The following is a 60,948-nucleotide window of genomic DNA, read 5'->3' on the forward strand; positions in this document are numbered from 1 at the left end:
TTTTCATGTCGTCCTTGACATTCCATTCATACGTATACCATCTCAAAAAGGGTATTCACAAACAATAAAAAAAAAAATAAAGGCAAATTCACAACCAGGAGATTTATGCACCTAATATGGTAATAATTTTATTTGACAAGCAATACAACCATCCACAAGCAGTTAAATTTTGCTTCTCAAAGGCTAGTTTGTTGAATTCAGTCAAAGACAAGGGACTACCTAAGCGCTTCTCAAAAGAAAAAGAAAAAAGAAAAAAGAAAAAAAAAAAAAAAAAAGCAGTGGCAGTGGCAGTGAAGAACTTTAGTTACATGAGTACATATATATATATATATATATATATATAGAGAGAGAGAGAGAGAGAGAGAGAGAGTGTGTCCTATATATATGGATAGAGAGAGAGAGAGAAGGACCTTGTATAGATGGAGAGAGATCTGGTAAGGTTTTAGAGAGAGAGGCAAAGTAGACAGAGAAGAAATTATCAAAATATACATGGAGGACATGAAAGAGCTTGTTTTTCTCTCTATATTGAGGGTATATAAGTAATTTTCTATCAAAAAGTGATGGTGCAATTGTCTTTGCAACCTATCTAAGGGAAAATGTGGTATTTCTCTATGACAAGATGCTGACATCAGTAAAAAACCACGTTGATCGGTGTTGACCCTTAACCGAAGGGACAAAGTATTATGACAGCAAATTTTAAATTTTTGAGAGAGGTCGGTGTAATTTTTGAAAGTGAAAGAGAACTGTGTGTAATTAAGCCTAATCTCAAGAGAGGTAGATGCTATTTCCCAAAATACAAAATTTTTTCAAATGAATGAATAGTGCAGAAGTGTTCTAATTGACGCGAACACTTTAATTGACATGAACACTTTAAAAATGCGTCAGACACCCAAAACCTTAGACATAGGTATGGCTCATTTATTTTGCATGACAAGCATATCAAATAATTCAAACTCATTATAAAATTATTCATAGAACTAGTTTATTATGATTTTTTTTTCTTTTTTTCGCAAAAGTTTATTATGTTCATTTGCAACAAAATAGTGAAAACACTAAATTACTCAAAAAAAAATAATAATAATATTAATAATAATAATAATAATATATAGGTATGAGGATTTGATAAAATAATTCAAACTTATTATAAAATTATTCATAGAAATCGTTTATTATGTTCATTTGCTTCAGAATGAGTGACAACATTATTTTACTATTACAAAAATAGAAAGAAAAATATTAACACTAAATCAATGTCACTTGGGTTAATGCAAAATTAGTACATTTTCATACCCATACGATGAAGAGAGAGAGAGAGAGAGAGAGAGATATATATATATATATATATAATTATTCAAATATGAAAATTTAGGGTTTGTGAGAAGATAACGGACCTGTTGCAGGAAGTGTCTCGGGTGGGAATGTGGGTGAGATAAGTAGATAAAGAAGCCAGGTGGTCGCAAGTTGTTCGGGCTTCGACACAACCTGATTCGGACTCGAATAACAACTCCTCGTCGATTTCTTCATCTTCTCGTACAGGAACAGACAAACAAGAAGACAAAGCAGAAGCGTACTTCGTTGCTTCGAAGTTGAATTGCCCAATTTCTTGAATACTTGATTTGTACCCTTCAGCGACGTCGTTCTCGCTCGCACCTTTAATTTTCATTGGGCGTTGGAACTCATTTTTATTCCCGAAAATGATAGTGGCGATGTGCATGTATGCAAATTACTATTGTAATAACCACTGTTACAATCTAGGTGCACTCTTTTACTATTCCAGTGTTAGAACTTAGTCAATTTTAACTCACACAATTCTTCGTGTTATGCTCGCTAAACTTAGAAATCCTAAATAACAAAATAATATATTTTTAAAGTTCATAAGTCAATTTGATTGAGTTAAATAAAATAATTATAAAAGTATGGAAAAGAAGCCCCAATACTCTTTCAAATCCGCCGATGACAAAAAAGGCCCAACCGGACATGTTTTCGAATGATGACCTATGAAACCACAAGCATAGCAAAAAGAAGGCAGTTTCTCATATCTAACTTGCACCTAAGACTCTGATCCCGACGGATTTGATAAAAGGATATGTCGCTGAAAAGGCTTTGTTAATATTCAATTCCACTCTGAGACGGAGAACCCGATTATCAACTAACACCATTTCCGTCCTTGTAAACACTAAAATTTTATGAACTTTTGTTTTGACAAATTGACCCATTAAATATGGGTCAATGTTTAATTAAGTTATTTAATTGGCCCAAGCTTGGTCCACTTAAATTATTTAATTAGCCCAGCCCAGATGGTTAAATAAAAAGCCTAATAAAATATATTTGGAATAATTTTTTTTAAGGAAAATTATCATAATATACCTGGCCCGGCCCAATTATGATTTTATCCTTATTAGGAGATGACATGTGTCATCATCCTATGGATCTAAGAAGCCTATAAATAGAGGCCTGAAGGAAGAAGGAAGGGACACAAATTCAAAGTCCAGAAATCCAGAAGGTCCAGAAATTGAGAGAATCAGAAATCCAGAGTGCAAACCTGAAGGAAAAGAACACCAAGCACATCCAAAATCGTGCCGTTCTTCACCAAATTCAACAAATCCTCTCTGAAGACGAAGAACAACAAGCACATCAAATCATGCTGTTCTTCACCAAATTCAACAAATCCTTTATGAAGACGAAGAACAACAAGTACATCAAATCGTGCTGTTTTTCATCCAAATTCCACGGTGATCAACAAAAAGCATATCAAATTGTGCCGTTCTTCATCCAAATTCCACGGTAATTCAAGATCAACCAACAAAAAAAAGGAGATCGAATCAGAGGATATTATTCTTTGTAAAGAATGTTACAGATAATTGTACTCCAATTTTTTATAAATTAATAAAAATCTATTTGCTCCTAATTTTGTTTCTTATTTGCAGATTACAAAATTTGTGTGTACAAATTTCTAGCACGCCCGGTGGGACATCCTTTGCCTCTCATCTTTTTCTCCTACATCAAATCCTCAACAAATTCATTGTCATATTCTATGACTTCTAACAAGATTCAAACAAAGAGCAAAAATATCACCAAAGACATCGCAGTCATGACAGACAACATCAATACCACCACAAAAGGTGATAAGAAGGTTGTAACTTCGTCAAGTGGTACAAATACCTCTGCAAGTTTAATGATGTGGAGCATGGTCAAATCATCTATTCTTTCCAAAAGATAACACGATGCGATAAGAGTCGATTCCACCAAATTTGTCAAAGTAACAACTCAAACTCATACCGCCTTCACCTCACTGGGGGCAAGGAGGAAGGTTCATATAACCTCAAAGGTTACTCCAGTCACAAGTTCAAGTTCAAGGCTGGTCCACTCAAGGCTAAAGATTTTTTCTGACTCCGTCACTATGCCAGTCATGAGGACGAGTACTACCTCATACGAAGAGCAATTGACGACTATGGCCCGTGCAATTGAAAGATTACAACACTCTCTCAAAAAGTAAGATCTGAAAATTGCCTCGCTAACAAAAAAGTTAAAATTACGTGATGACAATACTGAGTCAAGCAAAGGCCGAATTCCTCATTCTAATTTCATGCCAGAGAACACTCCAATTGATGATCAAAATAACGTGTCCGCCAATCTAACAATTGATGCTGCCTCCGTCACCTCACTTTCCATTCAACAACTTCAAGAATTACATAAGAGAACAATACAGTGGTGTTCCTCAAAGTGCTCACATGTACTCAAAGCCTTACACAGAAAGAATTGACATCTTAAAAATGTCAATTGGGTATTAACCTCCAAAGCTTCAACAGTTTGACGAAAAAGGCAATCCTAAGCAACATGTCGCACACTTTAGAGAAACTTGCGGCAATGTTGGTACAAACGAAGATCTCCTTGTCAAGCAATTTATTCGTTCCCTCAAAGGAAATGCATTTGATTGGTACACAGACCTCAAAGCTGGAGGTATTGACAGTGGGGAGCAGATGGAATGAGAATTTCTCAACCGTTTCTACAGCACTCGTTGTACTGTAGGTATGTTGGAGCTTACAAACACAAAACAGATGAGGGTGAACCCGTGATTAATTACATCAACCGTTGGCGAGCTTTAAGTCTTGACTGCAAGGATCGTTTGTCTGAAATTTCTATAGTTGAAACATGTATGCAAAACATGCACTGGGAGCTTCTTTACATCCTACAAGGGATTAAGCCTCGCACATTTGAAGAGCTTGTTACTTGAGCCTATGACATGGAGCTTAGCATGGAAAATTATGGTGCTAGAGAAGATGTTCCTGATATATCCGACAACCTTCAAGAAGATGAAAGAAGTGACTCCGAAGAAGAAGACAATATACTTCCTAACTCGAATGACGAAATAGCTTCACCTTTTATTATAAGTATCATCTCAAAAGATTTGCATCAAGAAACACACCATGCTACAACAATGACTTCAACTGAAAGTGCAAAATCACAGGAGGCATTAAGTCAAGGAAACCAAGAAGAAAATCCTCAAAGTGACGACGAGATAGTTCGTGCCCTTCAGCATAAGTTTGGAATGTCGTCTGATTCTTGCAAAGTTGAAGAATAATAAAAATTGAAGTGCTCCCAGATACGAGCCTAAACTGTCGATGACACTCATTGACACGAGTTTAAACTGCCTACCTGAAACAAAATCAAGAACTCCTTGATACAAGTTTAAACTGTCTCCCAAAAAAAAAAATTTTACACTCCTTGACAAGAGTTTAAACTGTCTACCTGGAAGAAAAAAAAAATCAAGCATTCCTTGAAACGAGTTTAAACTGTCTACCTGAAAATATATATATATATCAAGAACTCCTTGATACAAGTTTAAACTATCTCCAAAAAAACAAAATGACACTCCTTGACATGAGTTTAAACTGTCTACTTGAAGCAAAAAAAAAAATTCAAGAACTCCTTGACACGAGTTTAAACTGTTTATCTGAAGAAAAAAAATAAATAAATAAGAACTTCTTGACATGAGTTTAAACTGTCTACCTGAAGAAAAAAAATCAAGAACTCTTTGACACGAGTATAAACTATAAACCTGGAAAAAAAAATCAAGAGCTCCTTGATACGAGTTTAAACTGTCTCCCAAAAAAAAAAAAAAAAAATGACACTCCTTGACACGAGTTTAAACTGTCTACCTGGAAACAAAAATCAAGAACTCTTTGTTATGAGTATAAACGTTTTCGGAAAAACTTATGTCTCTATTGAACTACGTGATGACTTAATCCCTCTTTTGAAGGTACGTAGGCAGTTTAGAATTTTATTCTAAATTCAGTACGACGCTAAAAAATAATAATAATAAATAAAAATCCTCAAAATATGCAAAATGGCAAAGTGTGTTCGTCACGAGATATCAAAAGGGCTAGTCTCAATTTGTCAACTTGATTTGCTGTCAAGATATTATTATCACTCATCATGCAATATCAAAAATGTTCGTCACATCCTGTCAACTTGGCACGCCGCCGAATTGTATCTATAAAGAAATTTTTAGCCAGTTACCAAATTGTAGCTGCAAGAAAGAAATTAGGCCCACCGTCAAAGTGTAGCTGCAGACAATAATTTTGGTTCATCATTAGAATTGCAACTGTAAAGGAAAAAGATCTTTGGCTTTTCGTTGAATTGTCGTTCAAGAAAAAATTCTACTTGCCACCAAGGCATCGCTGAAGAATCTGGTTCATCGTTGAGGTGTGGCTGGAAGAAATAAATAAATTTGCCTTGCTGCCAAAGCGTCACTGAAGAATCTGATTTATCGTCGAGGTGTGGCTGGAAGAAATAAATAAATTCAACTTGCCACCAGAGTGTCGTTGCAGAATCTGGTTCATCGTCGAGGTGTGGCTGGAAGAAATAAATAAATTCAGCTTGCTGCTAAGGCGTTGTTGAAGAATCTGGTTCATCGTCGAGGTGTCGTTGAAGAAAAAAAAAAAAAAAAAAATCTGTTTACCGCCGATGTATTGCTGAAAAAGATCTTTCGCTTTCTGTTGAGGTATCGTTGAAAAAATTCTGCTTTCTGTTGAGGTATTGTTGAAAGAGAAATTTGGCTTTCCATTGAGATGTCATTGAATAAAAAAATTTCTGCTCGCCGCCGAGGCATTGCTGAAAGAGAAATTTGGCTTTCCATTGAGGTGTCATTAAATAAAAAAAAATTTGTTCGCCGCCGAAGCATTGCTGAAAGAGAAATTTAGCTTTTCATTGAAATATTGCATCAAGAAAAAAATTATGCTCACTGTCAAGATATTACTGAAGTAAAAACAAATCACCAATGGGAAGCATGGGCATGCAATCTTCGTGTGTCAACTCCTCACACAGTCGGTAACAAATTCTGGATTGTCAAGGTATTGCTGAAAGAAAAAATCAGAGAAGAAATAAATGGTGCTTGAAAGTTCATGTATGCATTGATGAGATGTTTATTGTAGTAGGTCTTTCACGTAGATCAAATATGCATCAAAAGGAAAAAAAAAACAAAGAATAATAAACTCTGTCATCAAACAGGTGCATGGAAACTTATACAACCGGGTCTCCTTGCACTAGTTCCTTCTTGTACTCGGATTAGGTGGCAGTAAAAAAAAAAAAGCATAAGTTGTGAAAAAAATCCGAGCAAGCGAAGAAAAAAAAATCTAGCGTGGAGAAAAAAAAAATGAAAGAAAAAAAAAAGTAGAAAAGGAAAGCCGTGTGAAAAAAAAAAAAAAAAAGAAACAAAGAAGCGTGAAAAAAAAAAACGTGGAAAAAAAAAAAAGAAAAGAGAAAGAAGCGTGAAAAAAAAAACGTGGAAAAAAAAAAAAAAGAAAAGAGAAAGAAGCATGAAAAAAAAAAAAACAGGAAAGAAAAAAAAGGATGCGTGAAAAAAAATAAGAAGAGAAAAAAGTAAGGAGACATACTTATTATCTGCTCGGGGCAAGCAAAGTTATTCAGAGGCTGCAATCTAACAAGTATTCTGAATTGATATCTAACCCTATAGCATGGATAGGTATATATAGGCAACAAAATATCTCCTATTTTTACTGGGATTTATATAATTTAGTTCAAATATGAAAATAAAATTCTAATCCAAAGTTGGATAGAAAAGGGAAAGAGGAATCTTATAATCCAAAGTTGGATAGGAAAGTCTTTTACAGTTCAAAGACCAAGTTGGATACTTCAAGTCCCACTTGAAAAAGGATACAAGTCCTGTCAAACATGGGACTCGAAGTGTGGGCAATTTGTAGACACTAAAATTTTATGGTCTTTTGTTTTGACAAATTGACCAATTAAATATGGGTTAATGTTTAATTAAGTTATTTAATTAGCTCAAACTCGCTCCACTTAAATTATTTAATTGGCCCAGCCCAGATGGTTAAATAAAAAACCTAATAAAATATATTTGGAATAATTGTTTTCAAGGAAAATTGTCATAATATACCTGGCCCGACCCAATTATGATTTTATCCTTATCAGGAGATGACACGTGTTGTAACGACCCAAAAGGATACCAAAATAATAATAAAAATCTATAAAAATTTCGGCATGACCTCCGCAGAAAATGTCTCTAAACAACCTGTTGAAATACAAAAAAAATAAATACAATGGCCTCACTGGGCCTTAAATCTTACATATCCTGTCCCAACGCAATATACATATATTATATCACATCTCCAAAGTGACTACATACATACAAAATCACATTCCTCCATCTCATCCAACAAGGAACATACTTTGGTTACATCAAGTTACAGTCCGAAAAGCGTAGTTAGAATTTAAAAGTCCATGGCTTACAACATTATACTAATTAAACTAAAGTTTTACGAGTTAGTTAATATTACATTTACAAAATATTAGAGAGTTTTAATACAAAAGATAGCAAAAAAAATGAAATAGGTCTCCGTGCTCGTCTAAAATCGTGGTGGATCGTCGTCCGCCACCTCTTTTCCATGTCCTGAAAAATGTTAGAAATAATGGGGTGAGCATAAGCTCAGTAGGAAGTGTCTAAGACACACTCTTATACCCCCGTGAATCCATACAATGAATAGATAAAAAGTGAAAGGGATCATGCTATAAGGAAACACACACTCTCAAATACAATAACAAGTATGTAGCAAATACCACCCAATCACAAGTTAACCACAATGTCATGAAGTGTAATATGCAAATGTTACTCCCCATTTTCCAAAACATTTCCGTTTCAACTTCCAAAACCGTTAGTGTAATCAGACCCAAGGCACCTCCAAGGCGTCACGAATGGAGGGTTGACTAACTATCCACGACCACAAGGCACCTCCAAGGCGTCGCATCCGGCCTAGTTAGCTCAACCATGATCCCTTCTAGACTACACTAACACCACGGACCACTAGGCGCCTCCTAGGAGTCCGGTTTTCGCAAACTCCTTTAAAAAATATCTTCCCCAAAATAATTTCGTTTGTTCAAAAAAAAAAATATATATATATATATATATATATATATATATATATTTTTTTTTTTTTTTTTTTCTTTCTTTCCCAATGAATGCATGAATGTGCATGTTTCGATTTATCAATTCAACCATAGGCTCTCACACATTTCATTTATATCATTATCACAATTTAATAGAAATTTCTAAGCAATCATTTCTTTTATTTATTTATTGACCATAGCATCATTTTCTTTCAAAGTAATAAATAAATAAATAAATAATACATAATCTTAGGACATACAATATGTCAACACCAAACATGCTCAATCACCGTAATAAATCTAGTTATATATATGAATTCAAATAACACATGGAACACATTTAGCATTTTAATTAAACATACTTCAACCACAAACTAGATAATCAAAATTAGCATGCATAGGATCAAATTTAAGGGGAAAAATTCACAAAAAAACTAAGAAATTATATATTAGAACACCCCTACCTCAATGGAAGTGAAAACTCCCAAAATCCCCAAATCCAAGCCCAAGAACCCTAGAATTTTGAACTCCCTAGAGTGCACCAAGTGATGATTGGCTCCTATCAAATTAACGGGCTCGACGAGCTCAACAACTTTGCTTCACAATGTTCTACCAAAATCCAATTGGTGAAGATGAGATCAAAGCTTAAAATTACAAAAAGAGAAAAAGAAAAGAGATGCCGAGAGAAGGCCGGAAGTAGAGAGAGAAAGAGAGAAATATATGTCTGCATAATGGCCTTATGGCCTTTAGTCATGTTTTTAAGTTATTGGTGGGGCCCACCTATTTTTGAAAAAAATCTTAACTTTAATATATATACATATACATATATATAAGCATAACTATTACATTCTTCCTAACTTTAAAAGACTTCGTCCCCGAAATCAAGTCATACCTGAGGAAGAAAACAACTCTGGATACTTGGAGCGAACCTCCTGTTCAAGCTCCCAAGTAGCCTCCTCAACTCCATGATGCCTCCAAAGAACCTTTACCAATGGTATCGTCTTTTTCCTCAACACCTTCTGCTATGTGTCAAGGATCTGAACTGGTCCCTCCTCGTAAGAAATATCCTCATCAATGTCTACATCAACCCAACTCAAAATGTGAGACGGATCCGGCTCGTACTTCCGTAGCATTGATACATGAAAGACATTATGAACTTTGTCCATCTGCGGTGGCAAAGCAAATCTGTAGGCAACCTCTCCTACACGGTCTAAGATCTCAAAAGGCCCAATGAATCGTGGCGACAACTTGCCACTCTTTTCGAACCTCATTAACCCTTTCCGTGGAGAAACCCGAAGAAAAACGTGATCTCCCACCTCAAAAGATAACGGTCGCCTCCGCCTATCTGCATAGCTCTTCTGTCTGCTCTGAGCCGTGAGCAGCCTCTGTCTAATTAACTTAATTTTCTCGGTAGTCTCGAGTACAATGTCGGGTCCTAAGGCGACTGTCTCGCCCACCTCAGTCCAACAGACAGGAGACCTAAAAGGTCTACCATACAACGCCTCAAATGAAGCCATCTGAATACTTGCCTGATAACTATTGTTGTAGGCAAACTCAATAAGTGGAAGGTGATCCTCCCAACTACCACCCAAGTCAAGTACACAGGCCCGAAGCATATCCTCCAAGATCTGGATAGTACACTCCGACTGGCCGTCCGTCTGTGGATGGAATGTCGTGCTAAGGTGCAACGCTGAGCTAAACGCTGCTTGAAGTCCTTCCCAGAACTTCGAGGTGAACTTGGCATCTCTATCCGACACAATAGTCACTGGAACTCCGTGCAATCTCACAATCTCCTTCACATAAAGTACACCAAGTGCCTCTGCATCATTTGTTGCCTTAATAGGCAAAAAGTGAGCAGTCTTGGTCAACCTATCAATAATGACCCATACGGCTTCATTTCCCCTCCGTGACCTAGGAAGACCTGTCACAAAATCCATGGCAATCTCCTCCCATTTCCACTGCGCTACCGGCAATGGTTGCAATAAACCAGCTAGTCTCTGGTGCTCGGCCTTCACCTGCTGACAGGTAAGGCACTTAGCCACAAATTGTGCAATATCCTTCTTCATTCCACTCCACCAATACTGACGTCTTAGATTGTGATACATTTTGGTACCACCCGGATAAACTGCAAAGCGGGAAGTATGAAACTCCTGTAAGACGTCCTCACGACAAACTGTAGGAACAACCAACAAACCCCTAAACCGTAGACCTCCATCTGCATGTAAGGTCCAATCCTTCACGATCTCGCCACTGGAGATCAAAGTGTAAATGGCATCCAAATCTGAATCCTATCTCAGTGACTCAATCACCCATCTAACAAGAGTGGGTTGAGCCACGAGACTAAACAAGAATGCTGACTCACTGCCATCGTCATCATCATCAAAACAATACAATCCCATTTCAGCCAAATTTTTCAGCATTTTCCATTTCCAGATGGCTAAACTAGCCAAAGTCTCACGAGATTTCCGGCTTAAAGCATCAGCTACCACATTTGCCTTGCCAGGACGATACTGCAAATCAAAGTTATAGTCTTCTAAGAATTCAACCCATCGCCTCTATCTGTTGTTCAAGTCCTTTTGGGAGAAAAGGTACTTGAGACTCTTGTGGTCCTAGAACACCTCAAATCTCTCACCATATAAATAGTGTCTCCAACACTTCAAAGCAAATACAACTGCCGCTAACTCTAAGTCATGAGTAGGGTAGTTAAGCTCGTGAGTCTTCAACTGTCGAGACCCATAAGTCACTACTCTATCATCTTGCATCAGTACACAACCCAAACCATCACGTGAGGCATCACAATAGATCACATAACCCAAGCCACGCTCAGGTATCACCAACACCGGAGCCGTAGTCAACCTTGTTTTCAACTCTTGAAAGGATGACTCACAGGCCTCATTCCATGCAAACTTGATCCCTTTCCTGGTCAATCTGGTCATACGAGCTGCCAAACGGGAAAAATCCTTCACAAATCTCCGATAATAACCCGCTAGGCCAAGGAAACTCCGGATCTCAAAGACATTCTTGGGTTGCTCTGCCTCTATTTTTGAAGGATCAACTGAAACCCCACCTTCCGAGACAACATGTCCCAAAAATTTCACCTCTTGTAGCCAAAACTCACACTTTTCATACTTGACGTACAAACGGTGCTCCCGTAAAATCTGCAACACTATACCCAAATAGACCTCGTGCTCTTCTCGAGTCCGTGAATACACAAGAATATCATCCACAAAAACTACCACAAACTGATCCAAGTAATCGTGGAAGACACGGTTCATTAAATCCATGAATGTCGCCGGCGCATTGGTTAAACCAAAAGGCATAATAAGAAACTCGTAATGTCCATACTGCGTACGAAACGCGGTCTTTGGAATATCCTCCTCTCTAACCCGTAACTGATAATAGCCTGGCCTCAAGTCAATCTTCGAAGAACAATTGGCTCCCCTCAACTGATCAAATAAATCATCTATCCTTGGTAAAGGATACTTGTTCTTGATGGTGGCATGATTCAACTTTCAGTAATCAATGCACAACCTCAAAGAACCATCTTTCTTCTTAGCGAACAAGACCGGTGCACCCCACGGTGACACACTCGGTCGGATAAAGCCTTTCATCCTCAAATCATCAAGTTGCTTCTTCAATTCTTCTAATTCAATCGATGCCATACGATACGGTGCCATAGAGATTGGTGCGGTACCAAGCATCAAATCAATAGCAAATTCCACCTCTCGGTGTGGAGGCAACTCAGTCAAGTCCTCCGGAAACACATCCAGAAAATCACGCACAACTGCTAGATAATCAACCCCATAAAACTCAACGTCATCATCGGCGAAAAGACTAGCCAAGAAGAATGTCTGCCGATCTCGACCCCTAACACCATAAAATGAATGAGTGAGAGGATCACACCGATCTCCCACAAAACAGAAACAATCCCCATCCGGGGTACACACTGAAACTTTACCCCTGAAACAATCAATGACAGCTCTGAAGGATGACAACCAGTCCATCCCAAGAATGACATCAAATCCCGTCATCTCGAGAAGGATGAGATTGAACTCAAGAACACGTCCGGCAATTGTGATGGAATAACTCCTACAAACTCTACTAAGAGCAACTGAACCCCCGATAGGCGTGTCAACACAAAGCGGTCTGTCCAACTGACTGACCTCTAAACCCAATGCCCATGCAAATGATGAAGCAATGAATGAATAAGAAGCACCAGAATCAAATAATACACGAGCCCAAGAATGGGACACAAGAAACATACCCCTAACAACTGAAGGACTGGATGGTGACTCGACTGGAGTGAGTGCAAACACGCGACCCTGGGTCCTCTGCCCCTGGGAACTGCCTGCCTGATAGCCAGACTGCTGAGTAGGTGCACTCGAAGAAGCTCCCCTACCAAGTCAAGAACTCTGGGCTGACATAGCTGGCTGAGACAGCTGAGGTGGTGGTGGTGGTCGAAACCCTGACTGAACTGTGGCAGACTGCATCTGCCTCTGCTGTGAACCTCCACCTCTGCCCAAACCACTGCCCCGCTGTGGACATTCTTTCACCATATGGCCCTGTTGGCCATACCCGAAACATCCACCAGACGCCACCTAAATCTGAATACACTGGGACTTGTGATGCCCTGGCTGCCCACACTTGAAACAAATCATCCGAGCTACCTGTGTCTGAGTGCATTGGGACTTGTAATGTCCCAACTGCCCGCATCTTAAACAAGTAACATTTGGTCTAGAAGACCCCATGGACACAGAAGCTGTAGGTGCAAATCTAACTGGCTGCTGTCCCCTGAACCCTGACTGCTCATGCTTCTGCTTCTTACTTGATTGACCTTCAGAGAAAGTACTCATACCCCTGTTATGCTTGTAGGACTCCTTGATAGCCTTGTTGTCCTTACTCTCAGCCTTAACCACTAAAGCCTTTCGCACTGCTTTTGCATACTCTGTCGGTTCTGAAGTAGCTATAATTGGCCTAATGGTAAGATCAAGGCCATCAACAAATTTCTCTATCTTTCCTTCTTCATCATTAGCAATTCCCGATGCAAACCTCAAAAGTGATGTAAACTTATTTTCATACTCTGTAACTGTCATACTTCCTTACTTTAACCCATCAAACTCCTTCTTTAGTTCCCTCCGCTTAGGCGCTGGAAAGTACTTCTCATAATACAACTTCTTGAATGTAGCATATGTCATAGTATCCAGATTATGGATGTGAGAAACGGTCTTCCACCAAATCTCAGCATCGCCTACAAAATTGTAAGTCGCCAATGTGATCTTCAACTTGTCCGTTGCCAAATTCATGGCATTAATATGCTTCTCCACCCTATCCAGGAAACCGTCCGCAACAAGCGGATCTGAACCACCCTCAAACAAGGTTGGCATCAACTTCACGAACCTGGCAATGTGAGAAAGAGTATCATCTAGCTCATTTGTCTTCGGAGGTGGTGGTGGTGGAGCCGGTGGTGGCACAAACTGTAATGATGACGCACCTGTCGGTCGATATGCATCAAAAATAGCCTCTTGAATGGCTAACCTAATTTGTTCCCTATTCATCTGAAAAGGTGGATCAACAGTCCCCCTCGCTTGTCCCCCTCTTGGTGGGACCAAATCACGCAGCAAGATATCTTCCTCAACTTGCTCCTGATCCCTTTCCACGGGATTGGAGCTAGAACTTTCCCCGGGATCCCTTCGTGTTGCCATGACGCTATAAGAAAAAGGAAACAGATCAAAAACGATGGCACTAAAATACGCACGAGAACGAAGTCCTCACACGAATGACTTGACAAGAATGGAAACACATAAGCACCTTTCATAGTCCCAGAATACCCAACTAATGATAAACATGATCATGCTAATCATATACAATAACATTAAACACTTAGCACGTAATCATATAAGCAGTTAAACAAATAAGCATGTAATTCAAATAATTAAGCACCTTAACACATAAGCATATAAGTATGCCATCACGTAAACAATTAAGCAAGTAAGCAAATAACTCAACTCCCCATGCAATCCTAGGTAGGCCTCTACCCGTCGTCCTAATGGTATTCGAACCATTGCTCTGATACCAAATTTGTAACGACCCAAAAGGATACCAAAATAATAATATAAATCTATAAAAAATTCGGCATGACCTCCGCAGAAAATGTCTCTAAACAACCTGTTGAAATACAAAAAAAATAAATACAATGGCCTCACTGGGCCTTAAATCTAACATATTGTAATACCCCTAGTTTTCAAAAGGATAAAATGGGAATATTTTGGTTTGTTTTTCATTTTTATTTAAATTATTGGACTTATTTGTTATTTCGTTAAATTAGTTGATTTATTATTATTTTGTGTGTATTTAATTTAATTGTTATATAGTGGATTGGTTTGTTTAATTGATTAAGTGTGAATTATTTGTTTTAGATTAATTGATTTATTTTACTTGTTTATTGGTTTTAAATTAATTGTTTAATTGAATTGGTATTTTAAATTAATTATTTATTTATTTTCCTTAATTAGGTTTAGGGTGTTATGATTAAGTAATTAGGTAGCCGACTTGTAGTTGGGCTGGACTTAGGGTTAGGATTACTGGATTTGGGATTTGGGTTTCAGAGGAGTCTATATATATATAACAATATATGCTGCAAGGGTTTTTGGGAGAAAACCCTATTCACGTAGGGGTAATTTAAGAGGAAAAACAGAGATACATAGAGAGGGTTGTATACACTTCAATGTGTATATTCTTGTGTAGTCTGCAAGGGTTAAAATAAAACATTATTCACGTAGTATTAATCTATGAAGCTAAGGAGGAAGAACAGAGGAATGGAACAATGGTCAGAGGTGGGAGCAGTATAAGAGAATTCTGAAACTTAGAGACGATGCGGCTGTAAGGTTTCAAAACGAAATCTAAAGGCAAGTTTCATTCTCTCCTTCCTGTAAACTTGTGTTCTGTGCATTCTAAATAGACTCCAGGAATTTAATTAAAACTTTTAAAACAAATTTTATGCATATTAGTTTAGTCTGAAATTTGGTTAACCGTATACTAACTGCAGATGGCTTCCCTTGCATAAATTGTTAGATTATGTATTAAATCTCTGTAAATTAATTCATAATGCAATGTGAGGTGTTGTTAGGATGGTTAGGAAGTTAGTTAACCTTTATAATGGAATTTTGACACATGTAATCAGACTTTAGATTGTTCATACATTCAGTTAACTATGATTGGCGTTTGTGGATACGGTTTTGTTTTGTTTTAGATTTTTGTCAATTAATGCATGCTGGATGGTGAGAAGTTTCTAGGGCTTTAAGAATTTAAATTGAACCTTAGGAATGTTAAAATACTTAGGACAGGAACGTCGGACTTCGCCGGAAACGCAGAAAAATCATCGGACGAAGTAGAGACGATGCAGAGGGGCTCTCAGGGGTGAGAGCCGGCTCCTAAATGGTGGGAGCCGGCTCCCATGAAGAGAGAGCCGGCTCTCCATGAGGGAGAGCCGGCTCTAGAAGCCTAGGAGCCGGCTCCAATAAAGGGGAGCCGGCTCCCGTGGGAAAAAAACCCCTACGGGGTGTTTTCTGTAATTTTTTCGGAGTTCTGGGGTTAAATGCAAATACTGAAAATTAAAGGGGGTTTCAAATATGTTAAAATTAACCTATTAAGACCCTTAAATAGTTGGTTTAAGCTAGGATGCTAATCTTAAGGGGCATCAGGAAACAAAAACATGGAATAGGCATGCTGTCAAGGAAGGATGAATGTTTAAGTTAATAAGTTTGTTTTAATAACTTAAACTGACTGGTATCGAATTACTTTTGGGATGTTATATAAATTATTTATATACTTTAATGGAGGCCAGAAAGTTCGGTGTAAGATATGGGCATAGACAGTATTAACTTAGATATTAAATGGTATGCTGTCAGGAGTGGTAGGAATTTTAGTTGCTAGTTTTGGTTTAGCGAACTAAATGGACTAGTATGGGAATACAGTTGGGGTTTCATATAATGAGCAATTTGGAATTCAGAGTGTCATATTATATCAGGCACAGGTTTTGAGTGGAGGATCAAAGGGACGTCATGTGGTGTAAATGCTAACTTTTATGCTGTTAAGGATTTATGGAGGATTTCATTACTTGTCTTTGTTTTGGCAATTTAAATAATATGGTATGAGAGGATGGTTTGGGATATCTAGTATAATGTATTTAGTTCATATTTCTGACTGATCATTATAACAGGTTATGGATGTTAATTGATGAACTGTTTAACTTCTGTTTTATCAATTGTATGGATGTGGATAATATAAATTGTTTATCAATACTTTAACAATTTATTTGGAGGATTAATGATTATAATCATATACTGGATGCATAATAGGATCTTAATAATATCTGCTTTCTATTGTGCTGGTTTCTGGATTTATTTGATGTTCTAATGAATGTGCATCGTTTATGGATCATTTGCATTATATGTACCGGTATGGGACGGTGACATATCAGGGATGGATTAGATCAAAAAGCTAAGTCCTACCCCTTCTTACATACGGAATGGATTAACTAAAATAGTTAACTCCTACATGGATACATGTCCTGTCAACTAAAACAGTTGAACGACATAATGGATGCTTGTTTTATCTTTCGGCATTAGGAAGGAATTTATATATATATTTATGGTACTGTGATACGAGCTTGAGTCTCCTGATCACGGTTAGGGTGCGTATATTGCAAAGGTTGAGTAGCTAGATATAGCTAATGTTCCCTGGTGGGTCTAGGTACTTGGCCGCTGAAAAGCGTATTTTATATGTCACCTTCTACCCAGGCTGAACTATGTTATAGGCTAGTGAGCATCCTATAGTGTGTATATATATATCTATGGACTATTGTAGATATTGTCGAGCTATCTAGGATGTATCTGCGTATCGGGTTTATGTACGGATTGTAGTAGGATGGAACTTGCATGTGGGCCTGACCCACCTTTATTTTTCAGGTGTTCGTGAGTACCAGGTTTAGGGTTTGATCGTGGGGATGCAGATACAGTCACTCACTCTTCCGACTACATAGGATTTTCTTTCTTATTTTGGTTTTGGATTTTAATTCTGTAAATGTTTTACCAGTTGGAAATATTAGGGGTCCACTAGATGGATTCCCGAGTTGTATAGATTGGAAAGTTTATTTATATTAAAACTTTTATTTTGGAGGTTTTACAATTAGAATTCTTTTCAGCGTATCATTATTTTATTATTAATTCAGTTTTATTCTTGCTTGTTTATATATTAATTGTCTGATATCCCTCGGATCTGTGCTCGGACTTGATCACCCGTGGCTCTAGAATCGAGGGGTATCACACATATTCTGTCCCAACGCAATATACATATATTATATCACATCTCCAAAGTAACTACATACATACAAAATCCTATTCCTCCATCTCATCCAACAAGGAACATACTTTGGTTACATCAAGTTACAGTCCGAAAAGCGTAGTTAGAATTTAAAAGTCCATGGCTTACAACATTATACTAATTAAACTAAAGTTTTACGAGTTAGTTAATATTACATTTACAAAATATTAGAGAGTTTTAATACAAAAAATAGCAAAAAAAATGAAATAGGTCTCCGTGCTCGTCTAAAATCGTGGTGGATCGTCGTCCGCCACCTCTTTTCCATGTCCTGAAAAATGTTAGAAATAATGGGGTGAGCATAAACTCAGTAGGAAGTGTCTAAGACACACTCTTATATCCCCGTGAATCCATACAATGAATAGATAAAAAGTGAAAGGGATCATGCTATAAGGAAACACACACTCTCAAATACAATAACAAGTATGTAGCAAATACCACCCAATCACAAGTTAACCACAATGTCATGAAGTGTAATATGCAAATGTTACTCCCCATTTTCCAAAACATTTCCGTTTCAACTTCCAAAACCGTTAGTGTAATCCGACCCAAGGCACCTCCAAGGCGTCACGAATGGAGGGTTGACTAACTATCCACGACCACAAGGCACCTCTAAGGCGTCGCATCCGGCCTAGTTAGCTCAACCATGCTCCCTTCTAGACTACACTAACACCACGGACCACTAGGCGCCTCCTAGGAGTCCGGTTTTCGCAAACTCCTTTAAAAAATATTTTCCCTAAAATAATTTCGTTTGTTCAAAAAAAAAAAAATATATATATATATATATATATATATATATATATATTTTTTTTTTTTTCTTTCCCAATGAATGCATGAATGTGCATGTTTCGATTTATCAATTCAACCATAGGCTCTCACACATTTCATTTACATCATTATCACAATTTAATAGAAATTTCTAAGCAATCATTTCTTTTATTTATTTATTGACCATAGCATCATTTTCTTTCAAAGCAATAAATAGATATATAAAAATACATAATCTTAGGACATACAATATGTCAACACCAAATATGCTCAATCACCGTAATAAATCTAGTCATATATATGAATTCAAATAACACATGGAACACATTTAGCATTTTAATTAAACATACTTCAACCACAAACTAGATAATCAAAATTAGCATGCATAGGATCAAATTTAAGGGGAAAAATTCACAAAAAAACTAAGAAATTGTAGATTAGAACACCCCTACCTCAATGGAAGTGAAAACTCCCAAAATCCCCAAATCCAAGCCCAAGAACCCTAGAATTTTGAACTCCCTATAGTGCACCAAGTGATGATTGGCTCCTATCAAATTAACGGGCTCGACGAGCTCAACAACTTTGCTTCACAATGTTCTACCAAAATCCAATTGGTGAAGATGAGATCAAAGCTTAAAATTACAAAAAGAGAAAAAGAAAAGAGATGCCGAGAGAAGGCCGGAAGCAGAGAGAGAGAGAAAAATATATGTCTGCATAATGGCCTTATGGACTTCAGTCATGTTTTTAAGTTATCGGTGGGGCCCACCTACTTTTGAAAAAAATCTTAACTTTAATATATATACATATACATATATATAAGCATAACTATTACACGTGTCATCATTCTATGGATCCAAGAAGCCTATAAATAGACGCCTGAAGGAAGAAGGAAGGGACACAAATTCATAGTCAAGAAATCCAGAGACTCAGAAATCTAAAAGGTCCAGAAATTGAGAGAATCGGAAATCCAGAGTGCAAACCTGAAGGAAAAGAACACCAAGCACATCCAAAATCGTGCCGTTCTTCACCAAATTCAACAAATCCTCTCTGAATACGAAGAACAAAATAGTGCCATTCTTCACCAAATTCAACAAATCTTCTCTGAAGACGAAGAACAACAAGCACATCAAATCGTGCCGTTCTTCACCAAATTCAACAAATCCTCTATGAAGATGAAGAACAACAAGCACATCAAATCGTGCCGTTTTTCATCCAAATTCCACGGTGATCAACAAAAAGCATATCAAATATTGTCGTTCTTCATCCAAATTCCACGATGATTCAAGATCAAGCTCATGCAGCCCTTGGATCCAACCAACAAAGAAAATGAGATCGAATCAGAGGACCTTATTCTTTGTAAAGAATATTACAAAGGATTGCACTCTAATTTTTTATAAATTAATAAAAATCTATTTGTCCCAATTTTGTTTCTTATTTATAGATTACAAAATTTGTGTGTACAGTCCTGTCACCAAGAACCTTATCCCTCAACTCCACCTTTAAACAACGACCTAATGGGTTTGTAATTCTTTGCCCTACCTTCTTAGACAGAAGATTAGCGTGCACATCCAGGATCTGGATCCAGCAAGGAAAGACCTGAGACGGTGCCTCAGAACGCAGCAATCCCTCCTCCCACTCCTTAAACACCACCAAATGCCCATCAAAAAGTCATGGACAACCATTAAGGATACGCAGATGAATACTGTTCTCGGGAATAAGGAGTTGGAACAAGTTCCCTGCGACCTTGAACACTTATAGGCGCTTTGCAATAAGAACGACGTGGGTTTAGGAATTAAATTCTAAATAATTTAAAATTTAGTTTAATAAAGTAATACAAAACTATTTAAAAAAATGTATATATATAATAAATGATATATATATATTTTTTATTAAAAAATAAATAAATAAAAAATGAAACAAAAAGCAAAATATAATAATTTCAAACTAAATGAGTAAAATAATTACTAAATATTTTAGCCTAGAACGAAATGGATATATATAATATGATTCCAGAGTTAATCAAATTTTATTTAGTACAATATAGTTAATTGGATTATAAAGTTCCCTTGGTTGCAAAATAATAATAATAATAATAATAATAATAATAATAATAATATAGAAAATAAAAAATGAAACTTTGGAGAGATATAGAGAGTTTATATATGATTGCTGATAAAAAAAAATGTAGAAAATTTTCCTTCAACCATATATTTCAATTTGCATAGATAGGTGATAGCTAGAAAGATGGACACACCCATTTTGTGATGTTAAGAAAACTAAAAGGAATTCTAATGGAATGTGTATTTTAATTTGGATATAACTCTTTGGACACAGAAAAAATTATAAAAAATATACGTTAACGTACTTTTCAAAATAGTGAGGTAAAACAAAATTGTCTCCAACATCTTTTATGTGTTATTATATATATAAAATGTCTTTTTGTGGTTTATTGAGAGAAGAAAAAAACAAAATAAATAAAAAATATATATTTAATCGTCAACTAACTATTAAGTATTAATATATCTATATCTATATATATATATATATATATATATATATATATATAGATATATATATAAAAAGAGTTATGCTAGTGTTTAAAAATAATAATAATAAAAGGTTCAAAGATACAACTTTTTGGAAATAAGAAAAGTTTATATATTAAAAATTATAACTTTTCAAAATAGTCATGTTAATACCTTTTTGGAAAAATAATTATTTTAAAAACTATATAAATATTACGATATAAATTGAAAACGAAAAATTAAATAAGCATGATTTTTAAAAATTAGGCATGTCCTTTCAGTGCCTCATTAACTTTTGTTTCTTTAACATTTGTGTCCTCTAATAAACGAAACAGTGCATCTTTAGGAAGAAAATTTTAGATAATATAATTTATTAGTTTAAAAAGGGTATTATTAACTCTCTCTTTTAATTGATGTAAAATGAAATAAAAAGGTATTAACTCTTTCTTTTAATTGATGTAAAATGAAATTAAAATATATATAAATAATAGAATAGAATCTTCTTTTATAAGGGATATAGATATATATATATATTATCAAAGAAAGTTATCCCAAGTTATCTATTCAAAGTGATTTGATGTATAATCTATTCTAAGACCAAATTCACAATATTATATATATATATATATAAACTTGTCAAAAGAAACCTAAACTATTTTGCTAAAAAGTAAGAACACAGGAGGAAAATAATGTTGAAATCATTCCCTTGCAGCTCTTTTCGTTTTAGAGAAAAGTATTCCAATTACTAGGAAAAAAGAGAACAATGGATAATTTTTTAACAACTCGTTCGATCTTAACAATCTAATTTTAGAAGAGACTCCTTAATCACTGTTTGGTCATTATGAATTGACCAAAATAGTTGTTGCAATGGATTAGATTTTTTATATATATATACATTTTTTTCTCTCATGCACAACGCTTTTTTCGAGCACAAAAACCACATACTATTATGCTACCTTTTCCCTGGGCGAAGTTGGGATAATAAAGTAAAGATCCTCTGAGTTACTGATTTTCTATTTAGTTGGGTGATTTTTTCCCACTGGAAAGCTTAGCATGAGACTAGCTTGGCAAATCCCAAGAACGTTTTGGGTATACTTTCAGCCAGTTTTTATTATTTGATCCATATCCTGACATAAGAAGTCCTAACGAGCAATACTTGAAACTGGCAATCCATAAAAAATAACAAAATAAAAACCCCACCAATACTGAGATTGGCTAGAACAAAGTAGGGTTCCTAATTTTTTTGGTGTTTTGGAATTATGTGATATTCTGAAGGATATTTTGAAATTTTGGAATGAGGGTATTTTGGACCTTAAAAATAATTCTTGATGCATTTGTAATTATTTTTATTTTGGACCTTAAAAATAATTCTTGATGCATTTGTAATTATTTTTTAAAATTCAATCAAATTGAAAAGTAAACTTTTAAAATAGACCATTTTGTTATTTAAAACTCCTGACTCTACCTATCCGTGTAGTTTTTCCAAATTCTATAATTTGTCAATGAAATAATATATAAATATAAAATCAAAATTAAAGGAAAAAAATTGACATATAAGTCTTACCATGTTTAGCAACCACCTTTATCAAAATATTTTAATATCAATCTTCTTTATAATTTTATTAAACGAAATTTACCCTAAAAAAGAGTACTGTTTTTCTTGTCATAATAGGAAAAAGAAGAATTACCATATTCCTTGTCATAATAGAAAGAATTCGTCCGAGATATTTAAATATTTTTAAAATCGTTTAAAAGAATTGCGTTCTTCACAAGCAGCTATAGCCAGCCTATAGGGTTATTAAATTATATAACCGTTACTTCGTTTCAAAAATGGCGTATTCCTCGCGAGGGTCTTCTCCCTACTACCGCCCCTTTTGTATAAGACCTCTAACCCTAATCCCTTTCCAGAACTCACCGATCCCTTTCCAGAACGATCGATTCTCTTGCTAGTAAAAAATTTTGTGCAATTTGTGTGTGTATTGATTGAAGATGGTAAATCGAAGGAGTCAAGAATGGTACACACAGCGCGGTCTTTGCGATGGGTTGGTATTGCCATTCGCACCATCTGATGTGATTTCCTTGAATGTAACTGTACATAATTATACATACAACACTAATATGGTGGAACTCAATCGCTCTACCAACACATATTGGTACCCTATGCCGGCTTCTCTGCTAGAATTCGACGACTTGTCACGCAGATTCTTCAATCATTGCGTCTTCCGCAAGGAAGTCACCGCCGACGACCGGATGTGCGACGACATCCTCTTTCTTGCACCGCATGCACCGGGAAAGAAGTCACATTCCGGAGACTGCCACACCCATAGCCACTCTTAGGGATGGCAACGGGACGGGGTGAGGAGGGGATTCACCATCCCCATCCCCATCCCCATCCCCGATGTATTTTTCATTTCCTATCTCCGCCTCCATTCCCGCTTAAAATTTTGCCAGAATTTTCATACCCAGCCCCGCCCCAACCCCGGCCTCGTAATTTTTTTTTATTAAAAAAAACATATTTTTTCTTATAAAATAATAAATTATTATATGTAAGAGTATATTAATAATTTTACACCTAATTCCCGACAAGAATTGATAAATTGCCTCCATTCCCATCCCCATTTAACTAAAAGGATCCCCATCCCCGCTATAAACCCCGGCGGGGATGGGGAATTTGCCATCCCTAGCCATTCGCAACGTAGTAATCAAGACATGGCCGTCCGTCCATGGAAGCTCTGATGATGATCCTATGGAGTTAGACGAGGTTGAGTCCAATATTCACGATGATTTGCCACTGATTCGGTTTCTACGAGCGGCCTTGGCTCGGGCTACGAATGGGTCAATGGATCGGGCTATACAGGAGTCCGTGGACGACTATGTCGGGTTGAAGCTGGTACCTGCAACTCAATCATCCATCGACGCCTTGGAGAAGATCACATTCTATCGCTCCTGTGCCATTTGTCTGGAAGAGTTCTCTGATGAACAGTCCCTCACTCGCATGCCATGCTCTCACCTCTTTCATGGAGATTGCATTACAAGGTGGCTTCACACATCCCACTCTTGTCCACTTTGCCGTTTCAAGATGCCAACCACTTCCTCATGTATATAGGTTGTATTTTTCTATGTTCATGCCTTGTTATTTCTATCGATTTGTATGCAATGAATTTGTTTTGGTATATAATGATGATGATGATGGTGGTCTGTTTAGGCACTTTTGGTTCATTTTTGCATCCAAAGCTAAAACATTAATGGGAATCCTGCATAGCATCACCACACATAAAGTAAAAAAAAAAAAAAATTAGGAATCAATGACAGCTATTCAACATGACATTAAGTAGCTGGGAGATAACATATCTATCTATGCAGATTTGTATAATCAATCTTAAAAATTGGGTTTGCTCCCCAATGGTCACCAGTTCGAGTCTCCTCAGGATCACTAGAGGCTTGCCTGGTCGTTAACTTCAAGGCCTCATGGAATTAGTTGAGGTGCGTGCAAGCTGACCCGGACATCCACGATTATCAAAGAAAAGAAAAAAACTAAAAAATTGGGTAAATCAAAAATATTCTATAGAATGTGTGACACACCAGACTTTAACAAATGACTAAATTGTCGCATCAGACAGGGGAGAGGACACTTATGCGACCATAACAGCTACTGACCATATGACCACTTTCCTTAGCAAACCTGAAACATAAAATCCAGGAGTCTTTTCACTAACAAAGTTCTGTAATACAGCAGCAATGGTATAGTTCTTTGAAGGTCGACATTTTCCAAGACACCACCCCTAGCTGGTTTTTCGAAGGCCAGTTAACAGCAGCAATGGTATAATGAGAGGGACTCCGAGGTGCTTCATAGGTAATGTTCCAATGTCAACTCCTAGAAATGTGGACAATTTGATCTCATTTGAGTAGTCCATCCTGAGAAGAAGACTGAGCTTTTCAAGGGATTGATATTCAGTCCAGAGAAGTCCGAGAAGAGATCAAGTGCAGACTTAAGGGTGGATACCGAGGCAATGTCTCCATGGCATAGGAGCAATAGATCATCAGCGAATGACGATGCAGGAAAGTACTTTCATTGATGGTAATGCCAACATCTTTACATCTCCGGTGGTACTTGAAGGATGTGTTCTGTGTGACACATTTCTTGACGATGCAGGAAAGCACTTTCATTGATAGAACAAAGAGTGAAGGGGATAGTGGGTCGCCTTGTCGCCTCTGGTTCCATGGAAGTAGCCCTGAAATTCACCATTTAATGGTTTTGGACGGTGAGATTGTTAGTCTTAAATATTTTCCCCTCAAATGCTTTTCAGGACAGAAAAGGGCAAAGGAAAACCGGAACATTTTGGAATCTCGCCAAGAGTCTGGTATGGTGTTAGATACACAATCAGGCTCAAATTCACAATATTAAACAAAGAGGGAAGGCCTAATACCTGTTAGGCAATATGCTTGTGACAAACAAAAGTCATAAAAATTCATAATGCTATTTTTTATTTTCTTCCAATCATCATCATTATTTGAAAAATTAGTAGTTCATGTTAATTCTAACCAAAATACTTTTGTTTGGATAGCATTCGCTGGTTGCCGTTGTTATAGATATTCCTTTTGGTGTTTTTCAAGTGCTATTATGTTTTGCATCATATTAGCCTTTTAATTAAGAATTATCTGTTTATTTATTTATTTTTTCCTGTCTTACCATCTAATTCTAATCTAGTGTTTGTAGTTTGTACGTATAGGGTACTCCAAGGAACAAATTCTTCATACATTTGGCGATCTAGTTTTTCTGAAATTTCACATTTATGGCTCCCTCCTGGGCAATATGAGAAGCAGATATAGTTTAAGGGGGCTTTGTGAAATAAACTTTTTTTTTTGTTATTGTTTTAAATATGTAATGGCAAATCCGTCATTTTTATCGTTGTTGATGCCCAGTAACATTTTGGTGATATTTGTTTTTTTTTTTTTAAAAGGTATTTCTGGGTGCTTATTGGTATGTACATGAGCAATATGAAAAACACACTGTTCATGAAGATTATGTGAAGACTGTTAGCCTAATTATAAAATTTACATAAATGGATATTATTGTTTCATATTATAAATGATTTTCCTTACTCATGTTAGTGTTAGTAATATTTGTTCTGTGGTTTTTTCAGGTCAAGGTCTAGGAAAATTATCGAGAACATTTGCGCTCAATTCAAAATTCAAATAGAGGTGTGCTCACTTTATAGCATTTGTCCTCGTATAGGATGGTCCGATCTTTTATTTTTTACATCTCTAATGTGCTCAGTTGATTTCAATGAGGCATTATATTATACATGGTTGTGATAATTAAAATCTATGAACTTGCTCATTCAATAAAATGGTCCTTCATTTTATGTGTGTCTTCATCCATGAATGCAATCTTTGTTAGTGCCAGAACCTGCAATCTCATTTTTTTTTTTTTTTTTTTTTTTTTTTAAGTTTTAATCCACTTCAAAATAATAAATAGAATAGCATATAAAAAAAATTCACTCCTGCAAGATTCAGTGCATCCATTCCAAAATTGTTACATATTCTCAAATTTTAGAACGGTTATATGACCTATCAACATGCCATTGTAAGTGAGATTTCAGTGCATCTTCTCGTTATTATAAACCACTGTTCCACCTTGTTTCCTTAGTCTCCCATTGAATATAAATCCAGAAAATTCTTCATAGAATACACATTCCATGACCAAAATGGCACTTGGGGGATCGGATATGCCTATGTTTTATTTTTAATTATATTTTTTTGCATGCTTTCTACGGTCTATTTCTTGAGAGAAATGTCAAGGAAAAAAAATTATTACGTTATTGTTAAAAGTGACAAAAATGCATGATGTGGTGGTGTTCGTATTGGTGGCACGGGAATCATGTGTTTTTTTATTTTTTCTTTTTTCTTTTGGCTAAATTACACGAACGTCTCCTATAGTCATAATTACAGAGACCTCTCTTCTGGTTTAAGAAATTACTCGAACCTCCCCTGAAAATGAAATTCGACTGAGCTTGAACTGTCGTCGTTGTGCTCAACTTGATTTTCAGCCCCATGCATGGAAGCAAATAGATATTCAAGTTCTCTCTTATCAAGAAGCAAACAGAATAACTTTCTTACTACGCCTAAATATTACTCCGAATAACCAAAAAGAATATATAAAACAGTAGTCTAATCAAAGCCCGAAAATATATCCAAAATCATTAAAAAAAAACCAACACCAGACAACACCTAATACAAACTGAAACACCTAAACTTGAAGCTTGTAAAAGCTTCTCACAAGACCTGAGGATGCGGACAAAATGTAACACTACTCTTTTTCGTAATACTCCCTCCGTCCCAATATAAGTGTCACTTATGGAGAGTAGTAATTTTTAAGGGAACATGTGGGACCATATATTGTTTGCCTAAAAAATTACTATGTTACCCTTTTAAATTTTAAATATTGAAGTTTGAAATTTAAACTCAAAGGACATTTCTGGAATGACGTGAAATATATTGTTTGAAATAAAAAAGTGGACACTTATTTTGAGACGAACAAAAAAGGAAAACATGACACTTGTTTTGGGACGGAGGGGGTATATTTAACAGAATGAGAGAGAGATGTACAATAATCCCATAATTCATATACTAAGAATTTCTCCTTTATGTTGGAAGACACAAAACCCTAATCTAATAGAGCCTGCAAGCATGCCCTGCATGCACAAAAAATCCAAAGACCAAAAGAGAAACCCTGACAAACCAATATGCAAGGCGAAAGACAATGCTAGCAAAAGTTTTTTAGAGAACCTGAGAAGATACACAAGTTAAAGCTTTTTACATAACCTCAGATTATAGCCAAAAAGAACCAGCAGGCATAAAAAAATAAAAAAATAAAAAATAAAAAATAAATAAATAAAATAAAAAAAGGAGAGCAAGCCTCTCACATTTGAGGGGATCTTGACCATATTGGAGAAACGTGTTAGAACTTCAGCGAGATGGGTAGACTTTGAACCCAACAAGTTCTCTGAACCAAAGATTTAATACGCATTCAGGAAAAAACAGGGAAAAAAAAAAAGGGTTAATACGGTATAGTCAACCTTTGCCCCATAAGTTACAGGCTTACCCAACAACGCATATCAAGCTATCACAATTCAAACCCTTCTTTATGATCAATTCATCCTCACCTTGTAATTGAAAATGGAAGCAAATACAGAGGCAGAAGAGGGATTGACTTGGAGACTTGAACTCATGACAAGCATTTTGATCCGACCGTGCACAAAATCAGATCTACTCACATCCCATTACCAAAACTAAAGAAACAGATGCATAGGAGACTAAAACACAAGACCTTCCAGAATCAAGGCTTGGTACCATGTTAGACTACCAATTATCTCAAAAGCTGAATCTATAGTGAAAAATGGGGCTTCTATCAGAACCCCTCTAGTCGAAAGGTGTATAAGAAGATACCCATTGGTACAACGAAGAGTTCAAAGCTGAGAGCACACCACCAGATTCATCATTCTTGGCAATTGCAAATCAATGGCAAAAAACATAATGCAGTTCATTCACGAATCCCTAATGATGTCGATGTACATTTCATTTGCCTTTAATATCCTTTCTTTCTTTCTTGCTTTTCTTGTTAAGCTGAACTTTAGGCTGGTAGAACTTAACAATTAAACTTGAGTTCGAGTCAAGTCAAAACTTGAAGTTAGAGCTCAGCTCGAACACTGCTTGATGGCTCAAGTTCGACTCATCTGGCTCCTTACCCAATCTCAAGCTCAAATTCAAGTTCATTATGGTGCTCGAGCTTAAACACATGCTTGAGACCAGGAATAAGGGAAAATTTTGATTATAAAGAGAAGTCATGGATTGTTCAGACTCAACTCGACTACTAAACAAGCTTAATTAACAAGTTTGATATCAGCTAGCTTGCGAGCAAATGATATTAACATGAGCTTTAAGCGAGCCAACCCTGAGCTATATGCAAACAACATAGTTCATTTGCAGTCCCATGTGCATTTTATCTCATATTAAAATTAGAATTAACCCTTGAATCTTCAGTAGAATTATCAACAAAACATCACCCTTGTTTGGAATATTATTTTACAAAATTCTTGTTTGGGTTCCTCACGGCAAGAGTGATCAATTACCTGGCATTTGTGACAAGTTTTAGTGCTTTAAAGCGTATTTTAAACCTAATTTCAAATTTCTTCCCCTCTTCAAAATACAAGAGGATATCATCAAAAGAAACCTCAAAACACACTATAGCATAGGCTAATTGGCTTCTGCTTTTTCGGAGAAAAATATAAATAATAATAATAATAATTGGCTATTGGTTCATCCAAACAAATTGGTCTACCAATGTCACTGGAAATGATTCTAACCATGTCTAAGGAAAATCTTTGATTTATCCTTTTCAAGCTCACATTCAAGCATAAATAATGGGCAGGGTTTCCTAATGTAAAATAATGTTAAAACTCAAAATTTCTGTCTTCTATCATTCTTTCTGTCCTATTACCTTGCATATCTAGGACCTAAGAAGCATGGATATGAACAAAGGACACAGACACGATACGACATGGATACGCCGAAAAGAACAAAAGATGTGCTCCAAGTCCTTGGGCTGTTGAACAGATTCCTACCACACCGGAATGGATGGTACAAAGTCCTCCAGCTTTTCCTAATTTTTGGAGAACTTCCAGCTATAAAGGAGACAAAAAGCTGAATAACACAATTATAGAACCTTAATTAATTTATAGTTTCTATACTAAAGTTACATCGAGTTAGAAGATAAAGCTATTTGAACATCCAAAGAAAATTTTATAATATATATATATATATATATATATTATTACTATCCTATCTAGTCATTATAATTATGTTCATCGATGTATGTTCATAATGTTATTTCCACCACTGTCGTGTTTATTTGATATAAGAAAAGTGTGGGATGTGTTGGTCAAGTGTCCAGAATGTGTCGGTCGAGTGTCCAAGATGCGTCGGCCAAGTGTCTAAAATAAATAATTATGGACACGGCCAAGAAGTGTCGAACACATGTCTAGGAATGTCCATGAAGTGTGACACAGACACGGCACCGCCATAAAACTGTTCGTGCTTCTTACGCTAGGACCAACAAAGGATGTGTGAAAGCTGGGTTACTCTTCTATATTTTATTAGAATGATAAAATTGACTCTCTGAACTATATTAGATTAGAGAGTCCTGGATGGAGTTTAAATACCTTAGCCATGTGCCAGAGTCCAAAAAGCCCAGATTTGCTAATGACAATAGAGTTCATGTTGCATCTGAAAAGAATAATAGAAATAAATAAGAATTATAAGTCAGAGTGTTCAATTGGTCAAGTAACACTGCAACTATTAGAAAGCACAAACAATTCAGTGCAGACTAATGATACAAGCCTTTTCTTCGGAATCACTATTGACTGTTAGTACTTAGAACAAGTATGGAGCCTACAACCGCATTGTTACATTGGATCCTCTACTAGTATGCGAAATACCTACAAAACTGTGAGTTCCACAGTCACAGAATCTACCAGCTGCAGGAGGCATCTTAGAACAATCTTTATCTGTATTGTTCATAGTTGATCATGTGTCCCCAAAAGAACCAGTAATGATGATAAGCCTCAAAGATCAGGTCATCCAGTTCCACCATTAGTCAAAGCCGCCAGGCAGACCAGTCCCCTCAGGGCGAGTGTTTGACGCGGAATAAATTACAACATGCTCTGTATTTCTGTACTCTCATCTCAAGTAAATTTATAACAAATCTTCTATCTCATCTGGTACATGCAACTTCTCAATGGCAGCCTGTTAGAAAGAGAGATGAGAAGGGTAAACATAGATCCAAAAACCATTGGTACTCAGGGAATAGAAGCAGAAAAAAAAGGACTTCATATGTCGATTCTAAATGTCAGTCACGTCTCACTAAACTAAAAAAACAAAGTTAGTGTAACAGATTAAATAAAAACCACTCTGAAGCATGAAATCGCATTTATTTTTGTTTTTTATCCAAAACAAATAAACAATGAATGAACTGACATTTAGGTACTCTAGTTAAATTTTTATGAGAAAAACATCACAATTCCCATGAAAAGGTTCAAAAGGCAACTAATACATTACACAGGAAAGGAATGATATCAATTTCAGTCAAAAGTTTCTTATGCAGATAAATTGATTGTAGAAAGAAATAATCGTACTTCAAAATTTAACTCGAACTCATGAAACTTCTAGACATCAAAACAATAAGAACTAGGAAGACTAAAGGTATTTTACACATCAGAACAATAAGCAGAACCACGAACAAAGGAGTGATTTTACACATGATCAAAAATACCAAAAGGAAGTATGAATAAGAAATAAGCGAATCACCTTAATGGTAGCAACATCTGTTGCAGGTGGTTTCAAATCCAAAGCTAGTCCAAAATGAAGCATTGCCTTGTCATACATGTTACGCCGTTTATAAATCTTACCCATTAAGGCATACACACCGCTTTCATGAGGGGCATACTCTTTAAGCTCCTCTAGGACCATCAACGCTTCATCAAAACTTTCCATGCTGACTAGTATATTAGCCTTCTGATACATGGGAAGCGGATTTTTCTTATCTGCTAAAATAGCCTTCTCCATCATCTGTAAAGCTTCCTCACTTCTCTGTCAGACAATATAGACAAAATTGTTCAGACAATGAAAGAAAGACGACAATGATAGTTAAGCACTGGAAAACCAAAATGAATGTAGAAACTGGTACAACCTTTAAGGCATGGAAAGCTGTCCCAAGATAAGACATTATAACAGAAGAACGTGGATTGATTTGAAAAGCCATTCGAAAATGATGCTCTGAGAACTCAAACTTCTCTTGGCGAAGGTAGATCATTCCAAGACCATACCAGGCATTATAGTGTCTCGAATCAGAACGGAGGGCACTCTGGTAGCTCTTAATCCCATTCTCAAAATCCTCTAGGGCAACATATCTGTAAATAAGGATGTATAAGACTACAATCAAAAGCCGAAATAAATAAAGTAGGCTCTTATAATCGTTTATGAAGTCTACTCCAAACAATTTTAAATTCATGTATTGCATTTTGAATGAAAACAGTTGTGTCACGTACTCATGACCACAAAGGGTATGCGCATATGCAAATCTGGAATTCAGTTGCACTGCTCGCTGGAAATTTTTAAGAGCAGTTTCATGGTCTTTCTGCAAACTAAAGCAATTTCCCATTGCACACCTGCCATATCCATTCAATAGCAAGTATATAAGGAATATCATCAATAGCAATACTAAAAAATCAAATACACCTGCCAGAAACTCATTTAAAGGCTTTATGGCCTCTTAAAATCCCTAAAGGTAATTGGAACTTGTTACTAGCAAAATTAGAGCGAATTACTAGTAAGGTCACCCTATTTTAAGAAGCATCATGCTCATGTCACCAATAATACAACTTCACTAAGAAAAAAAAAATTAATAGAGACAACATAACCTAATGGATATTTACTGACAGGGCATCTGCCTATTGCCACTCCAGTAGTCAGGCATGACGAATATACACTAAGAATGCCCAGGAATTCAACACTTTAGAGCTCAAAAACAGAATTGTGGAAGAATTCATCGATATGCATCACATTAAAACCTAGCAGGATGCAATAGCAAGGAACCAACCAAAAGTCTGGTACACAGAAGATAAAAATTAAGATCTTTGTGCACGTCGTATTTTAATTAGGATTTGGAATCTTCCCTACCCTACCAACCCACCCCGCAAAATATATATATAAAGGAACAAAGAAAACAAAAAAGAGTGATTTATATAAGAAGAAAATTGAAGGACATAAAAGCTCTAAGAAGAGATCCAGGGAAGAGAACCAAAATTTAACTAACAGAAGCTATATGATATGAAAACATAAGCTAAAGTGCACCGCATTATTAACAGACTTTGATGGAGTTACCAAGATTGAGGAGCTAAACGGTCAGTTGATATCAGTTCCTGAGCCAGGTAACTTAGCTTCATATCCTCCTTCAAATGCTGCAACATGGGTAAAAATGGCAGCCAGTTATAAATCAAATTACATGGATTAACAAGACTCCCAAGTTGTACTCCTCAAGACCAGATAGAGTGAAAATTAGCATTTTAGATATTATGATTAGCTAGTTTTTTTTATATAAATGATATTATGATTAGCTATGTTTCACAAAAATGAATGAATATCACTCAAAATAGAATAAAATAAACAGACAGACACTCTTATACTCAGAACACCATTTATCATATAGTTTTTCCCATAAATTTTAAACCTATTAACAGATAGGCTCTTTCAATTACAAATGAGAACCTGTATCCATCATTTCTGATGTATGAAATGTATGTTAATAAGGCAATATATAGCAATAAAGAAAGAATATACACTTCAACAAAGAGTGGAGTTACCAACATGCTGTACCAGTATTGTGATGTCATAAATAAAGCAGCATATTAATTATTCTGATACCAAAAATTATAACCTACAAAGAGTAGAACTCACATATAGAACTGTAGAATATATATCCATTCCTTCTAAACTGTAAGGCGATGCCAGACGGGCAAGACTGAAGGCACGATCAGCCTCTAGATAATCAACCAATTCAAAATATGCTTTCCCAACCTGTGATACAATATATCAGATATAAGATGTCACACAGAGGTATTGAAATAGGTAACTATTTGTAAATCTATAGAACGAGAACATTTAAGAGAAATTGCATGAGAACGACCAGTTAACCCCACAAAATAAAAATAGATATAAAAAACCAACATTTCGATATACATACATATCACAAAATATAAAGAGAGTCAAAAAGATTACACAAATTTAGAAAATATGATTCAGAAGGCAACAACTCCAAGCTTAATCCTTATTCAGGGAATTAGGAGCATTTTCAGAAAGAAATATAAATATATCGCAACAAAAAAAAAAAAAAAAAAAAAAAAAAAAAAATTCAAATTTAGTTCTCAATATATAAGATTGACACATTAGCAGAGAAAAATCTTAAGTACTTCCAGCCTATAAAGGGCTGCCATCACTAATATAACAGAGCTCAGATACTCTGCCAAGGACCTCCTTTTGGAACATTGAAGGTGTAACAAGCTTGTTACCAAACTCCAAGTAACACCTCAATAAAAAAACCACCCAAATTCCAAGTGTTTTGCTTCTTAACCCCCATCATTTTCGTTTTTCTTTTGGTTTAGATTCACTTCTAGTAATGTGATAACTTTCTGCACAAAATATAACACGAACATTTCCAGAAATCGAACTGAAATGTGCTGGACTGCATGGAACAAATGAGAAAATCTACAGCACCCATCGAATTCAGATTATCTCAGTGCATTGTTTTTAAACAAATCAGAGAAAACATCATAGGCAAATCATCAATAAGAGATAACATAAGCTTTAGAGAAAATACAACGTAGGAAATTTAAACTAACAAAATTACCTGGGAAAGCACCCAGCCTGTATTATAATGCTTGTGAGGAAGTTTCAGATAGACATCCACCGCATCCTGTTCTACCCAAAAGCATTATTCAGATTATTAAATGCAACACCAAGAAAGAAGAACACTATCTTGTTTCTTCAAGGAACTCTATGTAATACCTGGCACCTGTACAAGCAAGAAAGCCTATAGCCTTCCCCGAGAGTTTTTAGGAGAGCCAATATTTCTGAAGCACCACTTATAACTCTTGATACACTCATAACAGCCCCACCCATTGGCATGGCTGCTCCTTGTTCAAGAGTTCTAATATCAGCAGACGAAGATGAACTAGAGGTCGTATTATTTGAACGAGAATCGTCATAAACCTCTTGACGTGTCCCTACAAACAATCAAAATGGTAATTCAAGCTTAGGCTGAACCAGTCGCGGGAAGTACATGAGCAAAGACACAAACTGCAACCATCATATTAGCAGCTCAACAAGATTTATTACTTTATTTATTATTTTTGGGGTGGGATGGAATGGGGTGGGGAGGGGTAAATAACTAATGAGTGTGCCAGTCAGAAAATCAGTTAATTAAACGATGCAAATCAGAATGTTCGATATTAATTATTGTTGTGACAAACAGCTGCGAACCAAGAAACAATCACGAAACAGGACAAAAACAAGCACCACACAAGACAAAAATATTTACAAGGCTTGACACAAGTTGTGCCTACGTCCACGGTGAACATCCGGCGAAAGATTTCACAATGTGAAAATCAGGAGATTAAAAGGTTCAGCCCCCTAAACCTAGCTCTCGCTCTCACTCTCTTTCCTGCTATTTTCCGTGTTTTCTTGTTATTCCACTCCAAACCCTAAACACCCTTATATACCGGGCTACAAGAGAGTTTTGAACAGGGCCCACGTCCCGCAAGTGAAAACGGGTCATGAAATTTTTCTCACTGGTCGCAACACGACCCAGGCCGAAACAAAATTCAGGCCACAACATCACATTTATGACCAATTCTGAGGTATTGCAACATAACAAGGATTTTGCCAGACACCTCAAAAAATTCCTCGAACGAAAACTCCAATACTTCAACTTGAAATTGCAGAGAAATCTCCATTCAACGGTGAATTACATACATTATTTATGCAATAGTACTACCAAGTCACATTTCAATAAATATGTAGAAGGAGCACGGACAACTAGTCACTATAATGGACTCACTGAACAATCACATTTCAGGAGTGTCAACCTGAAAACAGGAATAGAAAATTGCGTGCTGGAACAAACACTAACCGCTGATAGCCCAACAGTAAAGATTGAGGCATAGTCGATAAAACACAAGAAATGTATGTACAATAAACAAAAACTTAACCTCAATGCCACCTAAAATGTTGCCATGTTAGCATAAATTTAGACACCATCCCACCATCTCGTGGGTATATTGTGATTATGAAATTTACATTTAAATAGATCGCAGTTAAAAATTTCAGCACTTCAATTACAGTTTAATTCTCAAAGAGTGACTAAGGTGCTGTTGGATAACTCGATTCAGCACCTAATGCTGAAAGGTTTCAGCACTAATCCAATTAAGTGTGTTTGATTACGCAATTTGAATATTACTGAAAACGGTTAGCACTACTTAAAATGAGGTAAAATTTTAAGTGACATGGACATCACTTATCACTGAATGTTGAACGCCGAAAATTCAAAAAGATATCAAAAAATATACTTTTAATTACCACTCAAAAACTTCAGCACGTAAAATTCAGCTCTTAAAATTTTCAGAACTTAATTTTCAGTTTCATCAAACAGCACCTAAGTGAAGACTATTGCTGGTCCCTGTACCTAGAATTCCCTACGCGCTAACTCAACTGATAGGAGCCAAACCACGATTTTGAAAGCTAGGAAGTTAAGAACTAAGTATTACTGCAAGACAAGTTCCATATGACAATAAACATACAGAGAGAGTACCTTAAATGCTATCATATGCTTTAAGTTCTAATAAAGTGAGAAAATTCCCAACATGAGCGGCTTAATAGGACGAAATCAATGTCAACCTGATCTGGGCATATATATTAACAAAAATAACAAAAGTAGTGACACATATTGCTTATAGGATTCATCACCTTCCTCATAATTTTCATTAGCCCAGGGTTGTCCCTTACGACGAAATGTCACAGAGCTAAACTTAGAACCACCGAGATATTTAGAAGAGTGGCTAGTTCCATTTCCGGCTACAGTATTGGTGCTTGAATTTGTGCTGGGCATAGTTTCACCGGCAAGTCTAGTGCTTCTTCGAGGTCCAGAATCAGAAAACAGTCTCCCTGATATCTGGAGCAATTGATATACAACTGATTTTAGAACAGATATTCATAGTCCAATAAGTTTTTCATGGATATACAAAATACTATAACCACCCAAGTGTAAATGGACTCATGAAAGTAGAGGCACAATTACTGCCCAATATCAGAACGAATAAAGACTGGTCCAAAGACTCAACAAAACAGAACAATAAAATAAACTTGAATACAACAGGAACGAGAGAGACAGACATATCAGAGTAATCAATCCAACAAGAAAGAAGCCAGAAACTATAATAAAGCTAGTAAACAAAAGCTAAGTCAAACTAGGTCAATTCTTTTTTCTTTTTTTTGTTAAGTAAAATATATATCTAAGTGTCTAACAAAACTTCACTCATGAAATCTGACCAACATGAATTTTATTAGCTCTAAACTTTGCAATTTTAAAGGATGACTTGCATTTGAACCTCTTTCAAGTATCCCACTTTGATCAGATAATGACAAAAATAAATAGAGGAATGACATTCATATGGAACTATTAGATGACATCTTAATATAAAAGAAATAGGGATAGCAAATTAAAACCTTTCTCAATTTTCCTTCATCCACGAACTTTCTTCGAGGGGCCTGAATTGTAGAGTTCACAGTTGACCTTGGCGAGCCATCAACACCGAGCATGCCAGGGTTGGGGTTGTTTTGCTGCATATTTTTGCATACAGGGGGCGGAGCAACACCTGACAACTACAACATATGAAAAGAGCTAAGAGCAATGATCCATTACGTCTGCAGTAAGAGAGACAGAAATAGCCTTTCTTTCAAAATCACAAGCAGAGAAGACCAATATCTCTGCTTTGAGAAAATAAATTTAATTTTAACTTCGTTTTATAAATTTTTTAAACTACATCCAGCCATAGTTGAAGATAAAATTGGTTAAGATGGTTTGGACATGCGTATAGAAGACCCTTAAGTGCACCAGTTAGGAAGAGTGACATAGTCCATATTGAAGGTAATACTAAGGGAAGAGAAAGACTTTAATGTGGGTATAGTTAGTAACAAAGGATATGATATCATGCGGTTTGACCAAGGCCGTGGCCTTAGATAGAGCGGAATAAAAAAAAGACTCGCATAGCCGACCCCAAGTAGTTGGGAAAAGGCTTTAATTATAGTTGTTATTGTTGTATCCAGCCATAGCAGGGGGTGGGGGGAAAGAGTAAAGTTAAACTCTTACTAGCATGACTAATCATCAGCCCCAACTGCAAGAGAAGCAGAAATGAAATTTACTTTTAACTTAAATAAGTCCAATTTCATTTTTAATTGAATCATATTGGTAATCAAAAATACACGTGTGTGCGTGTGTATTAACTTGCACTTTACCAGCAGGAGTAAAATTGGGCAAAGGCTGCAACGAATGATATAATAACAAAACTAAAAGCAAAAATTAATAGGGAAGAAAAAACTAAGTGCACCGAATACATAATCTATAATCTAACCAGGGAGGAGTAAAAGCAAGCTTTCATTCTCTATCATGTGACTAATAATGCACATGAACTTGAACAGAAAAGGTGAAGTTATCAAATGCAGGAACGAGATAGAGTTACTAAAGGATATTAAAGTGCACTCCTACCCACTACTACTGCATCTAGGATCTAACTTATACTTTCACAAAATTGAATCTATGTCAAACTTATACTTTCACAAGGTTACATAAAACTGAGCATCATCTGGAAGAGGATAAATGGAGATGCTAAATGCAGGAAGAGTATTAGTTAAAAGGAAACAAATAAGAGTAAGCTTCATTTTCTATAGGCTGACCAAGAATGAGCGGGAGCTGGAAGGGATAAGACAAAAGTTGCCAAATGCAGGAATGAGAAGGAGTTGCTGAATCAAGAAAAATAAGGTGCACTTCTATCCTCAATTGCCATAGATGAAAGTAAAAACTTGCATTTCTGAGCAGAATCTGTACACTTATGAGTAGAGTTAATAAACACTAGAAATTAACAAGAGAATGTAGTAGTATAGGATCATGCACAAAAACAAGGAATGCAGACCAAACTAGCACAGGATTCCAACAGAACTAAAATTACACAAATTGTATTTGCCACCAAAAGTGCAACCTGAAAATTCATCTGAAAGTCCTTAAGAAAAAGTAAGCAAAAGATGAACTTATGTTCCAATGAGATGATGAAAGTATTTTTCTCTTCTGTTAAACACAGAAAACAAGAAAAGAAATTCCACAAATCCAGTGGAGAGTTGAACCAAGATCTGTCCTCCTCAAGGAGGGGAAAAAAACTCAAAATTCTTCCATCGGCTGCAAATGCGCATAGGAAGAGGCAATCATATTGGGAAAACTCACATAGATGGAAACGAATTGACAAAGGAGGATTTAAAGAGGGGCTTAGCATTGTTCTATCAGCAACTATGTACAGAGAATTACCCTTGGAGATATGTTGGCAGGCCTGGAATTCTGTACCCTCACTGAAGAGGATAGGGAGTGGGTGGAGATACACGTTTGAAAGAGCAGGTGAAGATGGCGCTGAAGAGCTGTAATGGTGAGAAGGCAACAGGGCTGAACGAATTTACAATGGCCGGTGTCTTAAAAAATTGGAAGGTGGTTAAGAAAGAGATAATGGAATTCCATACCACTTCCAGGCGTGTGGCCAGTTTGAGAAGAGTATTAACACCTCCTTTATAGCTTTAACTCCAAAAAAGAGGTGCATCCAAAGAAGCTAAGGACTTTAGGTCTATTAATATGGTCATGGTGGGTAATGATCTACAAGATAGTAGAAAAAGTCCCTACTTTGAGGTTGAGGAGGGTCGTTGATGGTGTGATCTCGGAGTAGTGAAATGCATTTGTGGGACGCTGTCAGATTTTGGCTAAATCAAGGGGTTTAAGGTGGGTAGAGTGGCCGGCACCCAGCTGCAAGTATCTTGTCTCCTATTTACGTTACTATTGTGTTTTGTGATGCAGCAAAACACCAGTTGAAGTTCTTGAGATATGTATTGATGTGCTTCCAAGCAGTGTTCAGGCTGAAGATCAATGTCAGAAAGAGCAAGATTGTTTTGATGGGCGAGGTTGATAATATTCTAGCGCAAGCTGGGGTTGGGGATTTTCTGGTGGAATATTTGGGTCTTCCTTTGAGAGTCTAGTCTAGGGTTTCTATTGTGGTTAAAAGGTTTGAGAAAAGGTTAATTGCACAGAAGAAGCAATCTCACAAAAAAAAAAAAGGCAGGCTTACTCTTATTAAAAGTTTCAATCTCCCTATATCTTATCTCTCCCAATTTCAGATTCCTCTGTCTATGGTGAAGTGGAGCTGCAAAAGAATTTTTGAGGGGGGAACAAGAGACAAATTTAGATACAACTTGATGAGATGAGACAAGGTGTGTTAGCCAATGCGAATGGGAGACTTGGAAATTCAGAAATTCAAATTGCTTAATCAAGCCTTGTTGGGGAAGTGGTTGTGGAGATATGGGTTGGGGAGAAAGAATTTGTAGAGGATGATCATTGAGAGTAGGTTAGGGAGGACTAGGGGGCCTTTAGGAAAACGTTCATAAGAACTAGGACGAATTCTCTAAGCATATTCAGTTCAAGGTGCACAGTGGGAGACACGTCAGATTTTGGATCGATAACGATAGACCTCTTGTATGTCAGTTCCCAGAACTGTTCGGGATTGTAGTTGACAAACAGAGCATTAAGGCAGACTGTTATCAGCTTGATAACAGGACAGTGACACGGGGTGTTCTGTTTGGGAGACCAATTCAGGATTGGAAATTAATCTTCTTTGATTTGATTTATAAGCAGGCCATGGCTAAGGAGGGCGATGATGTGTGATGCTGGGTGGGAGCTATCAGGTGCTTCAGAAAGACTAAGAGGTCATATTCCTATGGAAAGCGGTGTGGAGAACTAAAGCACTCCTCCAGGTGGCATTTTTTTGGTAGACAGTGGCTTTTGGAAGATCTTAGCTATTAAAAATTTTAGGAAGCGGCATCAGATTGTGGTTAATTAATATTGCATGTGCAAAACAGATAAAGAGTCAGTGAATTATCTTTATTGCACTGTCCAGTAACGAGAGACATTTTACAATAATTTTGGCGGTGTTTGGGAGGCAGTGGGTGTTGTCCGCTTCTGAAATGGAAAGCTCGAGTCTTGGACAGGATGCATAGTGAGAGGACAAGGCCGAGATGCATGGAGGTCAATCTGCTCTGTATTTGGTGGGGTTTGTAAACGGTGAGAAATAGGAAATTGTTCGATAGCGTGGAAGCACTGCTATAGGTGCTGAAACTCTATATTTTGTGTTCTCTGTTTTTTCAGTTAAAAGGCAATTATGTAAATCTGTAGAGGGTTTTGTTGATTTCTTGGATAGTTTAAGGCAATGTTATTAAAGGCCCAAGGCACACCAAGGCACTAGAGGTCCTTTGGAGCCTAGGCACGAGACGCATGGCGAGGCACGCGCCTGAGTGAAGTGAGGCGCACAATTGAAAATTTAAACCACCATAATAATATTCATATCTCATAAGTCGTATCAATATTCTAAAAATTAATATCAAATATAAAAAAGTAAATCCATCAACTATACAAGCATCCAACAACCATAAAACAAAGCGCACAATTTGTTTTCTTGAAAGGCAAAGCAAAATGTGTTTTTTTGAATGGAAAAACAAAGCATAAAAAGAAAAAAATATGTTAACAAAAAAAAAAATTTAACAAGAAAAAAAAGAAAAAGAAAAACAGAGCCAAAAATAAATAAATAAAAGACACAGAGAGAAGAGAACTAGATGAAGAGAGAGATGTAAACAAAGATAACAAGAGAGGGGAGATCTAGAGGAGAAGAGAGAAAAATAAATAAATAAAGAAAGAACTGACGTGGCTTCGTTGTTCATCTCTGCAACTAGGGCTTCGTCATCGTCTCACAATCTCATTCTATCGTTGTTCGGTTAACACTTTGACTCTTGCGCTTTCTTATTTTTTAATTCTTTTGTACAAAAGTTCCTTCTATCTAATGCTTGGGCTTTCTTTTTTGTTTATTAAGTTGCCAAAAGTACCCTTTTTGGCTTAAGAAATAGAACAATCGTATTTTTTTAAACAAATATCAGTGAGGCGCGCTTCACAAATAGGACGAGGCGCAACCGAGGCGCGCGCCTAGTAAATATCAGGCGCTAAACCTGAGCCTCGAGCCTAGGCGCAATCCTGGGCACGCCTTTAACAACACTGGTTTAAGGGAATAGTGAAAAGGTAGTTGTTTCTTTGAATGTGCTCCCTTTAAGCACTTTTTGATGAAATTTCACTTTTAAAAAAGAAAATTTACTTTTGAATGTGCAGAAGGTGTTCAAATCATGTACGGTATTTGGACTGACCATGGAGTTGCTCAGTTCAATCCAGAAGAGTAAGCGTCACAAGTGAATGTTGTATATTACTCACAGATAGACAGGGAATACCAAGAAATTCTGTCAGGGAAAACTGTGAGGATATGAAGCTATTAAGAGACACATAGAAACACTTGGAACAAAACCGCTACAATTTTCACAGGGATAGGAAGAAAAACAAAATTAAATAAAACATAAAAATTTGAAAAAAAAAAAAATGAATCACTTCAAAGTACCAGGTAAACAGCATGCCACAGACTAACTGCTAAGGCCATATTCCAATAAATTACATAATTGAGATTTATAATTTATTACATTTACTACTTACGATAGATTATCTTGTATTATTTACATCATGAGACAATAAAAGGACCACATGTTAAGATGTGATCATTTCAGTGCATAGAGAAACTCTCGTTTACTGGACATTTAAATCATCAATGCTTTTGTAAATTAATTGACTCTTCAAAGTTAGTGATGAAATTGGATACTAACTGAATGACAAACATGTTGATCTGTACGTAATACGGTGACTTATCTCAGTGCAAAAAGTTGGAATAGCAGGTACTATTTATGAAATTGGACATGGCTAAGGCGTACGATAGAGTGGAGTGGGGCTTCATTGAGAAAACCTTTATTAAAACAAAATCATCAAACAAGTAGATCAAGTAACCAATAGGGTTGACAGTTTCCTTTATGGAACCAAATTGCTAATTATCAAGGAAGTGTTTGTTTCTGGTTATTCAACAAGTTGAAGCTTCATCAGAATTTCCTATTATTGGAGTGCAAATATCTTCGATGTTGTACAACTAGAGATAATAAATGGACTAATCAATTGTGCTAAGAGTTAGAAGATTGAATGAGCCCATTGGACACAAATATAGGGAAATCGTACATATCTCATTTTTGTGCTTAGAAGAACAACACGGGATGGTAAAAACGTAAGAATTTCATGCTCGCCCTTTCTTCTTTTGTGCTTCTTCTAAGTGGACATAGAAGTTGAGACCAAAAGGTGCTTAGAAATTTCATAATCTCCCTCATATTTTGTTGGAAAAGATATGCTTCTACCCTTCTCATAGATCATATCTAATATTAGTCTATTGATAGAAAACAAGTTTGTCAAGAAAAAACAAATTTACTTTCGCTGAGGACAATATTTACAATACCAACTTGAACAGGTTGCAGGGAATTTTACAGTGGTTACTGCTTTCCTTTTCATTTCTTTTCTCACTCCTTGCACTTCTATATAGGTTTTAAATATATAGAAAGGATTCATTTTACTTCCTTTCTATAATAATATCTCCAAACTATCAAAAGAGAAAAGATCATTTTCCAACTATTTGCCAGCGCAGAAAATTAGTGATTTATGCATAGAGAGAGGAGAAAAAAATTATTTAATCATACAGCAGATTACTTGGTGAGTCATTGTATAGGTAGTCATAAGTTGACACAGAAGTGATACATGGAAGTAAAAAAGAAATACCAACAAAAATAAGTTAAATAACCCAAATATACTCCTCTGACATACTAGGGTAGATCAATCGAAAAAATAATGAACAAAATTGTCCTGAGTTGCAGCTATATAAATTGATCATCCCATAAAAAAGGAAAAGGAACATCTCAATTTGGTTTTAAGGATTCCAGTTTCAAGCAGTGCAATTGTAGGAATGATAAACTGATGACAGTTAGTGTAAGATTTACTCAACTGCAGCTTGGCAGTACATAATATAATAAAAAAGGGTGTTGTGTAGTCATACTTGAGTGGCCATAGGTGATGGAGTACTGAAGAATGACATGTTAGCAGGGCCACCATTTTGAGGCAGACTATGAGGACCTCCCGATGCAACTGATCCATGATAAGTTACAGCATTATCTCTTAGGTTATTGGCATTCATATGCTTCAATTGCCTTGGACTGGTATCTTCTGAGCCTAAGTTTCTACCAGAAACCATACTATGATCATCACTGGATGCTGGCAAGCTCTGGTCCGCCAATCCATGGTGCAAATGCTGCTTCTGAATGCAAAGAGCAGCTGAGTCACCAAAAACTGATGTTGCGTCTTCAGCAGCACCTGGAAAATTCAAAGAATGGCATTTTAACTAATATAAAGATGCAATGTATGAAACACATTGATAAATAGATACTACATTCCTCAAGTACAGAGTAATATGAAAAGGGCTATAATTGGATACTTAACACCAGCATAAGATGGTTTATGACAATATGAAATCCCATGGAATATATCTTTAAATAAAAAACAAAAAATGGTGCCTCATATCTGAATCGGGTATCTCCCACAAAACTAGAACTCCTGATAAATATCAATCACAAAGATCCAACATGGTAAAAAAGTAATCCCTTAATCATACATCTCAGACAGAACTACAAACTCATATCCAATGCAGCCTACAACGATGTAAAAAAGAATTAAGAAATCTACAGTTCCTGACAGAGCAAGCACAATCACATCAGTGACATTACTTAATCAACTTGGATTCACAAAAGAAACAATAAAGAGAATAAACTAATTTGCTAAGCCATTCAAGTGAGATAGTTAGCATATTCCAAAATGAATTCCACTGCCGATTAAGTAAAAAAATTCAACACAACTTTGCAACATACTGAATTAAAATTATGGCCCCAAGTCCATAAGCACTCAGAATTTAAAGATGAAATCGTATTTACAGAATATTATCAACAAATGCTATAAATTCTGCACAAGAAGATTGGAGCCCTGTTATTATTCTCTTTACGAACCTAATATACAGAGCTCTTCGTAAGCAGTCCACAACAATGGATCTAACGACAACGCCTGCTTAAAGTGATGAACGGCACTTTTTCTTCTATCAGTGAACCTGAAAATAAAAAATCAGAAGACAAGCTAACATGTTGTACTATTATTTAAACATGACTGAGAACAGATAAAGAGAAAAGTTACCACACAGATATAACAAGTGGGTATGTACATAAAAAGATTGGAGAGGGGGATATGGAGTGACTATGTAATTGTAGAGGCTTGAAAAGGAAAATATGTAGAAACAGCTTCTTAAACATCAAAATCCCCAAATAGTTTTGGAGTTCACCAACAATGTAAGGACTGGTCAGGTTTGCATTGTTTTGGCTGCTTTAATCAAAAAATGACTAATTCAGCTTATTGTTTGAAGTAGTTTGCTTAACCAGGACAAAGTTGACTATTGTATATATAATTATACTAAAAAGCAAACGTAATCAGGTCTCAACATGATGAGTTTCTAAGAGCTTGTCTGGTTTGGTTTACAAAGAACTAATTAAAGCATAATTAGGTTTCAAGTTGATTGTTTTAAATAAAATGACATGCTTAAAGCTAAAAATTTGAAAAACCCAAAGGAAACCATTCTCTATAAACTAGCCAAAGATAATCATTACACAAATCAAGAGGCAGAGAGCAGTCAGAAGCGTGGTAAATGTCTTTCAACAGGTCAGTTCTTTTACAAAGCAATTGGATCAGTGGTAGATACTCCAGTAGACATCGGGAGTTCAACTTGAGGGAGACGGGTAGGTACTTTCTAGCGGAGTTCTTGCCTCTCAGCTGATGTAATGCTGAGTTCAGTATTTCCTTCTTTTAAGTTGGGTGGCCGATATTGAGTGCATGAATCAAGGAATTATAAAAGCGGGAAACTAATCGACAGCAGAAAATACAGGGTTTGAGTGAACGGTTGCATTCGTCAAGGAGCCGTTAGGATGATGTTTAGGCCCAATAAATGGTTTGGGGTCCAAAAGCATACTTAAACCGACACAAATCTACATCTCTCTGCAATGTGATTTATAATATATATTCTAAAGCCATTGCAAAGCGTCTCAAACCTCTCCTCTGCCCTTCTCACGGAGCCGTACGTGTATGAATTCAATTCAAAATAAGGGATCTCTAGAAGTCGGCTCTCATTTCTTGAAGCTGCTGCATGCCCTTGACTTGATGAAATAAGATTGATTGAGATATTCTTTTCTCAAAATGATAAAGGAAGAGGGGGCCTCAACTCAAGTGGCTTGCCTGATTCGGTATCCGGTATGTAGTCAGAGATTGACTTCTGGATGTTTAATTCTCAATCAACTCTTAATTAATTGACTATAATACTCCAAATCAGTAATAATAATCTAATATAATAACTAATTAGCCTATTGGTATCAAAGAAATTGATATTCCAAGGAACACTGATTTTCGACATTTGACTAGCATGGTGACCAATTCCTACAACTATTAATTAATTGACTATAATACTCCAAATCAATATAGTTAATCTAATATAATAACTACTTAGCCTATTGGTATCAAAGAAATTGATAGTCCAAGGAACACTGATTTTCGACATTTGACTAGCATGGTGACCAATTCCTACAACAATCTCATCGTTTTACAGAATCCAAACTGAACAAGACTATAAAATATTGTGACAATCTCATAAAATATCAGAAAACTAATTATCACAGTATCAATATTTCCATTTTTGAAGTCTGGCAGATACTTCTTATTTTTCTATTCTTTTAAAAATGCACTACAATTTAGCACCTCTCTATATACACAATATACTACTGGCAGGAAAGAACATATCTAGGAAGCACGGACACTCCAAAATGGGCGAAGAATCCGTATCCGACACGTGTCGGACACGCCAAAAAACGTGTCTGGAATTTTTTTATTTTTTTTAATTTTCGGACACGGCTCGGACACGGCACGGACACGGCTCTGACAGCTCGGACACAGCTCAGACAGCTCAGACACGGCTCGGACACACTTTTCTGGATTTTTTTTTTTTTTTTTTAATTTTTAATGCTGATATGTTAATTTTTTTTTTTTTTTTTTAAATTTTAATGCTGATATGTTCTATTTTTTGTTTTGTACTACCCTAAAGATGCTGATATATATATATACTAACCTAAAGATGCCACAATTCGCCGTGTCCGTGTTCGAAAGATGCTGATATATATATATACTAACATATCAGTGATATATATATATATATTCCAACCTAAACATATCAGTGTTTTTTTTTTAAAAATTATTAATGCTGATATATATATACACTATTCGCCGTGTCCGTGTCCTAATTTTTTTGGATTTGCCGTGTCCGTGTCGTGTCGTATCCGTGTCCGTACTTCTTAGAACATATATATTGCCAAAAATTATGAAAACAAAACAATAAATTTTAGTTCTTTATTTTCTAAAATCAAGGACACTTCTAGAAGAACTCGTGTCGCAGACACTCCAAGACACATGTCCCACGCTCTAATTCTTAGACATATCCATTATTTAGAAATAATTTTTTTTTATTTTGAACACATATATAATGCATGTTCACTTATCAACATGTAACCACTGAACCTCTGATTTTAGTTCTGAGGATAGCTTTCTTGAAAATATTTTTAAAAAAAGAATAATAAAAGCAAAACATAGGAATTTTACTTACCAAGACAATATATATATATATTGGAATTTTTTAATAATAAACTGAGCATATGAGTAGGAGAGGAGTCATCAAAGATTCAAAATTATGTATTAACATATATTTTATGTATATATCAGCATAATATACACATTCACACATGTATCTATATCTGTACTATGAAAAGTGTGTAAATTTTTTATGCATTTTTCTATTAATAACATTTAATACCACTATTCTCTCACTAAGATGGCTCTTGGATATCTAAAAACCCCACGAAGATGATACATAAATACATCTATTTTCAATATGAAACTTTCACCTTTCTTATGTATTATACATGAACAGGCTAGAGGTTTCAAAGACTAAAACCAAGTTTAATTTCAAAATCTACAATTGCCTATACAGATCCATCAACTCCTACTATCAGAATTGGTTTCTTATCCTTGTTATTTGTTCACAAGATTATTATATCGTATCCAAAATTCTTAAATCTACAATCAATTTATAAATTTTCTCAAGCAATGGTGGTTTCTTTCCGCTGAAATTATTCAAAAAAAAAATTGAAGGTAAGACGAAGGATAATTTTAGTTTTACTTTCACCAATCTTCAGTTCATATATACTTTCATGCATTGATGGATTTTTTTTTTTTTTAACGATCTTTGTCCTCTCTATATAGATATATCTTTGTGAAATTTAAATGGATACATAAACACAATGGTAATTTTTCACATGCACTGCATGTACTTCTTTACTAGTTTTTCTAAGAAGCACAAACACTAGCAGGGTTGAATCATATCCATATCGGACACAAACACTTCCAAAGACATAGTCAAATCTCTTTGATGTGCCTATATTTTAAACATAATTTCTCAATTTTGAACAGATAGCTGACACTTCTCAAACGCTCGCCATTATGTGACTAATGAACTTTGTATGGTGACCAAGGCTTTATTTTAAAGTATATAAGAAAAGAAAATTTGTAAAGAAAATCAAACTAAAGGTTTATATAAAATTTAGGGCAAATTCTATAAAACCACCCCTCTACTTTCAATTTTTGGCACAAAACTCCCCTGCAAAAAAAATGTCATAAAACCCCCCGAACTATCCAACTGTTGCAAAGTTATGTTAATGTGACAAAAATGCTGCCTAATATATATTTAAGAAAATGGTGCCCCTTAATATGAGATTAAAATTAATACAAATAACTCATTCGCCATAGTGTGGTTAAGAATTATTTCCGGGAAAAATTTTTAATTGTGCGCCTATAAGAAAATGAAAATACCTTGGAACAATTTTCTTAAATTTTTATTAAATTTTTTTTTTTTGATAAGTAAGATTTTTATAAAAAAACGCTCAAAAGGGGAGCGAATCCCGTGGAAACAAAAGGCCACAAAACGCCTCAAGCCTTCAAAGAGACCAAAAAAATAACAATCTCCTTAACAAAACGATAGTCTCTCCCTGAGACCCAACAAAAAAGAGTCGAAATAATGGAGAACTTAAGCATAGACATAGGTTTCTCCTTTCCATCGAAATATCTCCGATTTCTCTCGGGCCAAATGCACCACCAAATACAGAGAGAGGTAGCCCTCCAAACATCCCGAATGAGAGCCCCAACTGAGACACTTCTCCAAGCCTCAATCAACTCTCTAGAGGAATAGGGCATAACCCATGGGACTCCAAATAATCCAATCATCAAATCCCAACAATCTCTGGCCATACTACAATGCAACAGAAGGTGATCCATTGTCTCCGCATCGCGCCGGCACAAGTAACAACGATTGATAACCACCTGATTCCTCCTCCTCAAATTATCCTGGGTTAAAATCCTACACAAGACAAAAGTCCAAGCAAAGAAAGCCACCTTAAGGGGAGCCTTGGAGCGCCAAATAGCCTTCCAAGGGAAAGGACCACCATCGCCAACAGTAAGGCACCTGAAAAAAGGACCTCACCTCAAAACAACCCTGAGAATGAGGACTCCAAAGCCAACAATCAAACTCCCAATGAGAAATCACCTGACGATATAGTAACTCCAAAAAACGAGTGACCTCCTCAATCTCCCAATCCTGAAAATGCCTTCTAAACTGAACATCCCAAGTTAGTCTTCCGTTATCAAGATGATAACAGTCAATCGCCAAGGCCTGTCTATCATAAGCAATCCTGTAAAGCCGAGGGAAAGAAAGAGCAAGGGGAAGCTCCCCACACCAAAAGTCTTCCCAAAACCTGATCCTCCTACCATTCCTGATCCGAAAACAAACATGCTTACGAAAAACATCCCATCCCTTTCGAATGCAAGTCCAAACCCCCACACCCCTAGGACCACGCACCTCAAGGGAACACCACCCACCACTTCTTTCCCCAAACTTGCTGGCAATAACTTTCCTCCAAAGCCACTGCCTCTCAACCCCAAATCTCCAGAGCCATTTCCCAAGCAGAGCCCTATTGAAAGGCAATAACCTTCTAATTCCTAAAACCTAAATGAAAATCGTTCTAAAGAAAACCTAAATTTTCTTAAATTTATATTACGGGGAATTTTCGTAATTATAAAATCACTTTAATGCTGTATAATTTTTAAAATTTTCTTAAAGTTCTATTTTTAAAAATTAAAAAGGAAAAGAAAACTTAAATTTTCTTAAAGTTCCATTTCTTACTTAGGTTTGCCTCTGGGAGCTCCTTCGAGGTGTGTGGGGATTTGGGATCCAGTTATGGATAGATTTGAGAGAAGGTTGGCAGGTTGGAAGAAGCAGTATCTTTCCAAGGGCGGGAGGGTCACTCTGATTAAGAGTACCCTCTCTAGCCTTCCCACTTATTTTATCTCTCTCTTTCAGATTCCATCTTCAGTTGGGAGAGGATTGAGAGGTTTGTGGGGGGGTAGAGGTGAAGAGTTTTAGTTCCATTTGGTGAGATGGGATCAGGTATGCAGGCCTATTCGGAATGGTGGGCTGGGTCTTCGTAGATTGGTGCCTTTTAATAAGGCCCTTCTTGGAAAATGGTTGTGGAGGTTTGGTGTGGAGAGACATTGGCTTTGGAGGAGGGTTGTGGCTTGTCGTTTTGGAGAGATGAGAGGAGGGTGGAGCTCTTTGGAAGTTAGAAATCCTCGGGGGGTGAGAGTTTGGAAATTTATTTGGAAGGGTTGGGATGATTTTTCCAAGCACATTCGGTTTCGTCTTAGAGATGGGAGGAGGATTTGTTTTTGGGAGGATGTGTGGTGCGGTGATGCTCCTCTTACTCTTGCCTTTCCTCAGCTTTACAGGATTGCTTCGGATAGGCAGGCCTTGGTGGTTAACTGTTATCATCTTGATAATGGGAGACTGGTTTGGGATGTTTGATTCACACGTTCTTTTCAGGATTGGGAGATTGATGAGGCAATTCTTCTCTTGGAGTTGTTATATCGCCAGAGGATTTTGGTGGAAGATTCGGATTGTTGGTCTTGGGTCGCAAACTCCAAGGGGCGTTTTGAGCGTTTTGAGGTGAGGTCTTTCTTCAAGTGCCTTTTTTTTTTATCCTGGAGTTCGTTTTCCTTGGAAGTCTGTTTGGCGTTCTAAGGCTCCTCTCAAAGTGGCTTTCTTTGTGTGGACTTCGGTTCTGGGTAGGATCTTAACCCAGGATAATTTGAGAAGGAGAAGCCAGGTGGTGATCAATCGTTGTTATATGTGTCTTCATGATGAGGAATCTGTGGATCACCTTCTTATTCATTGCTCTTTGGCTAGAGAGTGTTGGGATTTGATGCTTGGCTTATTTGAGTTTTATTGGGTTATGCCAGGATCTACTAGAGAGTTGATTGAGATGTGGAGAGGTTGCCATGTGGGGGCTCTCAGTCAGGATGCGTGGAGAGCTACGCCGCTTTGTGTGTGGTGGTGTATTTGGCTTGAAAGGAATAGGAGATACTTTGAAGGAAAGGCGGTGTCGATTTTGGTGCTTAAATTCTCGATTATTTCCACTCTTTTTTGTTGGGTTTCAGGGAGAGATCATAGATCGTTGGAGGAAATTGTTGATTTTTTGGCCTCTTTGAAGGCTTGAGACCTTTGTGCTCTTTTGCATTTCCTTGGGATTCGCTCCCCTCTTGAGCGTCTTTTATAATATTCTTTTATTTATCAAAAAAAATATTATATTAAAGGGCATTTTCATCATTATGACCTCATTTTTGCAACAATTGTAAGATTCAAGGGGGGGGTTTATGTCCAAAAAAAAATTGTAGGGGGGGGCTTGTGCCAAAATTTGAAAGTAGATGGGGGTTTTATGCAATTTGCCAATTTACCCTAAAATTTATGAAAAGTTTGATCGCATTCAAAAACAAAAGATATAGAAATGTTTAATAGAAGTAGTGGCCACCCAAGTATTAAGATAGAAGAGTAAGCAAATTGTGTGTACATATGTAAATACACACACACATGTAGATCTAATTATGGCTTTTTCAAAATGACAAAAAGTAACTAATTATTTTAAGTTATATATTTCATCTAGTCAAAAAATATTCAATGCTATTATTGTGTAGTAATGTTTTTCATATGTAATTTTTACATATTTTATCAACATGTCCCCAGTGTATTCATGTACTTTTCTAATACTTCTTGTGTCAGCATCTTCGTAGTGTGTCATGTCTTTATCCTATATATGTGTTCTTGCTTCTTAGGTTCTAACGCTTTGTCAATTTGATAAGAGAATTCATTAGGCACAAATTCAATATGTCATACAATATTTAATTTACATGTCATAACGTAACATCATATGTAATATAATTCATATATTAAAAAATATATATTTAGCATATTTCTATCCTACTTTTCTGAAATTTACCATGACATCATGTTACTATCATATCATAATGTATCAACATCAATGCTTCATAGTATTCTCTCAAAAGAAATGGACTTTTTCACCCCAAGAATTATGGGGGAGAGGGAGAGGGAGAGAGAGAGAGAGAGAGAGAGAGGTCACAAAAATAATAATAATTATGAAGCTTTTGTTTTCCTTTGATCCTTAACAATGTTTTAGTTTATCAGTGGCTAACTGTTAAATATATGAACGTCCTTGGAAGATAATCTCAAGCCAACTTCAAAATTGATTCCCTCAATGCAGTTATAATGAGACATGCTAAATGAAAAGTAACCTCACCCTCACATTGGAATTTAAAAGGATACTAACAAAGGATAATGCTTTTATCTCAGGGCTAATAAAAATGAGATTTTGGAAACACAAGTGATAAACCTGTATATAAGCCCAAGAAGATAGTGACCAGCTGCACCATTTGGAACCTGTGCAGAAAGGACAAACAATGTTGAGCAAGGCTTACTCTTTATGAAGAGGGACATCAACAATACCACAACCATTCATAAGAAATCAACTTTTCCAAGGTAGCCACAAGGAATACATTTTTGGACAAATAATTCTAATTGGGAAAAATAATAATAATAATAATCAATGCCAGATATTGATCCGTGTCAATAAAAAATGTTGAGAGGGTTGGATTATATAAAGATCCAGCTTTATTAGTGCAAATAATTTTACATATCAGAATGACACCCCTCACCTCTGCACTAGGCTCATTAGCAGGGCATAATGCTGCCTCTGCTTCGCTAAGAAGATCCATCTGGAAGCATGAAATTGCAAACAAGTAGCGGGATTGAGCCATTTGTGTTCCTTCGTATAATAAGGAAATAAGAGAATAAAAAGACAAGGAATGAGCCTCACTAAAAGAAGAGTAACTAGTAAACCACAAAAGGAAAAAAAAAAATGAAATAACAACAAAAAACAAAGATGCACTAGACAGTTATAATGAATTCCAAACAAGCTGAAACATGAAAGGATAATTTTGCATATACCCTTTAAAATATGGTATGCGGAGTAAGCTTGATTGTTGTGCAAGTAGCAGTCAGCTAGTAATTGCAAATTTGTCTGCATTAGACCAAAAAAGGTCAAGAGAGTAGTCAAGTATTATAGAGAATAATACTTTCTATGAGCAGAACATGAAGGAAGAAAGCTCTATAATTCACCAATATAAGGCAATCATAACAAAAAATGAAGAGAATAGAATGAGAGATATCAACTGATTCAACTTGCCAGTATGGAGTATTCAATAATCTATATACATATATACATCAGTATATATTGTCTAATGTTAAGACAAAAAAGCAAGCAAAATTGAACACGTAATATCCAGTTATCCACAACTAACAAAAATTTATCAAAATCACAAAGTGGGGTGACTGACGAATTCACCAAATTACTAAACCATATAGAAGACCCCCCATGTCAATCTGCAAGTGTGCATTAATAATTTGAAATTTTTCTTACCAAATTAACAGAAAATGAAGCCCTAAGGCTAAAGTTAGTGAAGCTAGTAAGAGATTGCATGTCTTCTGATTCACTGGATAATTCTAACTTCCCTCTTTCTTCCTTGAGTAACCCTAACACGATAGTTTCTTCTTCTTCTTTTTTAATATGCATGTTACCATAATCAATATTAATGTTCATCAGAATCAAAATATTTCAATTGAAGCAGCAATGGTTTTAACACCATGCGCCACCATTCCCATAGTCCAAGAGAATCACATTTTCCCTGCATTCAATAGAGAGGATAATTGTTCCGCTAGAGTGGTAAAGGATGGCGTCTGTCTTGAATCTTAACTGATATTAGTCACACATAAAAATTTAAAGGTCTATTTTATTTCAAGGTATCAAAGCCAACAAATGAATTAGGGCATTAAAACAAAAAACAAAAAACTGCTTGTTTAGAGAATCAAACTGTTACTTTGGGTTCTAATATTTACTAGGGAAGGTAACAAAATTGATGCCGGAGGAAACAAATTGTAAACAAATAATGCTAGCATGGAGTTCCTAAATCAAATTCTTTGCTTTCATGCAAATAATGCATTACCATCAATATTTTCAGTAGAACTGTGAGATACAGAAGCACATTTCTATACATAAACATATACATACATACATATATCCTTGCAAACACACAATTTACAATAATCTATGTAACGTTTATATGGAAGACTAATAGTGCAAGAAATTGAACGTGCCTCTGATGGAAACTCAACGCATAGGCGCTCGCAGATGAAAATAGCGTTTCGATACAGCAAGTGACGAAGACTGTTCTGTACACAGTCGATGAGAATGGTCTCCATGAATTCGATTCAGATCGATATGTATGTGTTTGTGCGTATGTCGAGAGATTTGAAACCTTTCGAGGGACAGATCAAAATTGAAACCCTCGCAAGAAAATATGGGGGAGAAAATAGAAAATAGAGACAGATGAGAGAGAGAATGCGGCGGCGCTTATGTGTGTGATTAGCGGAAACAATCGTCTTCTTGGGTCGTCTTTCTACTAGGTCGCAGTTGCAGAGTGTATGTAGAGAGAGAGGAGTGAGAAAAGCCCTCTTTTTCAGATATGTGTATATTTCAAATTCGTTCCAAATCAAGATGCCCTTGATTTTGAATTCTTTCACTTGAACCCTTGTCTTCTACTGTTTAAAAATGATAGTAGTAATTGGCTAAAGATGTGATATTGGGCTCTAAATTCTATAATCTCTACCACCCTAATTACCACCCTAATTATTGAATACAAATATTAGAAAGAAAAAAAAAAAAAAAAGTCGAAGGTTAGAAAAAATAATAATAAACATCATTTCTAATATCATTTTCTAATCAAAGTTGTATTATATCTTTGCATGCCTTTTTCTTTTCTTTTTATTTTAGGGGCATAGTTGCATTCCATCTAATATATTGAATAAATAAATAGTATACATATATATATATATATTGGCATGCTATTTAAGATTTTTTTTTCTTAGAATACGTATATCGATCACATAACACACGCACCGTTTAAAATATTGACAAAATATATTTTGGAACAACAATATATCACTTGCCAAACCAATTACTTACTGTATTTCATGTCATGACATAGTTTATCACAGGGGAGGCAAATTTATATATTGGGGTTTTTTTATAATTTTAGTAGGGATTATTTCAAAATTTTATGAATATAAATGCAAAAAAAGTATAAATTTAGAAATATAAAATATAATAATAAAAAATTTCAGTGGAGGCATGCGCCCCCTTGAGCCCTTAACAAATTCGTGGTTTATCATGTAATTTATTAAAATAAATGGTTTAGGCATGTGGTTATTTATTTTACTATTTGAAAATATATATATATTTTACTATTAGGATTCGTTTGTTTTAATTTGAATATTTTTTTATTTTTTGCTGTTTAGTTGTCGTAAAACATTTACGAAAAAAATTATATTAAAATTTAACAAAAATAACTTACTCATCAATTTTCGACAAATTATATATTCTGCCTTATGGACTCAACCTCGGCCTCAAACTCGACCTAAACATTTGCTAAACACCGAAAAGGGAAAAAAATATATATATTTTACCATATATATATATATATATATATTCAGAAAAAAATATTTTAAGTCAAAACAAACAAAGCTTAGTGTTTCTAACCACTTTTAAAAAATGTATTTGTGATAATCATTTTGTAATTTACACTTTCTATCTTATTTTTATGTCATGGTAACACCAATATTGATGATATTTGCCTGGTTTAGAAGCTCATCATTGTCTTTTTTTTTTTTTTTTGTTAATTGGAGAGACATTTAAAAAATTACTATCACCCACGTCCTAAGTTGTTTTCGTATGACCGGTACATTGAAAATGTGTGAAATGACACTTTTACCCTCGTATTTAATACCTCTTAAGCAAAAGAGCCAAAAAAAAAAAAAAAAAAAAAAAAAACATAAACTATACCATTGTTACATAATACCCCCCTAAACTATTTTTTAGAGTAACTCAACCCCTCAACTATATAAATGTTACATATTGCCCCCTTGACAACACTTTCTGGCCACTGGAGACTAATTTCTAACCAACAGAAGGACATAATTACTATTTTACCCCTCACTTATTCGTTTATTGTAAAATATATAAAATATTATGGGTGTAAAATTCTGATAATACCCTTAGGTTCTTTTTTTATTTATATTTTTCTTCATCATCTTCCCATGCCCGGCTACTGTTCGGTGTGGTTTGAAAAGAACAGAATGTCTCTTGAGCAGAAGACCATTTGTTACCGAAAAGCTTGGTGGAACGGAACCAAAACGCCCTTGGGTCCTCCTTTCGATCTCATATCTCTTGAGCCAAATCTCTATATATTTCGTTTTCTTTCATTTCCCTCGTATCCCATCTATGGTACATTTGGCAAAAACTGGTGGAAATACTAGGTAAGGGAAATTACACGCGCATACACACACACACGCATATATATTGTTGGGTTGGTTCCCTCCTATGTGGAAAGCCCAATAAGTCTCATATTGTTCAACCCACTTGGATGTACAAAGCCCACGTGGAAGCTCGTATATATATTCTCCTTTAATGGAGATGTAGGGTTAATAAGAAGAAAGAGATTTGATTCAGTCAATAGAAGAAGGAGGTGACGTATTGCTGATTTGGGTGTATTCTTCAACATAAGAGAAGAGGGAGAGATTATGAAAGACCACAACCCACAACTTTATGCAAATCATTTGGCTATTAAACTCCGATCAAGGTGTGGCTTCAGGGGAAGGGTACTGGCATTGAGAAAATCATCCTACTTGGCCAGGTTCTTCGTTTATCTCTATTTTACGTTCTGTTACACCGGGTGAGATTACTTATCTATGTGGTTGATATCCACCCTTTTTCTGGGTAACATTTCATTATGTTGATGTTGCTATTATCAAAGGGTTTTGATTTCCCTTCGAAGAATCTCTGATTTATAAGCCTCTAGTTTAATCTAGAGAAAACCAATTGTAACCCATTATTATTATTGATAGTAGAAGACTATTCGGAGTTGGCCCGTGGTTTTTTACTCTTCAATCTGAAGGGTTTTCCACGTATATCCCGGTGTTCATTGTGTAATTGATTTTATTGATTGTTTGCTATCTTTGCTCTATATTTGTTAATCTTAGAAGTTTGCATAGAGAGGGGAAAGTTCCAGTTCTAAGTATTCCGCATTTGACTTGGGTATTGTATTTGTTGCATTGCCCTGTTATATCTTTGTCTTTTCCCTAACATATACATATACATATATACATATATATGTATGTGTGTTATAGTTCTCACCGGTGAACCCATTTCGAAGCTCAGTTTTGAGCTCTCACCGGCATTTATGTAAAAAATAAGGCCAGCGGCGAGCTTACACGATCGTGAACTGTAACGAGAAGGAAAACATGGCCGGCGACAAACCCACTTCGAAACTCAGTTTCGAACTATACGTGGCTTCCATCATTTCTGGCAATCCATTTTAGTTCAGCGAGTTCTCACCCAACGGTGAACAAGAGTTACAGCAACGAACTTAGACAGACCAAAAAGGCAAGATTCATTGGTTTTGGAACAGCGAGTTTAAGTCTAACGAGTCTTTCCTGTTTTAGACCCTTTTATGCGATGGCACCCAAACCAGTTGAGTTCGACGAAGACAAACTAGGTTGAGTCCGATGAAGACAAACTTACTCCGGTGATGGCAAACTAACAGTAGATCGGCGATTATGGGCTTGCATTAGGTTGTACGTATATGGGGATTAAGATGGAGCCGTGAGTCGATTGAGACTTGGCTTCGGCTAAAGCTGCCCGGAGAAAGGCGATGGGGGTCCAAGAGATAAATGGGCTTGTATAGAGAGTTTATAACTCTTATCGGCATTTATGGGTTTGCAATTTTTCTTTTATTTCATCATCTTTCTCTACTTTATCTCTCTGAAAATGGTGGCGGTAATGATGAAATGGACAATGTGGCCACCTGCAACGGTGAAGAGAAAGAAGTTTATGGTGAAGCTAAAACCGGTAAGGCTCAAGGGATTTGATGTCGAATTAGAAGAGAATTCGGAGAGAGTGAAAATAATGGTGATTGAGATGAGATAGACAGGAGGACCTAAGGTTGTTTTGGTACCGTTCCATCAAATGGTCTTCATCAATGGAAGCACCGTTTTATTTTATTATTATTGATGAGGCTTTCCGGTAACAAATGGTTTTCGGCTCCGGATTGGCTCTCTCCAAACCACACCGAACAATCGCAAGCCGCGGGAAAGGTGATGAAGAACAATTTAAAAAAACTAAGGATTTTATCATAATTTTACATCATGATATTTTATATCTTTTATAATAAATTAATAAGTAAGGGATAAATTAGTATTGGTCGGAAATAAGCCTCATGTGGCTGAGGAGTGTTGTGAATGGGGTAATATGCAACATTTCTGTAGTTGAGGGGTTGGGTTATGTAATACCCCTAATTTTAAAAGGATAGTCTCGGTATTTATTTATTTGTTTTAATTGTAAATTAAATGTTTTCTTTTTTTTTATTATTTTATTTTATTTTTCTTTTATGGTTATGGTTAGTAGTAATGGGCCAACCAATTGGGTCCCATGGACTACTTGGATAGGAGGTTGGATGTGTATGGATTATTACCCATGGATAATGTATGTATATATATAGATATATATTATATACATATATAAAAAGGAAAGTAATTTATTAATTATTTTTATGGTAACTTGGGTAGTAATATTTAATCCGATGTATATGTTTTATATTTAAATAATAAAAATATACATAGATTTGATACGTGTTATGTTTTAAGTTACTTTATAATATTATGGTAACTTAAGTATTATTGGATAATCCATTAATAAATAATGGAATGTGTATAATTTATTTATTTAATAAACATATACATAAATTATATACGTAACATATTTTACTTACCTTTTTAATATATATATATATATAAGAGAAAGTAATTTATTAATTACTTTTATGGTAATTTGGGTAGTAATATTTAATCTGATGTATATATTTATTTAAATAATAAAAATATACATAGATTTGATACGTGTTATGTTTTAAGTTACTTTATAATATTATGGTAACTTAAATATTATTGGATAATCCATTAATAAATAATGGAATGTGTATAATTTATTTATTTAATAAACATATACATAAATTATATACGTAACATATTTTGCTTACCTTTTTAATATTTTTATTTTCATTTTTTCTAGTAGACTTGGATTGGGAAAAATGTTAGGGTTATTTTATTTAGCCTATAAATATATAGCTATAGGTTGTAAAAGGGGGTTAGTAATATTCACGTGATATATACTGGAGAGATAGTGTTAGAGAGGGAAGGAGGAAAAGGAAGGAATGAGGAGAAAAACCCTATAGAGAGAAAATCAAGGAAGAAGAAGTTTAACTTTCGATTCGAAAGTTTAAGGCAAGTTCTTCTTCTATCCCTTTCCCTTTGATTCGTGTTTCTGTACATGCCTAGGAAATTCCAGAATTTATTAAACACATAAAATTAAATAATTACACATGTTTAATTGGGTTAGAACATAGGTTTTATGAAATTGGTTCATATCTGTTCTTGTGTTATGAATTGATAAAATGCATGAATTTGATTTGATTTCTTATGTGAATTTTTACATGTTTAAATTATGTATTTTTCATATCTGTGGAATGATGGAACGTAGAAACATGCCTAAGATTCCTGAACATTAAATAGGGATTAGGTTTGGGTTTTAATAAATTTAAATAGACTCAATCATAATGATGCTTGCTATTTGAATGTTTTAAACAAACGAATAGATTTAATCTTTTAAAATATTTTAGCAATTGAGATTACATGTGTAGGATGAATTGGATATGGAGAATCCTTATTTAACGGTATAATAAAATATCATCATGTATAAGATTCAGTTTGTGTAGGACATATGATATAGGAAGTTTAAAGAAATAATAAGTCATTCCTATTATGTGATAACTTGATATCATATTTATCATAGTTATTTATGGAATGTTTGATGTATTTCCTTAATTGTTACATCAATTGTTGGATTGTGTGGTTTAATGCACCGGTATGGGACGGTGGCATTCTAGGTATGGATTAACTTATTAGTTAAGTCCTACCTATTTTATATAAGGGAATGGATTAACTAAAATGTTAAGTCCTATTTATATTTAAGTCAGGTCAGCTGAACAAGTTGAATGACTTATGAATGATTAATTTATTATATAAGGGAATAGATTAACTAAAATGTTAAGTCCTACTTATATTCAAGTCAGGTCAGCTGAACAAGTTGAATGACTTATGGAGGATTAATTTATACTGGATAGGATGGTTACTAGATTATATATATATAAGTATGGTGCCATGATATGAGCTCGAGTTTCAGGATCAATGGTTAGGGCGCGTATATCGCCAGGGATGTGTAGCTAGATATAGTGTAGTTGTGTACCCTGGTAAGTCTAGGTACCCATGCCCACTATATGTGC

At 35.7% G+C, this 60,948-nt stretch overlaps 3 protein-coding genes across 6 annotated transcripts; 1 reads left to right on the plus strand and 2 right to left on the minus strand.

The window, feature by feature from the left end:
• Positions 1-10,435: 10,435 nt before the first annotated feature.
• LOC132301240 (uncharacterized) lies at positions 10,436-13,517 on the minus strand. Its single transcript, XM_059798512.1, has 4 exons — positions 13,092-13,517; positions 12,862-12,986; positions 12,187-12,819; positions 10,436-10,439 (listed from the first exon to the last, which is right to left on the minus strand). Exons 1-4 carry the CDS (start codon positions 13,515-13,517, stop codon positions 10,436-10,438), a joined length of 1,188 nt encoding a protein of 395 aa, XP_059654495.1.
• A 10,240-nt stretch (positions 13,518-23,757) lies between these two features.
• On the plus strand, positions 23,758-26,251 carry LOC132301241 (putative RING-H2 finger protein ATL49). Its single transcript, XM_059798513.1, has 6 exons — positions 23,758-24,193; positions 25,005-25,158; positions 25,249-25,321; positions 25,403-25,456; positions 26,057-26,131; positions 26,240-26,251. Exons 1-6 carry the CDS (start codon positions 23,758-23,760, stop codon positions 26,249-26,251), a joined length of 804 nt encoding a protein of 267 aa, XP_059654496.1.
• On the minus strand, positions 25,191-55,066 carry LOC132299858 (cell division cycle protein 27 homolog B). 4 transcript variants are annotated; one of them, XR_009480210.1, is made up of 18 exons: positions 54,653-55,066; positions 53,447-53,519; positions 53,155-53,264; positions 52,833-52,879; positions 44,964-45,061; positions 43,964-44,277; positions 37,431-37,586; positions 36,672-36,876; positions 34,716-34,933; positions 34,558-34,623; positions 33,609-33,728; positions 33,036-33,112; positions 32,201-32,320; positions 31,843-32,062; positions 31,461-31,742; positions 30,593-30,899; positions 30,317-30,380; positions 25,191-25,327 (listed from the first exon to the last, which is right to left on the minus strand). XR_009480210.1 is itself a non-coding variant. In XM_059796724.1 (16 exons), the coding sequence occupies exons 1-16, from the start codon at positions 54,755-54,757 to the stop codon at positions 30,849-30,851; spliced, it is 2,262 nt and encodes a 753-aa protein (XP_059652707.1). In that variant the 5' UTR covers positions 54,758-55,066; the 3' UTR covers positions 30,391-30,848. The 4 variants fall into 4 exon arrangements, 2 of the variants coding, with proteins under 2 accessions (XP_059652707.1, XP_059652708.1); XR_009480209.1 differs by lacking the exon at positions 25,191-25,327 and adding an exon at positions 25,374-29,798; XM_059796724.1 differs by lacking the exons at positions 25,191-25,327; positions 30,317-30,380 and having other exon boundaries at positions 30,391-30,899.
• Between the last annotated feature and the right edge of the window lie 5,882 nt (positions 55,067-60,948).

This window comes from Cornus florida, unplaced genomic scaffold, assembly GCF_030987335.1.
Source record: "Cornus florida cultivar Cherokee Brave unplaced genomic scaffold, ASM3098733v1 CherokeeBrave_3.0.0_Hap2_Chr03, whole genome shotgun sequence".
Lineage (NCBI taxonomy): Eukaryota > Viridiplantae > Streptophyta > Magnoliopsida > Cornales > Cornaceae > Cornus > Cornus florida.

Excerpts from the sequence above, each read along its gene's own strand:
- LOC132301240 (XM_059798512.1), bottom strand. The coding sequence starts at position 13,517 with ATGACAGTTACAGAGTATGAAAATAAGTTTACATCACTTTTGAGGTTT. Across the intron at positions 12,987-13,091 it reads CCCAATGCACTCAGACACAG|GGCCATATGGTGAAAGAATG; the intron begins GTAGCTCGGATG and ends TATGGCCAACAG. Across the intron at positions 12,820-12,861 it reads CCACCACCACCACCTCAGCT|GGGAGCTTCTTCGAGTGCAC; the intron begins GTCTCAGCCAGC and ends TTGACTTGGTAG.
- LOC132301241 (XM_059798513.1), top strand. The coding sequence starts at position 23,758 with ATGGGGAATTTGCCATCCCTAGCCATTCGCAACGTAGTAATCAAGACA. Across the intron at positions 24,194-25,004 it reads GATGCCAACCACTTCCTCAT|TCCATCCTGAGAAGAAGACT; the intron begins GTATATAGGTTG and ends TCATTTGAGTAG. Across the intron at positions 25,322-25,402 it reads TCGCCTCTGGTTCCATGGAA|GACAGAAAAGGGCAAAGGAA; the intron begins GTAGCCCTGAAA and ends AATGCTTTTCAG.
- LOC132299858 (XM_059796724.1), bottom strand. The coding sequence starts at position 54,757 with ATGGAGACCATTCTCATCGACTGTGTACAGAACAGTCTTCGTCACTTG. Across the intron at positions 53,520-54,652 it reads GCGTTGAGTTTCCATCAGAG|ACAAATTTGCAATTACTAGC; the intron begins GCACGTTCAATT and ends GGTCTAATGCAG. Across the intron at positions 34,934-36,671 it reads TAATGAAAATTATGAGGAAG|GGACACGTCAAGAGGTTTAT; the intron begins GTGATGAATCCT and ends GATTGTTTGTAG.